General features: G+C 40.1%; 1 protein-coding gene across 1 annotated transcript; it reads right to left on the reverse strand.

Annotated features, from left to right (window-relative positions):
• Nucleotides 1-44179: 44179 nt before the first annotated feature.
• LOC129726644 (uncharacterized) lies at nt 44180-46751 on the reverse strand. The gene is made up of 4 exons (XM_055683593.1): nt 45597-46751; nt 45233-45361; nt 44808-45166; nt 44180-44737 (listed from the first exon to the last, which is right to left on the reverse strand). The coding sequence occupies exons 1-4, from the start codon at nt 46213-46215 to the stop codon at nt 44180-44182; spliced, it is 1665 nt and encodes a 554-aa protein (XP_055539568.1). The 5' UTR covers nt 46216-46751.
• Between the last annotated feature and the right edge of the window lie 25338 nt (nt 46752-72089).

Raw genomic sequence — 72089 nt, forward strand, 5'->3', positions numbered from 1 at the left:
TCTGGAAAACACCTGAAAGTGTCCAAATTGGTCCGTATATTTCAGTTCTTGTTGAGATATAAGCACCCTTGCACAATCTGATAAAGTTGTATATAACGTAATAAGTACCAAAGTGGAGGCAATATACGTACCAAAATGGTTCGCGCAGTTCAAGATATACAACAATTACCTTTCACATTAAATCTGAGGTATGAACAACTCTGTTTGCTACTAAGTACAATATTTTATTGCTATAATTTAGGCATACATACAATTCCGTTTCACCCGTATTATGATTCTACTACGATGCTCTACGAACTAAAACGCAGCAGTGTGTAACATGTACTGCAAATAAATCTTGCATTATATACAACCTAAATTTTCCAAATAGTAAAAAAAATCATAAAATTGAGTAGAAACAATTTAATTTTTTTTTTTAATCAGAAGTACGCGTAACCATTTGCTTAGTACTTAGTCTTTGGTATGTATCAATTATTATTGATTGGATGCAGCATTCTCCTTTAATATATTTTACAAAGCTTTGATCAGCCTCGATCTCCCAACGTTCCGATCACTGCTTCTAGCGTCTAGTCTCAGCACCATTTCATGATGATGCGTATCAACGCATTTTATTTAGGACTGTCGAACGCCTTAAATCGTATGAACCTGTAAATCGTATATAATGTCACTCATTGTCTTCAATAATGACTCATATATATTTATAGACTCTGATGTCAATATGTAACTCAATATTTCCTCATATACGAAGGAATAATAACATGCGATCTGCATTGACCTTCTTTTCAACTGTTGAGCGATTGAGTAATTGCAATCAACAAACATTAAAAAATCTTTCTAGGCATTGCCCATCTTCTATCTATCTATCTTCACTTCTATTTATATAAAAGAGAAGTTTTGTATGTATGTATGTATGTATGTATGTTCCAGCATAACTCTCGAAGGCCTGGACCGATTTCAACCAAACTTGGCATACGTGTTCTTTGTACAAAGAAAATGGTCATAGAAATATTGGATAGGGGGAGGGGGAGGGGGTCAAAAGTAATAAATTTTCATACATAATGGAAATCTTTCATTGAAGTTTGATGATTTTCGGGTTTTTGGTCATATTTGGAGGCCGGAAGATGATGTCCAGAGACCGAGACATGATTTTCGATGCCATTTTCAATCCAAGAAGGCGACTTGCGGTTTCTGGAAAGCCATTTGAAACTGTGTAAACTCTCACAAACCCCCAATATTGGTATTTTCGGAGCAAAAATGACTCTGAAGAACCGGTTATCGGTGTCTGACGATACTTCGAAACTTGGGTTGCCGACTTCCGGTTTCTAGAAATCTGCGAATATTAATAATTCAGATAGTAGCGGAGATCGACCGGAATAATCAATACAGAGGGGGGTTGGCTTTCTCGGTCTTGAAGAATCAAAACGACTAAATTTTGTTCAACCTGACGTTTCGGCCTAAACCAAAGGTCGAAACGTCAGGTTGAACAAAATTTAGTCGTTTTGATTCTTCAAGACCGAGAAAGCCAACCCACCTCTGTAATTAATAATTCAATTATATACTAGGCAATATGGGTATTTTCGGAATCGGAATTACGTTGTCATATGTAAATCAGTCATATATTTCCAAATATTGGCCTTTTTTGAAACGTAGTGACGCCGAAAACCGGCTTTTATGCAAATGTTTCTAGAGAAGTGTTTCAAAATATCCAACCTGCTTTGATCCGTTTTTGAAACGATTACTTGACATATCCCTTGTATAATTTGATAACGGAGAGTCCAATGTTGCTGAAGCTCAACTATTACCGAATAAAAATTTGGTTAAGAGCATCGATCAAACAAGATAGGAGCTTCTAAAATCCAGCTATTTATATAAAAAAAAGTTTTGTATGTGTGTATGTATGTTCCAGCATAACTCTCGAATGACTGTACCGATTTCAACCAAACTCCTCTTTGTACAGAGGATGTGGTCAAAGAAATATTGGGAAGAGGAAGGAGCAACCCCCAAAGGAGGTGAGGTTTTTAATTGATCAGAAAATCAAGTTTTTTCATGCAGTATGGGAACTTTCTGAATGAATACGATAGTTTTTGGGCCATTAGTCATGTCTGGAGGCCGGAAATTGATTTCCAGAGACCGGAACATGATGTCGAAAAGAAAAAGGGGCAGCTACCATAGTGGGAAGGGGGTCTTAATTTATAAGAAAGTCAGGTCTTTTAGTGCCCTAAGGGAACTTTTTGAAAAGGTACGATAACTTGCATTCAGAAGTTGATGTCTAGGGACCCGGATATGATGTCCGATGTTTAGCAAAGATGGCGAGTTTTGGTTTCTGGGAAGCTGTATACAACTGTAGAAAACGTTTACAATCCTCCAAACATCGGTAATTCAGGGACCAGAATGACCTTTAAAAACCAGAAATAAAAGTCCAACGACATTCTTTAAATTAAATATGGGGACTATATGCTTTGCAATATGTATATTTTCGATATCAAGATGACGTCCAGAATCCAAATATTCATGTCCGGCGCAAATTTTTATATCGTACTTGGCGACTTACATTTTCTGGAAAGGTTACTAAAATAGAGAAGAAGGCTTGGACGTAATATTGAAACGTTGTTTTGAAATCAATTCCGCGATTTCTGCTTTCTGTCAAGCTGTGTAAAACTGAGTAAATTTGTTAGATAATGTCAATATTTCTAGAAAGAGAACTATGTTCAGAAAATGACAATGAGCGTCCAACGCTATTTTCAAATTCAAGAAGAAAAGTATTCAAATACTCCCTGATATTAGGTTCATAGGTCAGAGCTGACTCCCCAAAACTGACAATTGGTGTCCGAACGTTTGGTATAGTGAGGGTTATTTTTCTGCATTGGAAGTTATCAAAACTTGAGGAAAATGTGGAGATAGTTCCCTTAATTAATTCATGAAGACTAACGTTCAACTATAAGGATGATATTGATATTGTTTACACAAAAAGGTATACGTGAAGACATAGCAAGCAATAATATTATTATTATTTATTAATACTTGCATTCATCTGACATCAGGGTCTACATGAATATAACTTAAACTAGATAAACACGTTTGTGCGCAATAATCGTTGTCTAAAACTATTTGTATTCAGAGAAAAGTCAAATAAGGTGTATACATTGTTAAATAAAGAACACATTATCCGTAAAGGTTCATTCTGACCATATTCGGTGCGTCTAAGATCTAACTTGATAAAATCAAAACTTCTTAGATTATGCGGTGGAACATTCACTTTAGAATACGAGCTGAATCTGTACTTCCAGTTAGCAGTTTTTGTATGAGCAATACTCTTTCCAGTTTACGCCTTCTTTCCAACGTGTCCATTCCCAGAAGACGGCAACGATTTTTATAGGGAGGCAGTTTATTAGGATTACTAAATGGAAGAAACCTAAGTGCATAACGTACAAAACGTAACTGAACTGCTTCAATCCTTGATGTCCAGACATCAGCATACGGACTCCATACCACAGCAACATACTCCTACACAGATCTGACCAGCGAGTAGTAAAGCGCACGAAGACAATAAGGGTCTGTAAATTTTTTGGAGATCCTGATTATAAACCCTAGATTTCGATTAGCTTTAGGTATCACAGCGGAATAGTGCTCCCTAAAGAGAGCGTCGTATCAAGATGCACTCCAAGGTCTTTGATCACAGACACTCTCTCTACCTGTTCGCCACCAATGTTGTAGTTCCAGCTAATCATATTTTTTTCTACGAGTAAATGAGATTACAGAACATTTGTTCGTACTGATGATAACTATCATACATGAGCTTGGGCTATTGATTATGTAATTTTAGTTTCATTTGAGTTTATTGTAAGTTAATCGATACCGTCGAAGATGCTGATGAGGCAATCCATTTTCCAACGGAGCATGAGCATGATTGACCGCCCGCGGTTGCTACTCCGTTATTGCCAGATCAGCTGTAATTACACAGAGAACCAAAAGATGATGCTTGGGACCAACATGCATCCTCAATGTGTAAAAACTGTTGCCCCTAATCTTTATAATAGGCAATACCAGCGCCGGCCGCGTCCGAGTGCAGGTCAAAGAAGGAATTGGTATAGGAAAATGTTGACGTGATACTCGCTTATTGGAAGCCGAGAACACCTCTGCACTTCCACGAGAAATCACTGGGATGTTGGAAAAAGGGCAAGGTACACAGCAGGGTTCGTTTTGGTAAACGATGCGCTGGTTTCGAGTGTCGGGTTCTTTAGAACAAGTATCGCGCGAACAGGTTCATTATATCCGCCCCGGTATTCATAATGCGATTCGAACCTATCAAGTTTGACAATGTAACACCGCAACAATAAATCGTACGCAAGAGTACTGGACCTTTGATCAAATTGGAACAATTTCGAATGATATGATATCTCCTCGTAAGGTGATCCTCTTTACATCGAAATCAATTGCGCGTAGTTGACCTATCGACCTCATGAAGATATCGACGCGGAGTCTCTAGGCGTTCGGTCAACCGGACATTATCTTCCTAACAGATCAACCAACGACGTTTCTCGTTCACACTTTGTCTGCTCTAAAAAAACGATAGGATCCCGCGAAAAACACACCTGAAAAACAGACAATGTTGCGCGCTTATTACGGAAACTAATCATGACTATTTTTCTTGCCAAACGTCGCGATCCTCTTCGTACTACGCACGCGATGTAGCCAATCAGCTATTTGTCAATCCCGAATACTTTCGGAGAAACGAATGCACGTCGGCCGACGCGATTCTTTGGAAGGTAGGGTAACGGGGGTATTTTGGCCAGCTTTGGGAAGTGTTCGCACAGATCATTATAAACAAACACAATTTTTCAACATAAATACCTACTTTATTATACCATTGTTAAAAACTAAGTGTCTATTTTAATATACACCGTTCAACAATGCAATATATTTAAAAATATCCTAGAAATATCAAAATTTCTACGAAGTACTAAAAACATACTTTGGTCCACCAAATTTTTACTTTGGCCCACCTGTATATCTACAGACGTGTATGGAAATAGTTCGGACTAATAATATTTAAGATCATCATCGGTATTTTTAGAGCAAAAATAGTGGGTTTGAGGAGAACATCCTTCTGCTGTGAATTTTTTGTAAATTTTAGGCATCTAAAAAGGAAATGGTTTGGCTTATAGCGGTTTGACAGGCATTCTTATCTAATTTCATATCGTTAAATGTGATGAATTAAGAAGTAATTACCTGTAAATTGTCACAAGCTGCTTCTTTGTTTACGTGCAACGGCCGAACGGTGATCAAAGCGATGTCAGAACTTGGCATGGCCAAAATATATTTGCTTCAGAAAGAGGCAAACATATTTCGGCCATGCGTTTAACCACTTTTTCAATTTTTCCAACATGTTAGAGTATACAAACTGTTTCTATGACATTTTATTGATGTTACTACAACAACGAATTGTTTCAAAAGCATACATGTTTGTTACAATAGCTTCCGGACGTTGACTTGTATATTACCACTTCCTCTTGACTTTGGGTTGACTCAGCCATGACTTTGAATATGTATGAACTAATTCCAAAAAAACACTACCTAGAGCCAGTTTTTCGCCGAAAATTATAGTGTAGTATGATTCTTAGGTGTGTTATTCAATGTTGCATTCATAATTTTCTAATATTAATTGAGTTTATCAGATAAAATGCGTGAAATGTTACCGGTTGGGCCATGCATGTGGGCCAAAATACCCCCGTTACCCTATACATCGCGTTTTCGTTAATCGCGATATATATCGGCCGGACCAAATCTTCGGTTAAACAGTCACAGTGAGACATGAACAAGTATCTGGGTATACTAGTCGAAATCATTATATTCCGAAAACGTACATATAAGTAAAATTTTTCCGAGCCGAAAACGCGGTTTACATCGAAGCACTATGCAGGACCTCTCTATTTCCTCCTACCGACGCAGACACTCGGGGACACGACATTTCACACCGATTCTCTCTTAGTTGTCGATGCGAATGTTGCCTATTAAATAGAAAAATTGGCAAAGTTTCATGCATACAAAGCCATACAAATAATTTAAAGATGCAAATTTCCATATTGACCAATATATAGTCTTAAGTTTGTTAACAAAATGCCGACCTAGTCCTTGTTGGAACATAGTAAACAAAACCTAAACAGCCCAAAAGCTAGAAAAATCGAAAAAGTGAAACATAAGATTACATGTATTATCACTGCACCATACTCCCAACTTCCACAAACCACATCATTGCTCTCAAGGTGAGAACATGTTTGGCTGATAGAACCCTACATGAAGCCTGACCGTGCAAAACCGCGGTAGATGACGGATTCGAGGTATACTATGCGTTATGTTGGCTCATTACTAAGTTGAGTTATTCATTACCTTATAATGGATGTGATGCACTTGGAAAGATAGAAAAATGGCAAAGCTTGGTGCATCTAAAACATTAAGTGCAAACATCAGGTGTAGATGTACATAATATTCAAAAGTCTTAAAATTATTTACAAGACAAACCAATCATGATTATTCCAGGCTGACTAAACAATCATCGAAAGTCAAACTCAACAGTCACTTGAAAATCAATATCTGCTTAAAAACCTAAAAATCATGAAATGAAGCTTGACAAAATACCTACACAACTATGTCTAAGTTTCAGTTATTTGAATCGTAAAAATATAATAACAACATAGGATTCTAGGAAACTAGCTTTTTTTTATTGAATAGTTTTTCAATTTATTCAATTATTTCAGCCAAAGATATAAAAAATCTATTCAAGATCCGAAAACAAACCTCTCCTAGTTAAACAAAAATGAGGCCGCTCAGGTAAAACTCCGCCAAAATAGCACATTTTTTGTGTATCAACATAAACCATTTAATTTGCTCACAAAGTACTTTCTCCTTGTCCATCACCGCGATTCTATGTGCACGACGCCAGAATATAAACGCAAATTTGGTGCTTTAATACCAAACTAGTCATAATCAGGACATAGTATATAAATATACTAGCTGAACGTTCCCGGCGATGCTCGGGATCAAAAGTTTCAAAATTAGAAATCATTTTTTAAAATTCATTTCATTATTAGCACAACTCACTTCAAAAATATTTCGCATCTTATACGTCCATCGTCACTTTAAGTACTTTAACATTCTGAGAACGCACAGAACTTGAATACCCATATTGGATGTTTTAAAGAAACTGGAAGTCGCCGTTTCGGGTTTCAAAATGACATATGGAGTTCGGAAGTTTCGGAAGTTTCGGAAGTATTGAAATGGTTGGCCAAATACCACTTTAGATTATTTTCCTGAAACCAGAAGTCGTTATTTTGAAAAATGTTGTGTAGGGTCATCACAGTTCCCAATATACCACACTCGGGTGCTAACCGGATATTCGTCAATCGTTCACAGTGAAACCTCTTTTTATGTAACTTTCAGAAGAAAGAAATCAAAGTAAGAAAAATTTAGCGTGACCATTCATGCTTAGTACTCCTCTATAATCATATCTAAAGAGATAACATTTGAATTTTTTTTAACGAAAATATTTGTTGGTGTCCAAGAAGAAGTTGACGTTTTAATCCACATAACTACGTAGAAATTTAAAAAAAAGATTAAACCTATGGAATGGGGCCTTTCCTCCAGCCAAATGTCTCAAAATCTAGTTTTAGAAAAAGTAAAAGAGTATTTCGAATCCCGTAATGTGATACTATTCACAAAACTACAAAAACATCAGAAATGTATTTTTTTTTCTGCTCGACTCGCACCAAATAAAACATAAATTCTTCTGCAAGAAAATATTTGCAGATGTTGGAGGAACAACGAACATTTTATTTAAAAAAAATTATTTACAGGCGAACTAAGCTCATGCTCAAAAAGTCAAAATTTTGCATGTATTATATGTTTAATATATATAAATTCCAAAAAGAGTAATTTAATGTGTTTTTCTGTATGCAGAAAATCATCTTCAAAGATACGTAGTTTTTAAAGTAATATCTTAACTTTTAGCAATAAGATACCTATTATTTTTCCTCAAATATTTTTCCTGAACATTTACAAACATTTCAATGAAGAACAGTTACATGTTATAGCTTTGAATTTCGATTTAGAGGCAAATTGAGTTCAAATATTCATGAATTTGCTTGTTCAACGAAGTGTTGTGAATAATATCTCAATTTTCAGTAATCAAAAATCTGTTATTTTTATTCAAAAGTCTTTCCTGAACATAAACAAACATTTAAATGGAAAAAAATTATGGATTATAGCTTTGAATTTGGATTTAAAGACAAATTGAGCCAAAATATTCATGATATTGCATGTTTTACTTAGTTTTTCGAATAATATCTCTATTTTCGGTTATCAAATAACTATTATTTCTTCTCGAATGTCATTTCTGAATATCAACGAACATTTTATTGAAAAAAATCACGTGTCATCGCTTTGAATTCTGATTTAGAGACAAATTGGACCTAAAAAATTATGGTTCTGCATTTTTCATGTGGTTTTGTGGAAAATATTTAAATTTCAAATAATCTGATACCTATTATTTTTTCCTAAAATATGTTTCCTTAACACAATGAACATTTTATTATAGTAAAAATCACAGATTACTGCTTCGATTGATTTAGATGCAAATGCAGCATAAAAGTCATGATTTCGCATGTTTCACGTAGTTTTGTGAAGAATATCTCGAATTTGATTGCCAAACAGATACCTGTTATTTTTTCTCAAATGTCTTTCTTAAACATCAACGAACATTTTAATGAAAAACAGACTCACATGTCATCGCTTTGAATTTTGAGTTGGAGACGAATCAAATATAAAAAGTTATAATTTTGCATGTTTACGTAGTTTTGTGAATAAAATCTCAAGTTTTAGTGATCAGATACTAATTATTTTTCCTCACATGTCTTTCCTGAACATTAAAAAACATTTTCGTGAAATAAAATCATATGTCAACGCTTTGTATTTTGATTGAGAGGCAAATTTAGCACAGAAAGTCATAATTTTGCATGTTTTACGTAGTTTCGTGAATAATATCTCAAGTTTTAGTAATTAGATACCTGTTATTTTTTCTCAAATGTTTTTCTTAAACATCAACAAACATTTTAATGAAAAAAGAACCACATGTCATCGCTTTGAATTTTGATTTGAAGACGAATTAAGCAAAAAAAGTCATAATTTTGCATGTTTCACGTAGTTTTGTGAATAATATCTCAAGTTTTAGTAATCAGATACTAGGGCCGTTACAAATTTTGTTTTCATTTTATGTCCCCCCCCCCCCCCTTCAAAAATCTTGAATATTGGAAGGGGAAGCAAAAAAACTCAAACCGTTTTGTTCATTTCATTGGTTTTCCGACAGCATAAATGCTTAATTTAGCAACAAACAAGTCAGGTGACAGCGAGAGTGTCGTCGAAAGGCAAGCGAAATGAATAATAATAATAATAAAGTGTTATTTTTCAACGTAATTTTGAGTGCAAGTTACAAACGTCATAACTTGCACACAAACTTTGTTCAAAGATATTTCTTTTTTTTTTCGTCTCGGTGTTATTTATTTTTTGCCACCCCCTCTGCTAACTTTGATAACCTTGGACATAAAAAGAATTCGAAATTTGTATCAGCCTAATTATTTTTTCTCAAATGTTTTTTTTCTTAAACATCAACGAACATTTTAATGAAAAACAGATTCACATGTCATCGCTTTGAATTTTGAGTTGGAGACGAATCAAATATAAAAAGTTATAATTTTGCATGTTTACGTAGTTTTGTGAATAAAATCTCATGTTTTAGTGATCAGATACTTATTATTTTTCCTCACATGTCTTTCCTGAACATTAAAAAACATTTTCGTGAAATAAAATCATATGTCAACGCTTTGTATTTTGATTAAGAGGCAAATTTAGCACAGAAAGTCATAATTTTGCATATTTTACGTAGTTTCGTGAATAATATCTCAAGTTTTAGTAATTAGATATCTGTTATTTTTTCTCAAATGTTTTTCTTAAACATCAACGAACATTTTAATGAAAAAAGAATCACATGTCATCGCTTTGAGTTTTGATTTGGAGACGAATTAAGCAAAAAAAGTCATAATTTTGCATGTTTCACGTAGTTTTGTGAATAATATCTCAAGTTTTAGTAATCAGATACTAATTATTTCTCCTCGAATGTCCTCCCTGAGCATTAACAAATATTTTAGTGAAAAAAGAATCCTATGTTATCGCTTTGAATTTTGATTTAGAGGCAAATTTAGCACAGAAAGTCATAATTTTGCATGTTTTACGTAGTTTTGTGAATAATATCTCAAATTTTAGTAATCAAATACTAATTATTTTTCTCCAAATGTCTTTCCTGAACATCAGTGAATATTTTCCGGTTAAAAAAGCTTTATGTCACTGCCTATTTTTCTGATTTAGAGCGATTTTAAATGATGATGATTACTGTACACCACAGAGACGGAGGGAATAATATCAATAAGATCAAGCGTTACGGAATTCCATTTTTATATAGTAGATAAAACATCTGCTCAAAAGCTCGAAAAATCAAAAAAGCACAACTCCACAACACAACATTTCGACTTCGCCTGTTTCGTAAACTTAACAAACTTTGAGCAACATATTAGGCATCCTACCAACAACTCAACTACCGCAGGCGATCAACACAGAGACCCATAATAATCGCCTGGTATTTATATTTATAACATCAAGTTGTACGTAAAAAACCAGCTCTCCAATAATGTTTACACAAAATATCACCAACATCACCACCGATACTTATCTTCAAATTACCGCTTTTGCTTTGAACCGTGGTATCGATTCGCACTGCGTCGCACGGACTAACTTAAGGAGGATTAAACACCGGTAGGATCGTTACTACACACCAACATTTCACTAACACGACAATTTGCCGACTTACAACCGACTTCCACCGTTGCTGTTCGAGCTATTTGCACTATGCACCCTGGCAACGACAGTTCATGGTCCCGTAAACAGTTTCATTACCATTTTATGGCACCAACACAAGACAACATTAACACCAAACTTGAACCAAAATTCCATATATTTTTGCCTTTTTTGCACAAACACTAATGCCTCTTCACTCAAAATTGGATAACTCAAAGAGGGGGAATTGAAAAATTGTTCCGATACGATAGACTTGACACCAAAAGCATAACACCAAAAGCAAACATTCTGACGAACAGACCATCATCCCGAAGCAAGCAGCGGTATTTAGTTTCAAGCACATATCACAACTACTACTTTAGCTGCTGTATGTTACTCCCTTCATTTGCTGGGGCTGGGACTACGCGTCATGGCTACCACTTCTAAAAGACTATATTCACTCAAAACTCTCACATTTCTGCATTTATTTTAAAAACAGCTTAACACAAGATGCTGCAATATATTAGTTTTGATCACTTGCAGCCAATTTTTAATAATTCTCTTTAATTGACACACTCAAAACACTGTTAAAATATCCGCCCACAAAGAGCATAAAACATTGATCAAAAAATTCAAGAAACAATCGAGGCAATCCATTTTCCAACAAAATTTTTAAACTCACTCGACCCAGCTGGAATGCCTCCGCACCGATTGTTAATCAACAAAGAATCTTCAATCATATTGCAAAGGAATATCGACCCCCCGAAACTTTGCAACGAAACAAGGCAATATGTTAGAAAGATGCTCAAAAATATAATTGGGGAAACAGAAAAGGGCGAAGGTGGAACCGTTTTTACACCAAGGATAACACAGCTACCATTCTATTATATATTTCCTGTAAGAATTGCATTCTCTATTACTTTAAATAAGTCAGAGGGACGATCCATTAAACAATGTGAAGTAGAATTAAAATCACCGTGTTTTTCCCGCGGTCCATTACATGTCGCTTGCTTGAGGGTTTGCTCACCTGCAAATTCATTCACTTCAGCTCCAGATGGAGGAACTAAAAAGGTGGTATATGAGCAAGATTATAACTAAAATAGAAATATTATTTGAAATGATGTGTTGGAAAATATATATGGAAATATATAAAATTATAGAAAAACCAGAAATTTTTACACGAGCAAGGCCGGGTACATTCAGCTAGTGTTTTTATAAAACCCGACTGTATGTGCTATTTTTTGATGATTTTTCTTTTCGTTAAAACTGCTTCCATATTTAATATCCAATTCTTTAAATCTTTCTGGAACTACTCAATGATTTCATGTTTCATAATAGATCATGTTAGCTGTCACGAAAAGTAAATGGTATGGCAATTCTCTACAACTGCTATAGGAGTTGTTAAGGCATATCAATGTCAACGTGGATCACACAAATTAGAAATCCTACAATTTTGCACTGCAATTAAGCTTAGTACTGTAGACAACTCTTCTGTGATGAAACCTGTTTTTTCCTGTGCATTTATAAGAGGAACAATATGCAGTCATATATCGCAAACTGTACGACCCATATATGATGAATAATAACTTGAACTGGTTATAACATGAACTTTATACAATTTTAATTAAAACTGGAAGTTTATACGATTTTGTATTGTATTGCACAGAAGCCAAAAATCGACCTCGGACATCAGTTTGAATTCTAAGATGGCGACTTCCGGATTAAAAAAAAACAGTTCAAAATTACCGATTTCCATCTGATTTGGGGTTTTAGGAACCAAAACGATACACCGAAGTAAAACAACGACCACATACACCGTTTTCAATTCTAATACGGCTACTTCCGGTGTCAAATACCATCCAATATGGATATATTTCCGAAACCAGAATGACGCCCAGAGGCCAGAAATTGACTTTGCATGCCATTTAACAATCCAATATGACGTCTTCAGGTTTGTCCAAAATAACCAAAAGTGGCAAAATACCACCCAATAAAGGTATTTCCGTAATCGTGATAATGCACAGAAGCCAACAATTTACCTCAGACACCATTTTGAGTTCTACGATGGTGAATTCCGGTTTCTGCGAAACAGCTCAAAATGACTGAGTACCACCCAATATGAATATTTCCGAAATGAGACAATACTCAAATACGACACAATATGGGCAGCGTGATGCACGGAAATCAAACGGCGAGGATGTTATCATTCCGTTAAAACCAATTATTTCAAACGATTTGTCTTTTGAGTTTGAACGTAACCAATAACATACATTTGTTAGCTATAACCAAATCGCTAAGTTAATCTCTGGATGCTATAGATTCAATTAAAAATGTTCGAAATTATTAAACTAAAGATAAAATAAAGATACCATAACAGTGTGCGTCTTTTGAGGCTCTCAACAAGATCTACCAGACCATATGCCATCGAACGAAACAAGTACCATGGAACGGGGTGAAATTGATCAATTTCTATAACAATTTCCAGTTAACTAGCTTCTTGTACATTTTTCCCGAAATAGTATAATTCTGAAACTAATACAGTGCTTTTTCGATTTTATCACGGTCAAAAAAAATTTAACCGTGAATTTGGCGAAACCGTGAATTTAGCGAAATGATAAAAATTTAATTTTTTGTGTTGGATTCAATTGAAATTTATTATATTTTGAGTAAAATGATGCACTTTCATGGTTGACGGGGATATAAGTTCAAGATAAAAATGAATAAACAAGAAAAGGTTAGTTAATGATATTTTCTTCTATTGCATTTTCGCGGACTTTCTCCCGGCTATTATACATGCAATATCACGATGATATGTACTCCCCATTCTTTAGCGTCGCTAGCAGAGTCTAATGCTTGTTTATGTAAAATTGTGGAACCGCTAGATTTTATAGTTTTTAAATCCACGCTCCATGAGGTCCAAACTTTAGGGCTATTTGAGTTGTTAACAGATCTTTTTTCTCGACTGCTATAATAATACATAATTTTTGCTTCAAAGTCAATGAAATACGTATATCACGGTTCATTTTTCTCAAAATTATGACACAAATTATTTGTAACAGATATGACACTTGGTTGCCTCAGAAAATTGATCAAATAAATTGAGTTCATAAAACTATACACATGCAAGGACACAAGGCACAAGTGAAAATGATGTTTCAAATGCATTTTCTACAACTGAAAGTACATTATTCTTGACTTGGACACGTGTCACTTGAGATCCTATTGTGGTCATTCACCTCGGTCCAGCAACTCCTATCCCAACCTCCACGTGGTGCCGACCGGGATACGAGTAACCTTAGCGGAGATCAGGTAACCAACCCCGGTGGAAACTTTGGTCGTATGCTGACTGGGAAGGGGTAACGTACGCGGCTGTTTCCTCATGTTAGGGGCGGCGTACAACAGCGTCTGATCCGGAGCGGGCGGCTGAATCATGAAACGCGGTGACTCGCCAGCTATATCAAAGACAGCAGCCCTGTCGCGAGACTAGGTATCGCAGCCCTTGTAAGGCAGCATACTGAATATTAAATACTACGAACAATCCTGATAGAAATACGGAACGGAATAATCGGCATGGACCTAGGCGAACGAAAAAGGACAACGATTATAGGAAGTTCGGTACTTGGAATGTAAGGACTCTACTCGAACCGGCACGCGCATGTATCCTGGCTAGAAAGCTGCGGAAGGTGAATGTGGAGGTTGCAGCTATCCAAGAGGTGCGGTGGCCGAAATCGGGAGAACGCGAATTCCGAGCAGTAGATCCTATTGCGGACACTCCATTTAAGTACCGCACCTACTATATCGGCGGCGTGAAAGCAGAAAGAGGAGTCGGTTTCGTGATAATTGGAAAACAGATGAAGCGTGTCATTAGATGGAGGCCGATCAGTGACCGTATATGCGTGTTGAGAATTAAGGGCAAATTCTTCAACTACAGCCTAATAAATATGTACGCACCGACCAACGAGAAACCCGATGACGGAAAGGAGGAGTTCTATGAGCTCCTGGAAAAGACATACAATGAGTGCCCAGGACACGATATAAAGATTGTCATCGGAGATGCAAATGCACAGGTCGGGCAGGAAGACTTCTTCCGCCCCGTAACTGGTAGGGAAAGCTTCCACTCTACTACGAACGACAATGGCCTGAGGCTTGTTAATTTCGCTGCAGCTAGGGGGATGGCTAACTGTAGCACTTATTTTGAAGGCCGGAACATACGTAAGCACACTTGGATGCACCCAAATGGAGAGCTTTGCTCTCAAATTGGACGGCACTTTTCAGACGTTACAGACGTGAGGTCGTTCAGAGGACCGAACGTTGACTCGGATCACTATCTCGTAGTAGCCTAAATCCGCGCCCGGCTGTCCAACGTGCTGAAATCCAAGGCAACGAGGAGGATGCAGTTGAACATCCAGCGGCTATCAACTGGAGGAGTGGCTGCAGAGTACTCGCAGAAAGTTGATGAACGGATTGAGGAAAGAGCTCGAAGGGAACCTGAATGAACAGTGGAGGCACATCCACAGTTCGATCAGCACTACAGCGCGAGTAGTGTTGGGTACAACTGCGGCAGCTGCGCCCAATGAGTGGTTTGACGCTGAGTGCCAGCGAGTGACGGAAGAGAAGAACCGCGCCAGGGGTCACATGTTGGCAACAGCTGTGACTCGGTAGAGCATGAGTGGAAATCGAGATGCAAGAGCCGCTGAAAAGAGACTCCATCGCCGGAAGAAACGACAGCACTGGGAGCGTATTCTCGCGGAGGCGGAAGTTTGCTTCTCCAGGCACGATGCGAGGAGCTTCTACAAGAAGGTCAACGGAATCAGGAATCGAAACGAGTCAGCCCCTGTCATGTGCAACGATAGGGAGGGGAACCGATAAAACAGAGGTGGCCAGGCGTTGGAAGGAACACTGCAGTGTGCTGTTGAACGGTGAGGGAAACAGTGGAGTCGAAAGGAGCAGGATGACTATTGAGGATGATGGTCAAGCTGTGGATCCACCTTCCATGGACGAGGTGGAGAAAGCAGTGAAAGAGCTGAGAAACTGCAAGCTAGCTGGGAAGGACGGCATTCCCGCCGAACTCTTCAAAGTCGGGAGCGAACAGCTGTATCGTGCCATCCATCGGATCATGCTGAAAGTGTGGTCTGATGAAGAATTGCCCTCGGACTGGTTGGAGGGTCTCATATGCCCGATCTACAAAAAACGTCATCGCCTGGACTGTAGCAATTATCGGGGCATAACTCTTCTCAATACCGTGTACAAATTCTCTCCCGCATCCTGTTCCACATACTGAGGCCGTTGCAGGAGACCTTTGTTGGCGAGTACCAATGCGGTTTTCGAGGGGGACGCTCCACGACGGACCAAATGTTTACCTTGCGACAAATCCTCGATAAATTTCGGGAATTCAACTTGCGGACGCACCATCTGTTCATAGACTTCAGGGCAGCGTACGATTTAGTCAAGAGAAATGAGTTATGGCAGATTATGATCGAACATGGCTTTCCAACAAACAACACCCTAATCAGGGTGATACGTGCCACCCTTGAAGGTTCTACATCAAGCATCAGGATAGCCGGTGAGATATCGGACTCGTTCGTGACGTTGGTTGGTTTGAAGCAGGGTGACGGACTGTCGAACTTATTGTTCAACATCGCATTGGAAGGTGCTATACGAAGGGCTGGTGTGCAGAGAAGCGGCACCATCATTACGAAGTCGCACATGCTTCTCGGTTTTGCGGACGATATCGACATTATTGGTGGCTCTCAGGAGGAAAGCTGCGAGATTAGGGCTTGTCATAAACTCTGCCAAAACGAAATACATGGTGGCTGGTAGAGTGCGTGGTAGTCCGTCAGAGGTTGGCACTGCGGTGCTGCTAGATGGGGAAACATTTGAAGTAGTCGACGAATTTATTTACCTGGGAACATTAGTGATATGTGACAACGAGGTTAGCCGTGAGATAAAGAGGCGGATAGCAGCCGCAAACAGGGCCTTTTACGGACTATGTAACCAGCTACGGTCCCGCAGTCTGCAAATCCGTACTAAAATTGCACTCTATAAAACACTGATTCTTCCGGTGGCTTTCTACGGCCATGAATCATGGACGCTGAAAGAGGCTGATCGGCGAGCTCTTAGTGTTTTTGAGCGTAGGATTTTGCGTTCAATCCTTGGCGGCAAACTAGAAAATGGTGTTTCGCGCAGACGCATGAACCATGAAGTGTACCAGGCATACAAATCGGCGGATATAGTCAAGCGGATAAAACACGGCAGGCTTCAGTGGGCTGGGCATGTAGCGAGAATGCCGGATGAGCGTCAAGCAAAGGCTATATTTAGCAGGAATCCCGATAGAGGTCGTCGACTTCGGGGTAGACCCCGCACTCGTTGGATGTGTGCTGTCGACGAGGAAGCACGCGAAATAGGTGTTAGGGGCGACTGGAGGATGGCAGCCCAAGACCGAGTGACATGGCGACGTATTCTGGATTCGGCACTGGATTGATAATCGGTCTGTCGCCTTAAAAGTAAAGTAAGTAATAGTAAGTAAGTAACTATGAGGTAAATTGGGGTGAAATTGATCACCATTGAAATCCATACATTCTTTTGGCAATGTGCTTTTTTTTCGATATGCTGAAGATAAATGATGATTTCTGTACTGAAAAATATCATTTACAGCTAGTTTGGAAACAAAAAAAACGATATTGCAGGTTAAAATTTTTTTATTTTGGTTCACGAGCTGCTTGTTGCTAAATTTGCTCTTATTTGATCGTCGTTAGACCGATTTCAATTTGGTTTGATGCAAAAGCTCAAAAATAATATATGCTAGTTTTAAGTTAGACTTAATTTCAGCTCGTTGTCGGCAGCGAGGATAAAAAATTTGCTTAAAGATTTTAAATCATCAGATATAATTGGCGCCGTTAAACATTAAATTGTATTTGTGCCGTGTCAAATGAACGATAGGTGAAAAAAAAACAGTTTCAGCAAATGATAATCAGAGTAGTAAGGGGCATTGGTCGTTCGACACATACGAGCGAAATGAACTGACAACATTGCATAGATTAGCAGTATAATAACGTTACACATGTAAACACAAAAGATTTCGTTTGAAGGGTGCGAAGTTATTAGGTGAGTTGAGTTTGAGTTGTTTTGATTTAATTTTCTTAGTTTTAGGAGACTCAAAAATATAAATTTAAAATTAAGGTGAACAAAATTTGAAAAACTCTGGTAATACCTTTTGAAGACTAATTGTTCATGTAACATTTGGCAAGAAAACCAAATTGTGCGTAAGTTTTTCTTTGCAACAGTTCTGTCGTGAAAACAATTCGGTGCGTATTTTCGTCCCTCACTACATACTCTACATATTATGTTTTTTATTTCAAACATGGCGAGACATTCTATCCAAAGCAGGTCCCACCGAAATACCTAATTGCGTAACCTCCGGACCGCCCGCACATTGCACGGATTTCGCAACGACTGAATTCATCTGTTACAGCGAACTCACCCCCAAATATCATAACCTAATTTTTCCCTCGGCATTAGTACCGAACATACGCAGCAGCCTCAGCATATTTCGTCGCTTGGCATTCGAACCCGTCAATCATGTCAATGCTGTCGTTAGTGATTTCACTCTAACCGTTCCAATTCCATTGGTCCAGGCGTCGGTCCAGCACGAATGCCGCCGCTCCGCCTTGCGTTACTTTCGCGCGTGGATCGGAAATTTCGGTTCTGCAGTCCGGTGCGGCGCGTTACCGAACGTCCGTCGCGCGGCGTTGCCCTGCTGAATTCTACCGCACAAAGCGCGCGCGGCTCGCAAAGGATTTGCCCTTTGATGACGGTTGTCGTCTCCGTGCGCTGAAGACGACGAACGACGACGACCGGAGGCGAGCCTCGTTTGAGCTGCGCTACCTCCAACAGTGTAGAATGCTTTGCGAAGCTACACGAGTGACGGCATGGCATATCAGCCTGGACTTATGTAACCTTTCCGTTCGATGGAATTGCTCCAGCCAAGTGTCCGGGCTTTCGCGTTGCGAACCAGCCGATCTATCGATCCATCAAAGCGTGGTGCACACAGTCCCTCTTGTCCAAGGCAGCAAGTCTGTTGGCGGGTCCGGAGGATGCTGATTGAAATTGACATCGAAGAATTTGTTTGCAAGTATGTCGTTTTTTTGCTCATTGGGTGGTTTTAACGTTGTAAACTTGTAACACGGCACTGTTCGTCTTACGGTGAGTGGCTAGCAGGCCAAATGAGTCAATAATGTCGTTTTAGGACTCCTCGGGAGGTGGTAGCATACCCCGTCTCTTCCTTCATGTGTTTTACCTTCCCAGTCGAGTGTGAAACTGGTGGTAGAGAGGGCGAAGGGGAAAGTGAACTTGTTTCTTGAAGTTGTGATGCTATTTCGATGTCTACAGAGTGCGCAGCAAAAGAAGGTGACAAGAAGTTTTAATGGGCACGCTGACAGTTTGTGTTGTTTATGATTTACTAATTTGTCTGCGCCGGGGGAGAGTAGATGACATTTCGGAGTGACAACATTAATCAATTTCATACATACACACAAACACGCGGGTGCCTTTTAAATCATTGTTGGGTAAGCTTTTAGCCTCATACTCTTGACGGAATAGAAGCAGGTTCGACCTTTCAACGAGATGGAGGCAATTATGATGTACTTCCCGGTTACCAAACGTGGGATCCGTAATTCGTTCGATAACGGAATGGGAACATATGACATTGAGGGTTTTAGTTAATAAAATGTTCAAACCAATCTTTAGAAGAAAAAAAAATAAACACGTAGGTTTGATTGTGTAAGCTCATAAAAATTACTGTTCAGAACACGTCCGAGGTATTTTTTGTCGAGTGCAGCATGCGCGCTAGTGATGCAACTGATCTGCTCACGCAGAGCAGAAATGCATTGCCTGATCTGCAATCTCCATGGACGGACGACTCAAGCGGGCAGGGAATGGCCCGTGAAATAAGTCACCTACGGACGGCTCTCACGCGTTGACCACCCCCGACTTGGCCATTCCCTGGCGGTCTGTTTGATACTCTAGCTTCAGCAGCGCCTGTTTGATTCGAAGCTCAGTCGGGGTTCCTGTGTCCAATTTGATTGACTTTTTGATAGTGAGAGGGAAACGGATAGCAGCAGTAACCGGGCCAGTACTGTGGGCTCTATTGAAGTATTTGACTTTTGATCTTTTCAATTTCATTAGGCGCCACAAATTGCGCTCATGTACGGGCTTGATTCGATAAACAGGCAGAGCAACACGCAAGTACTGAAATTAGTTGCTAGATATGCGAACCCCTTGCAGGTGGGATTTCCATACTGAAGGTATTCAATCGTCTTGTCATGGCATTGCAACTGCTATTCACAAGGGTTAATAATCTACACGGTTGAACGCAATCACTTTTAAAATTAGTCGAAGTTAACAGAAACAGATGCTAACAAGCCTCCTGGCGATTGATAATAATCATATGTCTCTTACAGTGAGGAGACATTTATTACACATTTGATGGCAATTAATCATTTTTATTTTCTATGCTCTAAGTGGATTCGGATAAGTTCATTGGGTTTTACTTTTTATCCCGAAATATGCATTTATGCATTTCAACTTCATTACATTTAGATATTCCATGCTGCCGGAGAAAACTTTCATGGAACACTTCTTCGTTGCTTGCTGCTGAAATATACAAAAAACTGCGAAACATTTGTTGAAATAATATAATATAACTGCGAATTGACTGTGACAGTAAATTTTCACAACTAAAAATAAAAGCACTTTTCAACATACTCATACTCAAGGTTAGGATCTGCAGATAGAAAAGCAAATATTGACACAGTTTTGACGTAGAATACGTCTTACGCAACATATACAGGGACCCAACTTCAATACAGGGATCCAACTTCAATACAGGGATCCAACTTCAAAACCGAAAGCATCGAGAGCGTCACGAAAATTGTCCAATTTCAGACGTTTTAAACTCAGTCAGTTCTAGGGTGGTCGGTATTACCGACTTTTCGAAAAACCGGTATTTCGGTATTCATAAAAATAAAAACCGATAAAACCGGTAAAAAACCGGTATTTTTATTTCTTTCGGATTAATACAAACCAGGGGTGACTCGTGGTCTTTAAACCTACTTTTTCAACTACAAAGTTCTTAAAATCATAGTTCGGGGAAGTAATGATGATTGTCCGCGAAAAAAAAACGCAAGTCATTTTCCCTGTACTATTTTAAAATAAAACTGAAAAATAATTAAAGATATGGGGTGTCGAACGTCTTCGGTAGTGGTTTTCTGCCGCAGTCTTATGCAAAAACCTGCCGAAGTAAGCCACTGCCGAAAACGTTACCTACATAAATTTGGATTTGAAATTTATTTTTTGCTTAGCGTCTCAAGTTGCATCTATGTATGGACGTGTCGCTGCATGATTATGTTTTTGCATTTATGAGTACCTCTGCTTTATTACGATCCAGGTTTTTTTCTAAGATTAGGACCTTTGCGACCATTATTTTGATCTCTTGTGGTATACGATCCAGATACAACACTGGATAACAGTGTTTGAAAAACTCCAATGAATGAATCTAGTGATATGATTACGTAGAACATAATTTCGAAACTAATGTAATAACGAAAAAAAACATGCAGATTTTTATTTAAATTTTCTTTCACATCGCAAAACTTAGTTTCAAATTAGTGAACAACAATAAATTTCGTAGAAAAACAATATTTGAAACTGTTGAGAAGAGTATATGAATGAAATAAAAAAAAAAGAAATCACGATCAGACCAGATTTTACTTTTTACGAATCCGAATGAATCGAAGGTAAATACTTCTTTATTCTGTTCGATGCTCTTTAAACAATTCGTCCGAATTATTTATTACTATTATTATTATTTTATTAACTTTAGCTTCTAATGGAGAAACGAAAAATGTGGCATATGAACAAGTTTGTAACTGAAATAGAAATAAATATTTGAAATAGAAAAAGCAGAAACTTGTACACGAGTGAGGCCGGGTACATTTAGCTAGTTGCTAATAAAAGCCCGCTGCGGTACGGGCGACGAAGCTTTGACCATGCTACAGCTATTTAAATTTCACTTTTTCAAGAAGCAGTAATTTTTAGGATAAAATCTTTATTGGTTGTTTATAACACTTTGTCTCAACAAAAAATAAATTCCTAATCCAAATTTTTATTTATTTATATTTTTTTTAGTTTTACTTTTAAACACAAAACTTAAGCACAAAATGATTAATGTCTGGCGTTTTTTCGCTGACATAATTGTAATTACTGCCTCATAATTTGTAGTTAAACTGGTAGGTTTTGAACCTACCCACGCGTTGCCTCTGTGAGTATGAGTGTGTGAAGAGATAAGCTGTTATACTTAAAAAATAAATGCTTTATTGAAGTTTTTTGACATATTATCGATACACACAAACACATTGTCTGAATCCGAGCAGAACAAACAAAAAGATAACAAAAATTGGTAAATAGGTGAGGGAAAATTAATATATATGATGTTGCTTCTGTCTAAATGTATTTATTATATTGGGGAGCTCACTTAAAATCCTTCAAGGGGCGATGGAGGACCATGTTTGATGAAAAAAATCCTTCTACTCATATGGTCAAAAGTCAACTACTGCAGAGTAATTCACTAATTTCAGTTTTTGGTTATGTTTGCCTTAAACGAGCAGAAAATTGTGAATTCTACCACACTAAACGAAGGCGCGGCTGATTGCTTTTAAAGTGAAATAGTATCTAAACTAAAAGAATTAGGTGCTTGGTGTCAGAGAGCAGCTAGTAGAGTAGACTTCAATGTTTAATTTGGTTAACAGCAAACTCCATGTTTATCACACATTTCAGAGAGAAAATTGCTGTTAAGTTCTCAAAAACATTTGATTTCATATTTGTTCCTTTCTAAAGGCTTCTTGTTCTTCCTAATTCGACATTTTTGAGACACTATTGATTACGAAATTTTCTCAGCTTTTCAAGAAAACCAACAGAATTGAGCTAGCTATCATACTTCTTGTGATAGACCTCGGTAAAGGTTAACATAACCGAAAACTAGAAGAAGAGAATAACTCTGCAGTAGTTAAATTTTGACCATATGCGTAGAATTTTTTTCATCAAATAGGGTCCTCTATCCCTTAAAGGATTCATCATGTGATTTGTAACGACTATACCTGAGTGAGAAGTATTCATTAGCATAACAAAGATTTATGAATATTGTGGGAAGTTTTTTTTTCCATTTTAAGAAAAATACTGAAAATACCGGTTTTTTCGTCTCTCCAATACCGGTATCTCGGTACTGGAAAAATATCGGTTTTACCGGTTTTATCGGTTTTTGTTTTACCGGTAAACCACCCTAGTCAGTTCCCAACCGATTTCTGTCATTTTTGCAGCAATCGATTGGAAAATCATTTAGGCATCCGAAGAAAAGGCATCAAAATTGTAATCTGATTGTTCGAACTATTGTAATATTGAAAAATGTTGAACATTGTCGAAACTCAAGTATCGACTTTTGATTGTTCGCTTGCTGCCTTTCCCTAAAAAGGACGACAGAATGGAGTACCTAGTTAGCCGGGAATGCACTCTTTGGGCTATATAAAAGGCTGTTTCTCCTCGAGCAAATCAGTTTACTAGCAGCAGGCAGCAGCAGCGGACATCAACACCAATGGCAGTAGGCGAAGGCGGCGTGGATCAGGAGCGGACAACAGTGGCGGTGGTAGTGGTTAGCTGTGTGTGGCTAGCGTGCGTGTCTTGCTATATATCGTGTGGCTAGCGTGCGTGGCTTGCTATATAGCGTTTGTTGCTAGTGTGCGTGGCTTGCTATATAGCTTGCATGGCTAGTAGTATAGCGATTAAAATTTTCATATATAATTGCAAATGAATCACCTCATGTAGAATTTAATTACACTGTAAATCATTCGGAACTAAATTAAGAAGTTGCCATGTTGAAAACAATTATTCAGTTGTCAATAAATGGCATTCACAAACACAATTAACCTTTTTTGACATAATTTTACGCTCAAGTATTACTATTTGCAGCAATCAGTTGTAAAATTATCTCCGTTATCTTAAAATGCAGAAAATTGTTATTTGAACTGTTATACTATAGATGGCGCATACACTATTTGCCCTCGTCTATAGCCTCTTCGTAGCCACTGTCTAAATTAAGATATCTTAATGCAACTTGATACAAAAGACAGCCTCAAAATAATTCAATTTCATTCTTGTTTTGGATACGGCAGCGAGTGAAACCGCATAGCTGCACATAGCTTCTACTGTTGTTCATTGTTGTAACCGGTGCGGGCTATAGAGGTAAACGTCATCTGGACTAGAGAGACCATTAAATTAATTAACCACAATTGAGTGTATTCCCAAACCTATTCCAAGAAATACATTGACATAAGACAGCTGTTGTATTCTACGTTAACTCTGCGGTCGTGTCTTATAAACAACCTCTTCAATTATTTTTCACATGGATGCTTTCTGCTTGTGAGTACATCTTTATTTTCAAAAACTAAATATATCGTTCTGGAATCAATTTATCAAAATTGTTAAAAATTATTATAATCAATGAAAAATATTGTGAGAACGGCCAAAAATGCTCGATTTCGCAAAGTGTAGATCGAAAAGGCACCAAAGGAAAGGCAAGGTGTAAACTCGATACTCACCTAATTTTTTGAATGTATCATGAAGCATTTATTTCTCAGCTGTCCAATGGTTATGTCATCTTTAAAATCGGTGGTTGCAAACTTGTTCAAAAACACGTTTTCCAAAGATGGCGGCGAGATCTAAGATGGCGGTCAATTTTTTCTGTGTCAAATGAATGCTCTATCATTATTCTTTGAAATGACGTGCTGTTTGTAGAGGGTTCAATGATAAATTCAAGAGAAATATCAATTCAAATGGTGAGTTAACAACCTGAAAGGAGCGTCAAACATAGCTTCGGCCCTCACAAGTTCCTATCTCATACCTCCACGTGTCATATGATTTCACTAGACTACAGGTTGAAATATGGATACAACTGGTTGGTGTTGCCTGGGCAATGTTGTCATCCGACAATAGCTAAGTGAGAAGGTGTGAGGCGGTAGAGGCAATGCTTCGCCAACCCGAGCGTCTGTTTCCCAAGATACGGCTCAAAACAGCATCTGATATTAATGTTAGGAGCGGCTGATCACCGTGGCAGTGTGAGACTCTAAACTAAACAGAGCTGTCACGATAGTCCCCCGGCGAGACAGGGGGTTGAGGAAGGCCTAACAAGCCGCCCCGGAAAACAACATGTTACAAACAACGTAAGAGATAATACAGATCGGAACAATCGGCATGGTCCTAGGCAACGAAATAAGGACTACGATTGGAAACTTGGGATATGGAACTTCGAACTCGTAGCGCTGCAGGAACTTTGTTGGACATGACAGAAGGTATGGAAAACCGGGCACTGGGCGGCTACTTTCTACCAGAGTTGTGGCACCACCAGCTAGCTGGGAATCGGCTTCATAGTACTAGGCAAGATTCTCCTACGCGTGATGGGGTGGCAGCCGGTTCTTCAACTACAGCATCATCAACGTGCACTGCCCACATGAAGGAAGACCCGACGACGAGAAGGAAGCGTTCTACGTACAGCTGGAGCCCACGACGGGACGTGAATGTCGTCATTGGGGACATGAATGCTAAGGTAGGACGAGAGGCAATGTACAGACCGGTAATCGGACCAGATAGCCTGCATGCCATGTCTAATGATAACGGCCATCGGTGCGTAAACTTTGCAGCCTCCCGTGGTATAGTAGTCTGAAGTACCTTTTTCCCCGCAAAGGTATCCACAAATCCACCTGGAGATCACCCAACCAACAGACAGAGAATCAAATTGACCACGTTCTGATCAACGGCAGACTTTTCTCCGACATCATCAACGTTCGCACCTACCGCAGTGCGAATATAGATTCAGACCACTACCTAGTAGCTGTGTGCATGCGCCCAAAACTATCGACGCCGATGTTGCACAGGAATACGCGCATCAGCTGGAGGTAGCGCTACCCACGGAAGAGCACCTTGGGGCAGCTACTCTTGAAGAGGGCTGGAGGAGCATCCGATCCGTCATAGGTAGCACTACTAGGTACACGGGCTCCGAATCATAGAAAAGACAGGTTTGACGGCGAATGCAAACAGTTGGTCGGGAAGAAGAACGCAGCACGTACGAGAATGCTGCAATACCGTATGAGAGCGAACGTGGAACGATACCGACAGGCACGGAACAGCCAAAACTCAGTCCTCCGAAGGAAGAAGCGCAAGCAAGAGGATCAAGATTGCGTTGCAAGAGGACCGAGAGCTGTACCAACGACACTCGGAAGTTTTACGAGAAGCTGAACAGCTCCCGTAAAGGCTTCGTGCCGCAAGCCGATATGTGCAGGAGCATGGACGGCAACTTCCTTACAGACGAGTGTGAGGTGATCGAAAGGTGGAAGCAGCACTTCGGCGAGCATCTAAACGGCGATGCAGTAGAGCGCGAGGACGGTATGGCAACTGATCTTAGTGCACGAGCAGAAGACCTCAGGATTCCAGCCCCCGATCTCCAAAAATGTCAGCGAATACAATGTGCCCATACGTTAGTTGTTTATCGATTTCAAATCGACGTACGACACAATCGATCGAGACCAGCTATGACAAATTATGCACGACTACGGATTTCCGGACAAACTGACGCGGTTGGTCAAAGCGACGATGGATCGAGTGATGTGTGAAGTGCGAGTATCGGGGGTACTCCCGAGCTCCTTTGAAACCCGAAAAGGTTCAAAGCAAGGTGATGCTCTCGTGCCTACTGTTTAATATTGCACTGGAAGGTGTCATTAGAAGAGCGGGGATGTTTCAAAAGGCGGTTCAACTATTTGGTTTCGCTGACGATATCGACATTGTGGCTCGGACCTTTGTGAAGATGGCGGATGCGTACTTCGGACTAAAAGTAGAAGCCGAACGGATTGGAAGGGATACACCAGAAGACTTTGCTAATCTCCCACCTCGAGTTCAAGTTGGTGGTGATGAAATCGAGCTGGTCGATGAGCTCGTGTATCTGGGCTCACTGGTAACTGCCGACAACGATACCAGCAGAGAAATTCAACGGCGCCATAATGCGAAATCGTGCATACTTTGGTCTCCGGAGGACGCTCCGATTGAGTAGAATTCGTCCCGGCACCAAGTTAACCATCTACAAGACGCTGATCAGACCAGTAGTCCTCTGCGGGCATGAGACATGGACTATGCTTGTGGAGGACATAAGGATGTCGGATGACAGCCCGGTACAGATGGTTCTTAAAACCAATCCGTCAGGGACGAGACAGAGAGGTGCACAGCGGCAAGTTGGATTGATCAGGTGGAAGACGACCTGCGGACTTTACGCAGACTGCAGAGCTGACGAACTGCAGCCATGGACCGAGTGGAATGGGGTTCGTCTCCATACGTACAGCAAAGGCGACACCACGGCTTAGGACTGTTTGGTAAAATAAGTAAGATCAATTGAAATATTAAAGAACAGCTCCAAATACTAGTCTTATCGGTTAGGCTCAGGCTGTCTTGTGATTTCTTCAGGAATTCACGACGGGATGCGATATATTTTTCCAAATATGTACCATATTTCCAGTTCGCTTATTTTTCGCTTTCCCTGCTGCACACATTGTCTGCTTAATGAACTCGAATGTTAACGGGTAAAAGCCGTTGTTAAAAATAGAAATTTAGTTCGAAAAATTACGAATAACCTGCAAAAAAGTTCCATTTTCATAAAATACCCAAACTTTTCCAATCTAATTTAAAATATCTCTAAAAACGGATGCATTTGGAAAGTTTTATTAGAATCATATAAGAATCTGACTATTTCAAAATTTGAAATTGGGAAACATCGTCAAAACTTAACCTTCAAGTGCAAATTTGTTTAATGTTTCTCCATCTTGAGAGTTTCCAGAAAAAATTAATTTCAAGAGAATTTTAACTCGCTTTCGTATGACCGGTCTACCACGATTTACAGACTCCAATCAGAATTTTTTTACATAAATTACATAATATAGATTGCAAATTAGAAGTTTATATTCTAGACTTTCACCAAGGACTTGTGTAATACATAATTTTGCTTACGTACGGAAAAATCGCGATCGCCGAGTGTTGATTTTATTAATCAAATTCTAATAATATCTGAACTACTATTCTCATTTTTGTGCCTTGCGGTCATCTTTGTATCTCCCACGGGAAATAAGGTGTCGAGTACCAGCACTTTATTCTGGCGAAAGAATCTCGGGAAAAAATATACACTAACGTATTTTTTACGCGGAGAATGCGTTCTAAATTTGTATGGACCCGCGTAAAAAAGACTTTTTTGAGTTGCAAATATAACCAAGAAAACCGTCCTAAAATGTTCGAAGTTCGTCTGTCAAGCTAGAGACCAAAATGCAATATTTTAAATTTGTAGCGTTTATTCCAAAAGTTTTGGATTTTTTTCAGAAAACTGATATATGATATACTGCCGTTCCAAGCAAAGTTGTCCCAGCGTGCATAAGGTTTGTGTAGAACATGGGACTACTATGATTAGAACGGCAGTATATGACTCGTGGTCTAAAACGGAAAACGTGATTGACGCCAGCGCTTCAATCCTATTGACACTAACAACTTCTCCCGAGCCAGGATTCAAACATACGTCAGAAGGTAAAAAGTATAAATGGTGTGTTAAATTTGTCTGCACCACCTCTATCAATCTCTTAGGTATCACTTTTTATTCTTTACGTGTCACCCTGTCCACCCCTCTGGGGTTACCTCATCCATTTTCAATATTTTCATGACCATTTTTTTTGTACAAAAAACATGTATGCCTAGTTTGGTGGAAATCGGTCCTGGCATTCAAAAGTTATGTTGGAACATAAATACATACAAATCTAACAAATAAAAACATACGAAGAGTTTTATAAAAATGTATTTATAGATTTATTCCGGGCATGAGGGCATTAATCAACAATTTAGAGATAAGAACTATCATCCTCACATTTTACTTCAAGTTTTGAATCACTTCCATGGTTGAACCTTCGGACTATATTGGATATTGCAGAGTATATCCGATCCGATGATTGAAAAATCTTGACTTCTTCTTGAACTAGGGCAGGGTGATTACCCCTCTCCCATTACTTTTTTTGTAAAAGGAACTCGAATGCCAAGCTTGGTGGAAATCGGTTCAGGCATTCAAGAACATACATACAAACATACTTACAAAATCAGTCTTCTACATAAATAGATTTATTTGGGTAATTTTTTTCACAGTGTAAATTATGTGTACGAGGTAACACCAGTTCCCTGCAATTCATTCTCAGACAGTTTTTTAGTACAAGCAAAGATTTCGGAGGTATAATGCTTTGCATAAAACCTGTTTCAAAATGCTTACACTATTTAAGAAAATTACTCTCGAGTCTGAAAAATGTATCACCCTCAGAAAAAACTCAGTTTGCTAAGTCAAATACGCGTGTAAAGTTTCATTCGAATAAAAAATGGTCGATGAAAATTTTTGTGTATTTTTAGACCATTTGGCATGTTTCCACTCTGAACACATTTTCGATTCTAGCGATATTTGATTACTATTTTTTGTACAAATATACAATTATTCACTTTCAATTAACTCCAGTTTCACACTTGATATGGCAAATAACGCATGCACTTTAAACATTTACGATTATTGTGATTTACGGGATGAACACTAGAATAAAATTAAGCTCCGAACGATTGAAATTATTAATATTGCTTTTAATATGCTTACATAAGGAGATCTCGACATAAATCAAATAGATATAGATATACCAAATTTGAAATTCAAACATATTTTGCGGCAGATATGGAAACTCTGTTTATGTGCGAATGTTTGTATACCTTCTGTTCTCATACAGTAAATGACAACACGTGTCAATAAGTTGACGGAAATAGAACTGCGAAAACGAATTTTTTCCATAGAATTTAGAAGCTGAAACTTTTCCTAACTTTTCTTGCTGAAATGAATGAGATTGAAGAAAGAATCTCATTCATTTCATTATGACAATAATTAATAGACAAAAATTAATAGATGAAATTCGATCACTTACTTGAAAAGGATGGTAATTTAAAACATAAAAAACTGATATAGACTACTAAGAGTTGGTTAAACAGTCTGCTGTATTGACATGTATCTGTTTTCTCAATTCCGCACTTCAATTTTTTACACTTGGTAGCACACGAATAGTCACATTATAAATTACTATTCTATTTTTACTATCATCCATGGCGGTGAAATCGTGTCAAAAAATATCTAATTCGGTGCCAAACAACTAGCAGAAAGCCGGTAATCGGAACATTGCACAGTATATGACATTTATGAAACCAGCAATCAACCAATAAAACAGCACGTAATGAACTTGTTCATTAGCAGTCAGCCAATAAGCGTTAAACGTATCAACAACTCTATCGCTGACAGCGACAGTCAGTGGCTGCTGCATCGAGTGCAATGAATGAAAGCACAATCGGTATAATCTAACCTGTTTCGGGCCAAGCAGCAAACTGTGCAGCGGCTGGAAAATTGCTTCCCCCTTTCTGGCTGGAACCAATCTTAAGCTGGCAAATCAGATTTACGACGTGCAAACCGCACTAATGTGCCTACGAAATAATCACCATTATCACTAAATCCAATATTTACGGCCATTTTCTGCCAGCCGCCAGAGGCCAGTTCGAGCGGGCCTGCCTCGCCGCGGTGAGCACCCGAGAGTGACGGAGCAGCACCGGCAAGTGGTTTCCACGATCCAAATCAACATAAATTACTCACCGAGTCCAGCGTGGCCAAACTTTGCACGCCGCGGCTACTCCAGAAGTTACGGGGGCCCCTACACGATCGATCAGCATCAGGCAGCGGGAATCGACTGGCCGCTCGCACCTTCTCGCAATCCGTGATGCTTTGAATAGTACATAATTTTACACTTAACACGATAAGTGTTTATAAATATGACTAATTCATTAAATCTGGTTCTGGAGCTGCGTTCGGTGGCCAAGTGCATGCGTGAGCGTCAGCCGCCGTGTGAGCTTTGTGGTAGCAACTCGCGGTTGGACCGTGTTGGGGCGGCTCGAATTAACTAAGAGACAGTTTGAGCCTTAGCCCCCTCGAAAACGGCAAACGGCTTGCCAAGTGTGAAAGGGGATAAAAATATTAACATCACTCCAAGCCGGCCTGGACCAAACTGGCGGATGGACGACTTCATTCGACGATTGTTGGTTTAAAATTAGTGGAAAATTAATGCAATAATATTCGTTACTATTTGCAAATAGTTATGCAATCTAAATTTACAAAAATTATATTACGTAGTGATACAGTGCTGCTATTAAGCAAGGCATAACCGATTGCCTAAACAGAAAGTGTCATAAAAAGAACGCCAGCCATGTTCTCGCCACCCGCAGGCTATCATGTTCCAATCTGAATTCGGCGTCGCTGCGGACACCTTTCGACATGACGCACAGCAGCCGAAACGGTAAACGGTATCGCTCCAGGGGCTGCCTTATTCACCGGGAGTACGATTACATCGTTTCGATACGCCGGCCGCCGTCGTCCACTTGCTAACCTGTGAGAAAACAGAACCACACTCTTTGGTGCGCATTACTGCTGCAGGAACTGACCAAAGGTGGCCAGCTGCTCCTATTTTCACTTGCAGGCAGCCAGGTAAGTGGCGTGTGATGGTAGTAAAAACCAAATCTTGCTTTTCATTGGGTGTAACCGACGCAGCACACATTAAAGCTGCGAATAAATTACCGCTGTTTGGAGTAGGTGCGTTTTCCTGGTGATTATGCAAACTTCTGGAACAAAGAAGGAAATTTTCAAACCAAGTGGACCAGAAACGATTGACATACGTGCTCGATGCAGAATAGTAAATTTGCTGTCTCGAATTTCAATTTTGATATTGCTTAGATACATGAACCTGCCACGAATCCACGTACGATGGAATTATACTCTTTCGTTCCTTTACAAGTAAATCTCGTGACAAAAACAAACTAGTAATTTGGTTATAACTTTATTAGAGGCTATTATTCACTACATACGGTGGTCAACAATCTCCGCCGTTCACGCCAATTGACGAAACAAAAACTTTTTTACCAACAACCGCCTGTTCCAATCGGAACCCCTAATTTATGATCCTTTTAAAACTCAACTCGCCCTGTTTGCATTGTTTTTTCGCAAGGACCCAATTTAGTTAGCATTGGGCAACACCGTCGTTGCGGTCAGCGTACAACTTTAACCCGATCAAAAGGCCACCTTTTTATTACGTGATTCAGTTTCCCTAGTCAAGCCGTATTAACGAACGCCGGGTACACGAGAAGCTGCGGCATGAATAAACTCATGTTTTCGCAATGATCCGAGCAAGTCACTGTCAAAGTGATACCGTTCTTTATTGGTAACATTAGCTCGCACCTACAGCGCCCTGCCTATCAGTGTGCCACTGCCTGGTGTAGCAATTTTGACCACTGGAAACCGTTATGTTTTGTACCGTGAGCAAGAAATAATTAAAGACCGTAAAGCATACTGCAGCCGGGCGACGCTGTGAAACAAAAGCAAGACGCAAACGGGTGCTACTTGGGCTTTCGGTCAACCGGATCCTGAATTACTGATTTGCGTTTCGGTAGTGTAGCCTCTGTTTACTGAGGCAGGGTTAAATTCTATCAACTGAAATGTTTCTAAGGCAATTGGACCTTTCTCTTTAGTCCTATAGCGAGCAATTGAAATTGGATATTTTTTTTTTTTTTAGGGGGGATTTGTTAGTAGCTTAAGTATTTATGATAAATATTAGTAAATAATGAGTATGTGTGTCCAATCACAAATGGTGACTTCTCAACACTGTTAGAAATTTGTAATTTTAATTGTTAGGATTTGTTTGCTTTCGCAATTAGGACTTATCATTCGTAGGGATTTAAACCTACTTGTCAGAAAAGGGGAAGTAAACTTACAACTAACTTAATTGCTAACTTATTGGCTATAAAGAGAGCTTATCGTAGCAATTGAGGATTGCAACGATTTTTGTCGAAAATTGTTAATAATTTTATTTGACATAGCTTCTAATGGTTCAACACCAGTAAGTCTATGTAATTCGAGTGTACCAAACCAAGGAGGACGCTTCAAAATCATTTTCAGAATTTTATTCTGAATCCTTTGGAGCGTTTTCTTCCTTGTTGAACAGCAACTTGACCAGATCGGTACAGCATAAAGCATTGCTGGTCTAAAAATTTGTTTGTAAATCAAAAGTTTGTTCTTTAAACAAAGTTTAGAATTCCTGTTAATGAGAGGATATAAACATCTCGTATATTTGATGCACTTGGCTTGTATACTCTCAATGTGCTCTTTGAAAATAAGTTTTTTATCATAAATTAGTCCCAAGTACTTAACCTTGTCGGACCAACTTAAAATAACCCCATTCATCTTGACAACGTGATTATTGTTTGGCTTGAGGAAAGAAGCCCTAGGCTTATGCGGAAAAATTATCATTTGAGTTTTAGAAGCATTGGGAGAGATTTTCCACTTTTGCAAGTAGGAAGAAAAAATATCTAAACTTTTCTGCAATCGACTGCATATGACACGAAGGCTTTTTCCTTTTACGGAAATGCTTGTGTCATCGCAGAACAATGACTTTGTGCATCCTGGAGGCAAATCAGGAAGATCTGAAGTGAATATGTTGTACAGGACTGGACCCAAGACTGAACCTTGAGGTACACCTGCTCTGACAGGAAATCTATCAGATTTTGAATTCTGATAGACAACCTGCAGAGTTCGATCAGTAAGATAATTTTTTAAAATTTTGATTAGGAAAATTGGAAAATTAAAAGTTTGCAATTTCGCAATCAAACCTTTATGCCAAACACTGTCGAATGCTTTTTCTATGTCTAAAAGAGCACCTTCAGATTTGTTAGCTCGTATCATATTAGTAACTCTGAGCAATTGATGAGTTGTGGAATGCCCATGGCGAAATCCAAACTGTTCATTTGCAAAAATTGAATTTTCGTTGATGTGTGACATCATTCTGTTAAGAATAATTCTCTCAAACAGTTTACTTATTGAAGAAAGCAAACTGATTGGTCGATAACTTGAAACTTCAGCTGGGTTCTTATCCGGTTTTAAAATGGGAGTAATTTTTGCATTTTTCCATAATTTGGGAAAATATACAATTTTGAAGCAGCAATTGAAAATTTTCACGAAAAAATTCCATTGTGCTCTCAGGGAGATGTTTGATTAGTATATTAAAGATTCCATCGTCACCAGGTGCTTTCATATTTTTGAAATTTTTAATAATTGATTTCATCTCATTCAAGTTAGTTTCAATTATTTCTGCAGGTAAAAAATTCTGGGAAGAAATTAAATCAAATTGACGTGTGACTTCATTTTCAATTGGACTCACAAAATTCAAATTTGAGTTATGAACACTCTCAAACTGCTGAGCAAGTCTTTGAGCCTTTTGTTCAATGGATACAAGAAAACGTTCACCATCTTTTAAAACTGGAAGAGGCTTTGAAGGTTTCTTAAGAATCTTCGACAGCTTCCAAAATGGTTTTGAATATGGTTTAAATTTTTCAACTTTAGTCTCAAAATTTTGATTTCTCAGAAGAGTAAATCTATGTTTAATCTCTTTCTGTAAATCTTTATAAATAGTTTTAAAAACAGGATCACGAGAACGTTGATATTAACGTCTGCGGACATTTTTCAAACGAATTAGAAGTTGAAGATTTTCGTCAATTATTGGTGAATCAAATTTCACTTGAGCCTTTGGAACAGAATAATTCCTGGCATCAACAATTGCACATTTTAATGCTTCCAAAGCAGAATCAATATTCACTTGGTTTTGCAAATCAAGCTCATTATTGAAATTTCTCTCAATATGAGTTTTGTATCTTTCCCAATTAGCCTTGTTATAATTAAAAACAGAGCTCATAGGGTTTATAACTGATTCATGTGATAAAGAAAAAGTTATTGGAAGATGGTCAGAATCGAAGTCAGCATGTGTGATCAAATCACTACATACATGACTTTGATCTGTAAGCACCAAATCAATTGTTGAAGGGTTTCTTACAGAAGAAAAGCATGTAGGACTATTCGGAGACAAAATAGAATAGTATCCTGAAGAACAATCATTGAATAAAATTTTGCCATTGGAATTATTTTGAGAATTATTCCATGAACGATGTTTAGCGTTAAAATCGCCGATTATGAAAAATTTCGAACGATTTCTGGTGAGTTTTTGTAAATCACCTTTAAAATAATTTTTGAGCTCGCGTGTGCATTGAAATGGTAAATATGCTGCGGCAATAAATAAAATCCCAAGTTCAGTTTGAACTTCAATTCCCAAAGTTTCAATAACTTTCGTCTCAAGATGAGGAAGAGCACGATGTTTGATTCTGCGATGAATAACAATTGCAACTCCACCGCCGGAACCCTGAATCCTATCATATCTATGAATCACGTAATTGGGATCATATTTTAGTTTTAAGTTAGGTTTCAAAAATGTTTCAGTAATAATTGCAATATGCACATTATTTACTGTTAAAAAATTAAAAAGCTCATTCTCATTGGCCTTCAATGAGCGAGCATTCCAATTTAATATTTTAATTGTTTTATTTAAAATCATTGCTAGATTTTAAATTAGAAACAATTTTAATAGTAAAATTTGTGCCTATTTGAATGGCTTCAAACATTGATTTTGCCTGCAACATGGCGTTCATAAGATCGAACATTGCCTGTTGCAAAAAAGAAAGTTTACCTGCCGTAATAGGCCCCAGGCAGTTGACATTAGAAAAAATATTTTCGGCAGCAATATTAGCTGGAGTGATAGGTGTACAATTATTTTCTAGCGTGTTTTGCTTACCCATATTAACGGTCATTTTCGAACTACCACCACTAGGCGGTATAACGTTCGAACTACCTGTAACCTGTGCATAAGTTAAACGGGTATGCAAAGGAGTAGGTAAACTATGCGTCACTGGTACGCTTGGAGAATTTTGTTTTGAAGTTGGTTTTAATTGAGAAATTGAATTTTGTTTACCTTGCCTTGCCTTAACAATTGCTAAACGGACTGGGCATTGATAAAATTTTGACATATGGTTGCCGTTACAATTCGCACAGCGAAAATTTTTACTCTCTTTCACAGGACATGTGTCCTTTTTGTGAGAAGAGTCTCCACAATTAAGACATTTTTGGTCCATGTTACAGAATTTGGAACCATGGCCATAACGTTGGCAAGTATGGCATTGGGTGATATGCTTTTCACCTCCGCCATACTTCCTATAAATTTCCCACTTTACACGCACATTATACAAAGCATGTGCTTTTTCAAAAAATTTTAAGTTGTTAACCTCATTGCGGTTAAAATGAATTAAATAATTAACAAGGGAAATTCCAGTTCTCTGACTGTTTTCGCCTCGTGATTTTTGTTTCATTAGAATACTTGGGTAGGGGCTATGCCAAGTAATTCTGTTAAAGTAAGTTTGATCTCATCAACGGTTTGATCGTTGGTGAGACCTTTCAAGACAACCTTGAACGGCTTGGCGTTCTTGGTGTCATTTGTAAAAAATTTGTACATCTTGTCAGTTAAATACTGAACAAGACGATCACGACCCTTTACTGAGTCGGCTAATAAGCGGCATTCACCTCTACGGCCAATTTGATAGGTAACTTTAACGTCAGAAACAAACGTTGAAAGTTCCTTTTTGAATATATTAAATTCAGAAGAAATAGTTACCACAATAACTGGAACTTTCTCCTTTTTTAAAGGTTTTATATTTTGTATAGTTTCATTATTAATAACTTCCATTTCACCAGCTTCTTGCTCAGGCAAAATATCAAAAGGATTGTCACTACAGACACTCGAAGTGTCAGAAAGAGATGCCTCTCTTTTCCTCCCCGCAGCGATGCGAGGTTTCTTTTTCCGTCCAGCCATTTCAGGTGATACGAAAAAAGTTAAAACTAATGTTAAATTCAAAAGTAGGTAGTCTTGAGAAAGACTGATGGGAAATAACTTTCAGGTAGTCTTTAAAAGACACACTGACAAAACACAAACTTTGAAGCTATAGGCAGTCAAAGACCAGTCCACAAGCAACCGAAAAAACGTCTGATCTGTAGGACAGTTCAAGACGCACTGGAAATTGGATATACTGATAGTTATTTCATTATATATTGTCAATGTTCAATCACCAGTTATCAATCTTCAAGCGTTGTCCGACGTCATTTTGGCTCCAGAATTATGAGTATTTATCGCTGTCTAGTACCAGTTTTGAATCCAAGATGGTGACTTCCGTTCCACAATACAGGTCGGACTCGATTAGCCGGAACATCAAAAAAATTTTCACTCCGGATAATCGAGTTTTCCGGATAATCGAATCAAACAAAAAATACTGAAATTTTACGATTAACGAACATAAAATATATATTTTTTTTATTTACTTTACTTGTATGGTGCAGTGGCGTAACCAGAAGTTATTTTTGAGGCGAAAAAAATAAAATGTCCCAAACTTGCCGGGAGTGATTTAAATGGTAACAAATATGGCAGAAGGGTAAAAATTGAAAACGGACACCAAAAAAATAAAATTCCGGATAATCGAGTCCAAAATTCCGGATAATCGAGTCTTCGGATAACCGAGTCCGACCTGTATTAGTATTTCCGGAACCAACATTGCGCCAAGACATCAAAAGTTTCCATTTTACAGACACGAATGCCTCTTCTACTACTCTGCAATAATAAACCTTCCAAGTCAATGTTGAACGACAGGCTCAAGAGCTTGCCTTTAGACCGTTCTACGTAACGATTACGACCGAAAATACACCCGCTATTCTAACGCATGATGAGCAACCGTTAAGGGCGGCACGAATCAGCTCAATGGAGAACGTAGTTAAGCACAATCTGCCTTCACTCGTTGCGCTTAACTTAATCGTACACCGCACATAGAAGTAACTCAAGTAAAAACCTGATCAAAAGTCAAACAAAAAAAAAGTTTATCAACCATGTTTTGCATGGTCTCATTTTGAAGTGTGGTGCTTACTGAATCTTTTGACAGCTCATGATTATCCAGAAGTATAGTTAACTTTTGTTACATGGAGCATGTGATACTGTTTCTACGCCAACAGAAACTTTTTCGGTGGATGGTGAATCAAAGACACCGAACACAAACACAGCGAACAAAATGAACGGAGGAATAAAAAAAAAAACGCGTGGCCAAGTTAGTTCTACAGGGCTACGACAGAACTACAGCCCGTGGAATTGTTCTTGAGAATCGTTCTGCTGTTAATTCGGTTGAAAGACCTAGTAAAGCCTTAGACTTGAGTGGATCCGGTGACGGAAAACCACATCCAAAGCGGGTCAAGGACTCAGGCAAAACTAGAATGGATTGCGTGGGTGATGCCGCATCGAGTCGGAAAGGTACAATTTCTGTAAACAAAAGACTCAATGTTACAAGGGGTTCCACTTCCGGGCGTTCTAAGAGCTTAGTTGGTGCCGTAAATCCTGCAATTCTTAAACAACTCTTGTACAGTGATGTCACTAGTCGAGTTAAAGTGGGTATACTACCTTAAAACTACCCACTCGTTGAGCTTAGTACAGAACAGCAAAACCTCGCCGAAGAGGCTATCTTCGGTGCTGTAGTACTTCAACGCAAAGAGCAGTTGAAGCCAAAATTCGCCAACTGCTCTTATAAACCAGGGTTCATGATTATCAACTGTCTCGACAAGCAAACAGCTGAGTGGTTGATCAAGACTGTCCCTACCTTAGTTCCTTGGGAACATTAACAGCTTGTGGCCGTCGATGAAAGTAAAATCCCAAAATAATATATCTTTGTCGTTGTCTTTCCAAAAAGTGCCTGGTATGATAACAATGCTATCAAAGCGCTTATTGAAAGCCAAAATGACAACCTGTACACTGATGCGTGGAGAATCCTTAATCGTTCGGTGTTAAATGATATACACATTAAGTGGGCACTCACGGTCGATGGGACGTCAATGAAGACGCTAGTTGATCGCGGTATGCTCATCAACTATAAATTTGGACAGATAATGTTAAAAAAATCTTCTAAAAACTCAGGAAAACCCAGAACAACAGTCTCCAGCGAAGGGAGGAATGGCAACTTCGGACAGCTTGGAAAGACCAATTGCACAATCCTAGATGGCAACACCAAGGGAACCAATGGTGCCTATGGTAAACAGAACTCAGGGTCAAACAATATGGGAACCATGACTTTCCGAAGAGGTAACTCATGCCCATCGTCAGACTCTGGAAAACCTGCAAACGTTGTCCGTCAATCGAAAAGCCATGAAGACCCGGCTATGAATACGATGAGAACGAGCACACTCACCTTTGGAAAGCATTCCAATCGGAGGGAGCACCTTGCGCCTCTGAATAATGGAAACCGAAACAACAATGCCGAATAATATACAATTTATTCCGGTGAACCTTCACCATGCAAAAGGAGCAAGCAGCGTCCTATGCAGCAGGTTCACCCGTGAAAGCCTGGACGTAGGTTTAATCCAAGAGCCTTAGTTCAACGGGAATAGAGTTCTAGGAATTTCTACACCAAAATATAAGCTTTATTATGATAGTACACAAACTGCTCCTAGAGCAGCAATTCTTATTAGGGAAAATCCATGGGCGCAACTAAGGAAAATTTCTAGGGGGGGCTAGTTTTCATGTATGTCATTTTAAAAAAGAGAAAAAAGAGTTTGAATATGCTTTTTTAATGACGCTTAAAATAGTATCGTAAGAGCAGAAAAAATCACTTCGGGATAGAATCTCCGAAGATGTACTGAATATATTGAACACATCGTCAACGCCAAGCTCTTTCAGCAACAATGATTCGATATTGAGGAGAGCTAGATTTGGTAAACGGCTGGGCAGTGCTTTTTAACAGTTCACCCGTACTATTTAGAATAAAATGTGAGGTTCAAGGCATGGCCCGGTGAGGTTCAAGGCATAATGCTCTATTCCTACCTCCACGTGGTACCGACTGGGATACGAGCAACCAAGGAAAAACCGGTGGGGTAGTTGTTCTCCTTAGAGAGGCTAGGGGCGGCTTAAACAGCGACTGATCCGGACCGGACGGTTGAACTATGAAATGCGGTGTCTCGCCAGCTACATCCATGGCGGCAGCTCCGCCGCGAGACTAGGCATCGCAGCCCTAGTAAGGCAGCATACTAAAATAAACATACTACGGAGAATCAAGAATTCAAAACGAACCGGAACAATCGGCAATGACCCAGCCGACGAAATAAGGACGACGATTAGAAGCTCAGTACATGTAACAGTAGATCGCTTAACGACCCGTCGACCGGATTCTGCTGGATCAGCTAGAACCCCGCCACTTCGACATCGTTGCGCTCCAGGAGCTTTGCCTGAAAGGAGAGAAGGTACGGTGGATTTGTGGCCGCAAGGCACAGTACCACCAAAGCGGCAGGCAATCAGCGACAGGTTTGGTTTGTTGAAAATTAAAGGCCGGTTCCACAACTACACTATTCCCAATGTGCACTGCTCTCACGAAGGAAGACCTGATGCAGGAAAAGAAGCGTTCTACGCACAGCTGGAGAAACTCTACGATAGCTGCTCGCGTAGAGATATCAAGATCATCGTTGGGGACATGAACGGAAGGATAGACTTATATAAGCCGGTTATCGGCCCGCACAGCCTGCTATGCACCAACTTCGCAGCTGCCAGCGGATTAGCAGTCCAAAGTCCCTTCTTACCTCGACCAACGTACATCAAAACAAATTGACCACGTTCTCAACGACGGCCCGTTCTCCTCAGACATTACAAACGTACGCACCAATCACGGTGATGATCGGACATGACCACTTCGATACAAAAAAACTACAAAACCCTGATAACCGGTAGTCCTCTACGGAAGTCTTTTTGATATTTTCGAACAGAAGGTGCCTATCGGCGAACAGAAGGTGACTATCTACGGTGGAGCACAAGCGGACGACGGATAATAGCTACAGCGCATGAACCATGAGCTACAAGCGCTGCTTGGAGAGAACCCCATTGCACACCTGGCGAAAGACAATAGGTTGCGGTAGGCCGGTCACATCGTAAGAATGCCGGACGACAACCATGTGAAATCACTTCTCTTCAGCAACCCTACCGGCACAAGAAATTAAGGGGCGCAGCGTGCATGATGGCTCGACCAGATCGAAAGAGACTTGCGAGTGATGAGACGTCTGGGGAACGGGTGAAACACAGCCCAAAACCGAGTAAACTGGCGACTTCTTGATACAGCACGAGTTACTAAAGCTCTCGTCTGACTGGTAAGGTGGGTAAGAGAGCAAGGGTTGATAATCGATCCTGGGTGCAGAACTAGTTCTTAGCCAATGAACGACGACATCTCAATTTGTGTTGATTTTGATGCTCTGATAATTAGTATGGAATGTCCCAGACAACCAGAAGTCGCATAATATTGCATGAATTACCTCGTATATAGTTCTATGGTACATCACTATCGTAAAGCTGTGTGAACAACGTAAGTGTTTCATCGCATATGATGTTGTTTTGCGAACTTCTTGCGATGAAGGTAATAAACTCGCATAGCAATACAGATAAACTCATTACATGTTTGTTTAAACTCTTAATAACTCCACAAAGTGATGATTATACGTGCAAATCAAAAGTCTCCCGTATCACATCGTATTGCATATAAACTTAGTTGCAAAAGGCATCATTTTGTATCCTCGAAAACGACAATATTCATGATAACAATCCCAGACAACTGGATGCCGCTAATGATTGCACTGCTTACTTCGCAAGAAGAACTACGATAAATCACCAATGTAAATGTTTCGTCGCGATAAAGTTGTTTTGCGGAATTCTAACGATAAAGAGGTCGGTTCTATCATCTAATAACTATTTCAATGTTTATTTAAACTCGCAGTAAATCCACACGTGGAAATTAAAACCATCTGCAGTACATCGTATGGTATAAAAATTAAGTCGCTAGAACCTTCATTCTACAACATTATATGCGATTAACGCTGTGATAATACTGATCGTCCTCATTTTGAAACATATTACCAATATATAGAATCGCAGTAACTATTTTCGAGTTTTGTATCATTAAGTGACATATTCTGAAGAAAATGCGTGAATATTTAACCAAAAAACGAATTATTAAAGCTCGAAAGAGTGGAACGTATAGCCGATTGCTGAATCGGTTTAGGAAAAGATGGCAACTTGCTAATCAAAATGCTATGGAAAGGGACAAGATAAAACCAGAGTTTTCCGAATTTTTTCCCATGAATGCAGACAAGGATTTACAGGAGCTTACCGCAGAAACTCCTGTTAGTATTAAAGATGATATACCGCAACTTCCGGTTAAAAATCTGGTTGCATCTAGCCACGACTGTAAGAATACTTATCGCATCAAATTATTGCTTGCAAATTTAGAACTTAAACGTTTCCAGCTATAAGTGCGAGTTTGGTTGATGATATCCGGAAGTGGTCTACAGAGTTTCACATAACTCAAGCCGCAGTTACATCTCTTGTTGGAGTCCTCAATTCTCAACTGAATTTGAATTTGCCGAATGATGCTCGAACTATTATGAAAACTCCTAGAAATGTACGAATTGTGGAAATGACGGAAAATGGACGGTATTGGCACCAGAGGCTGCAGAACTGTTTGCAGAAGGCATTGGAACATCTCGATCGGCCAATGTCGATATCATTGAATATTAATATTGACGGTTTACCCGTGCATAAAAGTAGCATCAAAAACTTTTGGCCAATCCTCTGTAACATTCATGAACTTCGTGATATTCCCCCTATGGCAATTGGAATATATTACGGAACCAGCAAGCCTAAGTGCGCTACGGAATTTCTGAATCCATTTATCGATGAGCTTCTGCCCTTGCTACAGTCAGGATTGACGATTAATGGTTTTTACGTTGCAATTAAAATACGCTGCTTCATATGCGACTCTCCCGCTCGATCCTTCATTAAGGGAGTGATTAATTTCAATGGAAAACATGGTTGTCTAAAGTGTACGACGAAGGGTAAATACTCTCATACTGCTAATACAGTGATATTTCCACAAACTAACGCTTTACCACGAACTAACGAGAAGTTTAGAGACAAAAAATATCCTGAACACCAGCGCAGTGATACACCTTTAGTTCGTTTGCCAATAGATATGATTGAAGATATCATAATCTCTGACGCTCTGCATCTTTTGGAATTGGGAGTAATGCGACGGTTATTGAATGGATGGCGTACGGGATCAATGACGAAACGTGCTAAGTGGAGTACAAAGGAGAAAATTGAAATTTCAAACATTCTTGTGAAAATACGGTTTCCGAAAGAAATTCATCGTCGAATGCGTTCATTGGAATTTATGTCCTTGTGGAAAGGTTTGGAATACCGTAGTTTTTTGAATTATGTTGGATTATCGTTACTAAAAGATTATTTGCCAGAAAAGTACTATCAACATTTTCTCACCTTATTCTGTTCAGTCAGAATTTGTTCGGCTGAAATTTATAAACATTTGCTACCAATTGCCAAGGATATGTTCGTTGATTTTATAAATAATTATAAGAATCTGTACGGCATTGACTACTTGACAAGCAATGTTCACAATTTATGTCATATTGTAGACGAAGTAAGCAAATTTGGATGCCTATCCACATTATCAGCTTATCCTTTCGAAAATTATCTTCATTCTATTAAGAAAATGCTTCGTGCAGGACCTTTACCTTTGAATCAAATAGCCAATCGATTAACCGAGCTCATCACTAGTGAAGCATCAGTAGCTATCAAGGATGTTTGTCAGGCAAACGTAAGATCTATTCATGCAGTACAGAAAACAGGATCAAAAGTAGCAATTACTTTAACAGATTTTATTTGGAGTACAAACTTTGAGGATAAATGGGTTTTAACTAAAGATCTTTCAATAATCTCCCTAGAAAATGCTGCGATAGACGGTTCAAGCTGGAATATTGAGTGTCGTGCAATACTTAATAAGGTAGATTTTTTTGAAAAACCATTTAAATCTTCATATATTCATGTTTATGCTGCAGGTGAAGAAAAGAACAATTTTTCGAAACAAATTACTATTGACGTGAACTGCATAATGTGCAAACTCGTTGCTGTTAAATACAAAACGAAAATTGTTTTCGTTCCTCTTATTCACACTCTAGACATGGAAAAACAGTAAGTTTTAGAGAAGTTGACGTTCAAATTTATGAATATATTTCTTATATATAAATATGTGTAATCTAATCGAATGAAAAAAATACAAAATTGTACAGAAGGCCTTTAAAATGACACACTCGAACAAAGTTTCATCTAATTTAATTGATCAAAACTTCGACACGAGATGCCATGTCAATATCCATATGCGAATCTTCATCTGACTCTTCGTGGTCAGTTGAATCAGCTGTAATATTATTAATCAGTCCATCACCATCCTCGACATCGTCAACTACAGCAGCATCAATTGACTCTTGGTTAGAATGATACGCTCCACTACGATTGTCGTCATCAACCAGACCATCAACTGGTACAACTGCCTCATCGCCTTTCACTCGTGTGCGGCGACACGTGGATCTGCGCAACTGCTTACTAGAAGACCTTGCTTTCGAGTAGCGGAAAAGTCGATTCTTGCAAAATGATTCCAATTTAATTCTCGTATACGTTGGGTCACCGATGCTTACTATTGCGAAGAGAAGTTGTAGAACATTGGCAAATTCGCGAAAACCTCTTTTTGACTTATTTCCTCGGTTGATTCCGGTCCAAGTAAAATTATTCCAAAACGGTCGTGTGAAAAGACAGTCCACAATTATATAGCATGCAGAATCACCTTTTGCGTAGTAACTAGTAGGGGGAATAATTTTTGTGAAATATTTGATCTGAAACATAAATCACATTTAGTTGATGCCTAAATGAAAATAAAAGCAAATCTTAAAGCTTAAAACTTACGTATTCCTCAAATACATGTTTGTTGGCCAACATTTTATTGAAGTTGATTAAGTCGTCCTTGTCGTTTATGTGTCTATGTTCTTCAATTGAATTTCCTGCTTGTGGCTTAGATTCATCTCTACAATCCATATGGAGCATTGTAGCAAAACGCGGGAAGCTTTTGTCCAAACAATCTTCAACCACTTGTCGAATCGATGTTTTAATGCCCTCGATAATATCTAGCTTCATTTGAATCATTTCGTTCCTCATATCCGTCACTTCAGTCCTCGATGTGGTTACTGCAGAGCCCAGCTCTGTTATGTTGGACTTCAACGATGTCACAACGCTTGTTATTTCGCCTAACGAATCTACAGGGTTGCCTGAAATCACGAAATAACGTACACGTAATAGGTAAAAATAAAAAAACACTAAGCATTCATATGTACCTAGTTCTCCTGCGGCTCCAGAACTGTTTGACGGTGGGTTGATGTAAATGATGTTCTCATCAGTCAGAAATATAGACTGAAATGCCGGTTGATCATCTGAAAGCTCTAATAGAGCGGCCGAAGTCACATCTATAAAAAATATATGATAATAGGCGTGTGTTTGCAAAATTTGGAAATAAAGGGTGACAAATATGGCGTCCAGCAGCAAAAGCAGCTATATTTACGTACAGCAGATATTTTTAACGTCCAGCAGATAGTTTTCACGAATTTATAGTAAATATCAGAATATTATGACAGTAGTTAACGTGATTTTCGCTTGCTGGTATCACACTGGAAGAGGGAGTTGATAATTGAGAATATTTACCTTTAGAATTGGCATTTCCTTCCTTGTTTTGTGAATTCAAATGGGGTTGTGATTGTTGTGGCATAATAATGCTACAGGTACCAGGACCACCTGGATCCAATGATTGCTCAGTTTGGATTGATATGGTAGGTTTGGCCAATCCCATTGGCCGAGTATCGAAATCCTTCGTTTGCAGTAAATGACGAGGTGGTTCGTTTTTTTCAGTTCCAGGAATCTGTCCCTGATGCGATAGTGTTTGCAACTGGATCATTTTGTTATAATCTTTAGGAGGGCGTGATTCAATCTTCTGATTTCTCCGGTGCTTCAGTAACTTCCGCTTAGCTTCGATGTCCGATACTTCCTGCTTAAGTAGGTCTTCAGCAGCAGCTTCCGCGGCTTGTAAGCTTTTATATTTACGACCCATAATGGCAGGAATCTTTTTTGTGGAACCATGAAATTCAATTCCACCAGTACGCAGCTTCTCCAGCTTGTCGTTGGAGGGAAGCTTAGGCCACATCAGATAGCCGTCGTGCATCCACGAAACTGGAACAGCCAGTACACGCAGCTGCTGCTTCTCGAAAAATTGAGCCACAGCAAACATCTGCGAACAACTCGGATCAATCATACTATTTAACATCATATCTTTGTTGGAAACTCACCTTTAATTGTTGTTGATAGCAGTAAATTCACTTATTTTATTCAAACATCGACACCGTTTTTTCTTCGAACGACCATGACAGTTCAATATGAATGTAAACAATGAGTATTCCCGCAGAAAGTTACAAACTAACTCGCACTGCGAAATCCAATTAGATTCTTGCTTTACGATGTCTCGTAGTCATTTATGCGATGAAATTAGAAAGTTATTACCAAAAGATATGGATTTCGGACAACGAGACCATGGAGGAGTGGAAAGAATGATGCTTGATAATTCAAGAGTTCGAGGTTCGAGTCCGGATACATACATACATTACAGCGTGTGTTCTCACAGGAAACAGAAAGGTAATAAATTAAAGACTGACATTTGCAATTTCCTGGAATAGCAATAAATAGGGAAATGTATGAAATAGCAATAGATAAATAATAATTGCTACGGTTCGCTGTTTTTTTTTTTATTTTGAGGCATGATTTTGGTCGCATAATGTTCTAAACTAAAACGCAGTAATGAATGGCGAACATCGCATAAATATCTGAAATAATTTGCTAACGCTGACTTGTAAGGTCGCATTAAGTAATAAACAAACCCGAATTGTATATTCAAGCATCACTTATAGTTTCGTTTCAAATCGCAAACATGAAGTTGTGAAGTCGCATTGAATAATGAAACAACTCGAAAGCTTTAACAGTTAATGTCGTATTTAAGAACTTTTTTCATCGTAAAAGTTTCTTGATGTTTCAGGAATGCATGTATATCGCCTCCACTTTTGCGCGTATAAGGACCGTTCGCAGCATCTTGTGCGATGTAACTATCACGTATAAATGTACGTATAATGCAATGACTGTTTGTATTATACGTGTAAATTGGTTGTCTGGGGTATATATATTGAATATAATCATTCTCTGGGAAATTCTAGGGGGGCTAAACACGTTCTAGGGGGGCTTCAGCCCCCCTAGCCCCCCCGTAGTTGCGCCCATGGGAAAATCTAACATTTTCACCCCTTAATTCATCAGTAGAGACATTGTGGAAATACAATTGGAGGTTGAAATTCCTCCCAAAGAAGCTGCCGCCCTTGCCCAACACTGCACACCTAAGAACAAACAGCTCATCATAGGATGTGCCGCGAACGCCCATCACACTGTTTGGGGCAACAGCAACATCAATTTCAAAGGTGAATGTTTACTGCAACACTTAATTGCACACAACATTAACATTTGTAATCAAGTTATTGATCAAACATTTGTTACAAGAATTAGACAAGAATTTCTTGATCTAACACTTTACAGCCCGAAATTATCCGATGTGATTGGGAATTGGCACGTGTCAGATGAACAATTATTATCGGATCATAAGCAAATTATGTTCGACTATGTTTCAGGGGAACTCGTAGCTGAAACATTCAGAGATCCTAGAAAAACTAATTGAGATAGCTATAATTCCACACTTCAAAACAAGAATTTTCTCTCAGTGGACATCTCTTCCACCGAGCAGCTTGAATCTGTTTCCTAAACTTTTTTAGCCAATATAACGGAAGCCTTCAAAGAATGTTGTCCGCTGGAACGGAAAACTTCTAGCGGGGACGTATCTTGGTGGAACAATAAACTTGAAAAGCTTAGAAAAACATCTATAAGGCTTTTTAACAAAGCTAAAACTATCGGTAATTAGACAAAGTATTAAAGATGTCTAACCGAATACAATCGAGAGATCTGTAAATCGAGAGAAAGGATTGGAAGCTTACATGTGAGCAAGTTGAAAGCTTGCCCTGCTGTAGCCAGACTTCACAAGGCCCTCTCTAAAGATCACACCAATGGACTAGGCAGTTCAACATAGAACGGTCAATTCACAACAGATTCTTAGGAAACACTTTGTATCATGATGGATACACACTTCTCTGGCTCGACTTATTCGACTTCTGATAACGCACCGGACTTCTATATAGCTCAGTTCACGTCAAGACTAGAGTTCAAGAAATAGCCAGTGTTATTTTCACGAGGTCAAAAGTTGAGTGGGCAGTAGATTCCTTTAAACCCTTCAAATCGCCCGGATCGGATGGGATTTATCCAGTGTTTTTACAACAGAGTAAGGATATTCTAGTCCCCCTTCTGATAGAGATGTTTAGGGCTAGCATGATACTTAACTACATTCCTAGTGAATGGTGAGAAGTCCGCGTCATATTTATTCCTAAGGCTGGACAGGAAAATGACAGGACGAATCCCAAAGCATACAGACCAATCAGTCTAGCGTCTGTCATTTTGAAAATGATGGAAAAAATCACCAATCTGCATATCATAATTATCATATTTGAACAGTAGACCATTGAACAAATTCCAGTTTGCCTACCAAGGTGGTAAATCAACTGGAACAGTACTATACACGTTGGTTTTAAAACTAGAAAAGTCCTCTGATGCTAAGGAAATCTCACTGGCAGCTTTTCTTGATATTGAGGGAGCATTTGACAACGCTTCTCACGAATATATAAAGAAAGCTATGATAAATCGGGGTTTTGACATATGCATCTTGAACTGGATACTTGCTATGTCAGATAATCGGTTAATCACAGCCAATTTAGGAAGATCAACTTCAACGACAAAACCAACAACAGGCTGCCCGCAAGGTGGGGTTTTATCTCCTTTATTATGGTCTCTGGTAGTCGATGATCTTCTTAACAACTTAACACACTTAGGTTATGAAGTCATTGGATTTGCTGATAATATCTCTATTTTAGTTAGTGGTTAATGTGGGCCTACTATTACTAACAGAACTTTTACAAGCTTGACAAGCTTTCGTGACAGTTTCTGTATGTGTGTATGTTTGTATGTCCAGCACTCATGAACAATCTTTCGAAGGAACTTACATCTCCTTTGTTCTGGCTGTTCAATATGTCGTTGGAAACTGAAGTCTTCCCAAATATATGGAAAAGCTCATTTTTAGTGCCTATTTTCAAATCTGGGCGTAAATCTGACATACGTAATTATCGTGGAATCGCTATTATCTCTTGCATTCCTAAACTCTTTGAGGCAATTGTCAATGAAAAGATATTTGCTCAAGTCAAAAATCGAATAACCGACAAACAACACGGCTTCTTCAAAGGCCGCTCTACATCCACAAATTTACTTGAATTCGTAGATTACTCATTGAATGCAATGGATAATGGGAACCATGTTGAAGCTCTCTATACAGATTTTAGCAAGGCATTTGATCGTATTGACATACCAAGGCTACTTTTTAAACTGCAAAAAATTGGAATTGAGTCTGGTCTCCTGAAGTGGCTTGAATAATATTTAACAAACAGGCAACAAGTAATAAAATTTAATGGAAAAAAGTCAAATCCCATTCAAGTTACTTCAGGTGTTCCCCAAGGCTCTTACTTAGGACCACTTCTTTTTATTTTGTACGTAAACGACATTTCCTTCATCCTCAAAAATATTAAAGTTCTAATATATGCCGACGACATGAATAAATGATGATGATGATGGTCCCACCTCATACCCCTACATCGGTTTGAGCTGGACGATTTATCTATATGAGATATTTTTAAAAACATGCAATGTAACCAGTTGGCAAACAAATAACGGACTGGTTATTAATTTCAGACATAGTAACCCTTCGATTGAATACCAATAATTAAAAAAAAAAAAATTGACGGATTTCCAATCCAAGGCTCATACAGAACGTTTCCAACCCGAAAATTATCTGGACTTGATTGGGAATTGAACCTAATGTTTTAGAGCGTGCACTAATCAGAATTGGTTCTAGATAACGATCTAGAACTACGAGAGAGATCCAATGATACTATAGTTCTCGATAACGAGCTCTACAGGTCACAGGCAAACTCAAGCCTTTTCAGTTTTCGCTCCAAACCCTATTTTAAATTGTGAAAACAGATGAATTGTTAAAAAGAAAGTAAAATAATTTAGAAAATATTACAAGCCAAAAAGCAATTTGTCAACCCGATATGCTTTTTGTTTCCATTTCAGGGGTTTAAGCCTGATGTACTCATATCAAGATTGTCAATGTCAGTCTCCGCGCGCGTGACTCAAACATGTGTAGCCGATTTTTTTTTTTACTCTACTATTTAATATTATATAACTATATTCAAACAAAAAATCCATCATCATCAATGATCATAATAACTTAATGTACCAAATAAATTAAAAAAAAAAATATTTCAATTTTACAATCTTCTTTATAAATTTACAAAAAATCTATGCTGTCTACAAAACAGACTTTATGTGTGAAATACAAAGCCGTTTAAACTCTGCCATTGTTGCTGCACGTTTTACTTGCCTGGGCATCGAATTGAAAAAGTTTATTCCTTTGTACAACAGAGAGTTCTGTGATCTTCCAAAAAGAAAATTTGGTGTTCTGGCATCTTCCGCGTTTCTAGTGTTGTACCTATGCAAATCTCTTCCTCTATCAATCCGGTCACACAAATATCGAGGCAACATATTATTAAAAATTTTATATAGAAAAACACCATTGTCAAAAAATATACTCTTTGCTTCACAGAAAGCCATCGCAATGCGTCCAGCATAAAACTCGAGGAAGTGTATCTATTACATTTTAATATTAATCGCATAATTCTATTTTGTAAACGTTGCAATCTCAATATTTGCGTATTGTTTGCCAGGAATAAAATGGATGAGCAGAAATCTATATGTGGTGAAATAATTGACTTGTACAACTGAATTTTACTTCTAATAGTCAATTCATCCTTTAACCGGCACAAGACACCGTATTTTCTGGCCATTTTTTTGATGACATTATCAATGTGAGACTTAAAATTTAATCTGTCATCAATAATTAATCCAAGATACTTTATTTCATTTACGCGATCAATCGTCTCACCATCAATTCCAATATTTAAGCCTAGTCTGGAGTTGGCTTAAGAAATTATCAAGTACTTTGTCTTACTAATGTTTTCCTTTAGTTGCTTAAATTTTAACCAATTCGCTAGATAATGTAAATCTTGGTTTAGAAGTGCTACAACATCAAGCGGATGCTTCGCTGCAATGAACGGAACAGTGTCATCAGCGAATAAATTAATATCACAGAACCGTAAAACTCGCTTCATGTCATTAATGTAAATAATGAATAAAATGGGCCCTAGAACACTTCCTTGCGGTACACCAAGTGTATTAGCAATGGAATCCGAATCAAAATCGTTAAAACGAGTCTTATAAGTTCTAGCACACAAATAGCTTTCAAACCATTTGTATGCTGTCCCTACGATACCAAAGCGCTCCAATGTTTGTAACAATAAGGACCTAGAAATTGTTTCAAAAGCGCGTTTTAGATCCAAAAACACCGCAAAAATAGTTTCTTTAGCATCGATTTTTTCTTTCCATTTTGCTAACACCAGATTCAAAGCACACTCACAAGAGTGACCCTTTCGATAACCTGATTGCTCTGGGATTAGCAAGTTATTACTATTTAAATAATTCATCAGCTGGCCTTTCACAACAAGTTCTAATATTTTCTCTAATGTGTGCAACATGATCAGGGGGAGTTTTTCGGCTTCGCAGTCTTTCAGTAATAAAACGAATTAATATCGCTCTTTCACCAACGTTTCGGTGTGTATTGCACCTTCATCAGGGAATCCTGAATTTAGAACACAAGACAATATAAAATTACAAATTGACACAACAACTAATGCGGCAAACTGACCAAACCATCCGGACTGAGTGGTATAGCAAACCGATGGCATCTGGTCGCCTCCTAGACTTTCATTCATGCCACCCACTTCATCTAAAAATGAATACCATCGCAAACTTTATCCAAAGAGTCCGACAGTTCACCACAAACAGTCCGAAGGAAGCAGCTAACATAACCATAAATGAACTGTTGAGGCGGAACCACTACCCAGCGGCGCTACGACATCGGCTGTTGAATGGCAACATCCGAAACACCGAACGAAACACGAGAAATTCGTCCGACGATGGAGGCACGGTTGTGTACAAACCGATGCTGTTTGTGAATGACCTGACACAACGGCTGAGTAAGGCATTAAAAGCGGCCTTCCCCAACATAACACTAGCGTCAAGATACGGGAACACCGCCAGCAGAATTTTCACCAACATGAAAGACACTATACCTCCAGAGATGCGACATAACGTGATCTACAGGATTCCTTGCAACGATTGCGAAGCCAGCTATGTCGGGTTAACCACAATCCAACTGAAAAAACGCATAAGCAGCCACCGATCAACAATTAATGAAATGGAAAGACTCCGCGGCAAAAACGATCACGATCCCAGCACACAATTCGATCTCGAACGACTTAAAGAGAAGACGGCACTCCTTTACCACAGCATCGAAGCAAATCATAACTTCAACCTAGAAAAACAAAAATTATCGATCAGCACACACGAAAATTAGCTCTCCCGATTTTAGAAGTCTGTCATATTGTTAACACCAAACATGCAGTCAACAAACGGTCCGATGTTGACAATCTCAGCTCCATGTATGCAGGCGTACTACACACACTTAACAAACAGATCCCAACACAGAACACGCACACACCAGCAAACGAAACCCAATAGCAAACTGTAAGAGCTAATAGCTAATACCCAATATATATTGCACCCACTGTTAGTCCACACTTTTTCGCTCCATTTTGAATCGAATTTCAGTTAGCGGTTGAAAGAGTAGTGAAGAAAGTTTGTGGCAGAGTTTATTTGTTAAGTTTAAATTAAAGCGGGTTTGAATGTAAAATTATTGTTTTTTGTGCTACAGTTTTTGAATGTTTACATGTTGTTTTATAGATTGACACAATAGTAGCTAGTAAATAGGACAGGAATGCTGAAGCCGAAGCTTGTATGACAAAAACGATTTATGTTCTGTAAGAGTTTTGTGATTTCATTTGTTGTGTCAATTTGTAATTTTATATTGTCTTGTCTTCTAAATTCAGGATTCCCTGATGAAGGTGCAATATACACCGAAACGTTGGTGAAAGAGCGATATTAATTCGTTTTATTGCTGAAAGACTGCGAAGCCGAAAAACACCCCCTGATAAAATCCCTCAGTCGATAGCATAAATTGTGTGCAACATGTTAATGGGACGGAACTCTTCGGCTTTATTCGTCCCAGTGAAGCTGTTTTTGGAAATAAAAAATCAAGAAGACATCAATGTATTTCAGAATGACATCCACACATTTTACATCTGGTGTAAGAAAAGCCTACTTGAAGTAAATGTAAAAAAATGCAATGTAATATCCTAAAGAAAATTAACAACGCCCAAAATTGTAATTGCATTAGGGGATCAGAATGTGAAGGAATGTGCTAAAGTTTGGGATTTAGGAATAATCTTAGATTCTAAACTTAATTTCATCGACCACTATAACACTATCATTCACAAGGCAAACAACACGTTAGGGTTTATCAAACGCTTCTGCTACAATTTTCATGATCCGTACACTATCAAAACTTTGTATATTGCCTATGTGAGGTCAATACTGGAATACTGTAGCATTGTGTGGTCTCCTCGTCCTGGCGTACATGAAGAAAGAATCGAATCAGTACAATAGCAATTTCTACTATATGCTCTTCGTAAGCTAGGTTGGACCTCACATCGTCTTCCGTCATATGAAGCACGCTGCATGTTGATTGACATTCAAACATTAAAAGAACGGCGAGAGTACGCGATAGCTTCATTTGTAAACGATATCGTTTCGCAGAACGTTGACTCAGTAGTACTACTTTCTAAATTGAACTTTTATGTACCCATCCGACAATTTCGACATCGTAGTTTATTTGCTCTTAACCATCATCGTACGGAATACGCAAAAAATGGACCTATAAATAGTATGAGCCATTGACTTTACGATGTCCCGGTATAAACTGAAACAGTATTTCAAGTCCTTGAGGCTGAGGACACAAAATTAATTTGTTTTATGATCGTGTATAGTTTAGAAATTAATGTAACCAGTTCACATATATGATTGACGAAATAAATAAAAAAATAAAAGTATGTGTGTGTATATGTGTGTGTATGTGTGGGTATATATCGTCAGTAGAATTCAATACTGGCACGACTCAAAATTCATAGTTTCGAGAAAAACGCTTTTGAAAATATGCGTCAAAAATTTCTTTTTGCATTTTCGTGGAAAGTTTCAATTTTAAGACTTCCCATTTTTATTAAACTAGTTTGGCTCTATCAATTGCATGAAATGAGCAAGTTATAAGAATTATAACCTAATTTTTTGTCTCTTTCGGGATACTTTAGATTTATGCAATAAAGGCACATCTACTTATATTTCTGGAATCATTTTGAATTTTGAAATTAATGCAAATGAAAGGTATATTATTGATCCTATATTGAATTTAATTGTAATCGGATTTATAGTTTAGGATACTCGACCGATTTGGACACAATAGTTTTTAAACGAACTGGCTGCTTAAAAATCCTTCACTTTTAAATTTTATAAAGTTTGGACGTGTGGTTCAAAAGTTATGGGAAGAAACGTGTTCTGGAGACTGGCTGAACCGATTTTCACAATGTTAGTGTCAATTGAAAGGTCTAGCTATCGCATTAGATCCTATTAAATTTCATCGTAATTGGACTGTAACGTTGTCTGTAATGTATCAAAATGCGAAAATCACGAAACTTCAATATCTCAGAAACTACACAACCGATTTGAACAATATTGGTATCAAATGTACGGGCTGTACGGGAAAATCCCTTACAAATGAATTCCAAAATGATTGAATATGAGGTTCCAAGGATTTGAAGAGAAACATGTTTCGATAACTTTTAAGATTAACTCGTTTCTCCAAAGATGGCTGGACTAATTTCAACAATCTTAGTCTCAAATGAAAGGTTTGTTTGTCATATCATTCGATTATAATATGTACTAATTTATAAAAACAGCGAAAGTTTGTTATCTCAAAGATTGCACGACTTATTTGAACATAACTACGGGTTGTTTCTCAAACTTACAAGTACAAATTTCATAATATTTTGATATGTGGTTCAGAAGGTATGAAATACTTACTGTCCATTTTTCCAACGCCTGCTGAAGTGGCCCAGCAGTAAAGAGCTATGCACCACTGAGTGAAGGACATTCCAAAGAACAAAATGGTAGGGGTACTGGGGGTAAGCCCGGCTCTCTAAGGAAAATGATTCTCTAGTAGCACTTGATGACGAATATTGTTATATTTCTTTCACTGAATCATTGCCCAGGTTGTTTTCTACAAGATATGAAGGTTTTCAGTACTTTCAAACTGTTATTTTGCAAGGAATAGTGAAGTTTTGAAACTAAGATAAAAACGACGTTTAGCAATCAGTGCGGGTGAAACCGGCACCCCTTGGGGGTAACACCGGCACTTAAGTTTGTTCATGAATTAACTCGAATCAACTGAACCAATTTGAATTCTGAAACAGCCGAATGAGAGATCTTACATTTCTGTATGTTATTGTTGAATTTGATTGTTGTCGCTTAGTTGGTTCTGGGCAGATTGCCGCAACAAGTTCCGGTGAACATTATGTATAAACAATGAAAGAATTTGATACTCGGCAAGCCTATCATGTGGCACTTTAAATCATATTATTAACTAGTTTCATTGAAGCCAGGATCACATTCACCACACCGGAGCATAGTCCAAATACCACCGGGAAAGCCGTCAGTTTTGTGACTTGATTTAGTACATTTGACACCTCTAATAACCCTTGGAATCTTCAAAAATCACAGAAGAGATTGAGTGCATGGTTCTAGGTCGATTGATTAATTTATTTATCAGCGAGAGATCGGTAATAGATCAGAAATATGTGTCTGTAACATCCAACTAGCCTCAGACCATGTCGGGCTTACCCCACTCACTGGGTGATGGTGTTACCCCGACAGCACACATTTTTTTAAAAAGAGTATTTCTACAAATTCATCGCTTCAATTTACCTCAGATCGAATTCCTGTGATCGCTTTCAGTACAGGAAATAAATTGTAGAGCAACAAAAAATTATTTTAGTCTTTTCAAATGAATAAAAGCTTCCACTCACGAAAAATTACATCCGTTCACGCATCAGTTGCTGTAGCGTATGTTTTGTCTATTATTTTGACGTTTGACGTTTCACGGTGGCTTCGATGTGTCATAAAATGTCTAAAATATTAAATACCAACACTTCACATATTCCAAAACACAGTTAATTAGCATTTTCTAGTAAAATCCTAGGGGTGACGGTGTTACCTTCAGTGCCGGGCTTACCCCCAGTACCCCTATATAATAATCATTCTTTTTATTACACTAGCTATAATAATCTGATTTTTATTGTAAAGTGTCCGAAGTTTAGTACTGTTCGAAGTTTGAATCAAAACGGTACTTCGCGCACAACGTTCGTCTGTGAACCTACAAACAGTGTGCAGTGCAGTTCATCCCCTTTCTGTCATTTTTTCATTCTATCATTTACGCGGTGCCACCTGGTTGTGGTGTTAATACAATCCGCAGGTATTTGAATAATTACATGCGTTTTTTCATCAAACAGTAGGGATGTTACGGACATCCGCATCCGCAAATGCGGAACATCCGTATCCGTATCATACTATGCGGATATTGAAAACAAATATCGCTTCATAAAATTTTGTAGAAAACTTTTCCTTGATGTATTTACTGCTCGCTTAACCCTATCAGTTTTTATATCGAAAAATGACATTCAATCTCTTATTAATCAGCAACTGCATGCATAATTGGCACAAACTATATTGCATTTTGAAGATCAATCTGTTCTCTAACTGCTTAGAATATTTTCATCGTTAGAAATTTCAAGTATTAGTTGGTAAATTGTTATCAAAGTATATATGTCAGGTGATGCCATATGGCATCACCCGCGGGGAATGGGTTAAATAACTTTTGCACAGAGGAGGCACATGGTCATTAGGCTGTCCCAAAAAAAATCGATGCTGAAAAAGTCAAGGTGCTCAGCCCTCAATTGTTTTCAGGTTGCCCGAACGTGATTTATAAAAAATGACTTTTTTAAACTACAAACCCATTTTTTTCACTTGTTTTGAATTTTGTTTGATTCCTAAATTTTTCCATATATATATATTTTTTTGTGGTGTTGTTTTTGAATATTTTGCACGGTTCAGTTAAGTATTGCATTCAGTTATCTAAGTCGAAATGTTCTTCAAAAATGCTAAAAATAACATTATCTTTCAATTTAGGGCTGAGCACCTTGACTTCTTCAACATCGATTTTTTTGGGACACCCTAATCTTCATGTGAAATAAGCAAAATAAAACACAAGGGATGCTACGGATATCCGCATCCGCATCTACAGATGTTGGAAAATTCACATCTGTAACATCCCTGTCATACAGGTAGCAATATACAATAAATTCAGCATTATTACATGCATATAGTTTTAATGAATCATTGCAGGTAAAAGTTGCCGAAATTTATACAGTCTCGTGTAAGTTTCTACAGGCGACCTCGTGCAGCCGAACGATTGAACTACTTATCAACTAGAATTCAAATTAGCTCTGATATATCAAAACAAAAACTATGTGTATTCTAATTGGCTTGAATTTTGCGATTTTCTGATTTGTGATTCTTCTTTTTGAAATTCCGCATTTTGATTGTTCGCCTTTCGTCCGTCCGAATCATCAGTTTCATCAGAACTTCAACACTGCTCTATTTAAAAACACAGAAAAGATTGCTGTTCACAAGTGGTCTCCACTCGGACCGCAGCGTGCCTGTTGCAAACTGTGTGTCCACTCTGTGTGTCCACTCTGTGTGTTACTTTCTGGCGGTGATAACGCGCATGCAAGTGACTCATGCAAAAAAACGTACAGCTCGCAAGTGGCGCTAGTGTTGCAAATTTGAGCGCGCGAGCACGTGACGCATGCCTACCGTAAATTTAAGACCCTCCCCCCCCAACAAGTTTCCTCTCCGAGTTCATTTACGTACGGCACGCGGGCTACCAGCTGAATCCAATAAATCAATAAATTAAAGCACCCCCGTAATTGCTTCTACCAGTGCAGCCAGCGGTCGAAGTTAGAATTACCGGGTTCGCCGGTAAAACTACATTGTTTGAAGCATAAAGGTGCCAATTACAAACACACAAAGAGAGTCCTAATAAAAATAAATAGTTCAACACTGGGCCGCACGAGTTTGCGATTAGGGACTGCCTGTAGCTGGGCTGCATAACTACAGAATTACGACGATAGCCAGTCCAGCCATCCGACCGTCAGCAACGGGCCTTGAACGGACCCGTGCGCATTTAGCACTTTCGACTGGGTTTGCGTTTCAATCGCGCGCCTCGGATTCAATACACAATCGGATATATTTTACACTGGCCAAGTATTTAGGGACAGGTTCCGCGGTCTGTCTTTTTTATTAGCTTATTATGTTATCTGCGTCCCGATGGCAGCACAAGTCAACGAGCCGCCGCCTGTGGATACGGCCGATAACCAGGCACAAATCCGGGGAAGTGGAGCTAGATTTGCAGCCACTTTGTAGCACTCTGTCGATATCGGTACACTGTCTGCCTATGCATCCACAGGGAAGGGTATCTATTAGGAGCTCGCTAGTACTAGATTGTGATTAGCGGTGAAGGTGCTTGCTCGTACAAACAAGCCGTTAACACGAGCTGGGCAGGGCCCGGCTGCCGATGGACAATGGAACCGCTGGGCAGGAAAGTACCACACTGTGGTGGCCGTAATTGGGAATATACCGAACAAATTAGGCACTGAAAGTGGCAATGATAAATTGAGTTTGAAAGGTTAAGTGGTGCTTTTTAGAATAGCGGAAAATGTATCGCGCTTATTCTACACCGGCTGCAGATTACATGTTGCACTGAGAGTTACTTTCACTGTCGTCTGTTGCTTTTTATCAACCTCCACCTCTAACTCGAATCAACCTGAGAGTCTATTGTGGTGTAACAAAATTCATAAAAGAAAAGATATTCTCAAATCTCATATCTAAAATTCATTTCCACCTGAACCGAACACAAACGGCGAATGGAAAAACATTTAATTAATTTTCCCCGTTGTCGGTAGCTTATCTGCATCTTGTCCTCTTTCACTTTCAATCCCGTATTGGCTGCCAGCAATTGCTGCTGGTGCACTTGCCCCGGTATAGTTCCAGCAACATCATAAAACACGGCTCGTTCGCCGGTTCGACACTCATTAAAATTGTTACCAACAGCACAAGCGAATCGGTTGTAAAAATTCATTGCGCACAGACCCGCCCTTAAGCCTAAAGAGAGCGCGAGACTAGAGGGTGGTCGGATAGTCTCTCTCACTCAGGTGGCATTTAAGACCGCAGGCAAGAAATGCATTTGATCTAATAAAGATTACGGTTTTAATTATATTGTAAAACGTAATTAAAATTAGATTACCTCCCGATAGCACTTGTTGTTCTGTTCCCAAACGCAACCTGTTTCTCTACGAGAAGGCGAGGAAAACCACTGGTCAACGGGTACCCGCAGGGAGTATATTTACTCCCAAGCTGGTTATGCTCTTATCGCCGACCGCAACATTTAGTTACACTTAGCAAATCCGCGAACGCCTAAGCAAAGACAAACCCCGATTGAAAACATTCAATCTCACCAGTCGTCTAGTTTGACATGAAATAAATTATTCCTCCCAACTAGCTTGTGTGCGGGAGAAAATGCTAGTTTTCACAAGATGGAACCGATAAATTCATATAAGTATGTTTCCCCCGAACCGCACTGACACTGACGCTTGGAGGTTGGGTGAAGGACTGTTAGCAACAATATTGCCTCCCACCAGCAACAAGAGTCCGACGATTGAGAGCAGACAGGCAGCAGACGGTGCGTTGTTTCAGGAATTTCCGCAAAGTTTTTTTTTAAGTGTAACAGCTAAAAGTGTGAACTTGCGTAAAAATCATGTTGAAACCAGTGACAAAAAATGAAGGATTATAGGTTTTTAGCCATTCTTGTGAATTTTGGTACAACAGGTAACTAAAATTTTTTCATAGACTTAAATTGGTTTTTTCGTAAACATAACGTTAAAATATCGAACCCGGTGAGCAATTTCCATACGATATTCTCACTTCAGTTGACGCGTTTTGGTAGTGGCTAGGGGCACTTTGCTGCATTTTTTTTTACTTTTGTCGACCAGTGTTGTCAATACAACCCAAAAAAAGAAAAAAAAAATTGAAAACTCGAGAACGTCATTTGCTTAGTATAATTTTTTCAAGTAGCAATAAAATAATTTTATAACATACCTGAGACGACCTCTTTTAAAAAAATGTCACAAAACGTTTTTCATGTCAAGTCAGACTAGGAAACTGTGTATTTATTCGTCCTAACTACTAATATTTACAGATTTGTAGCAATATCACCAAAAGATGTTGAGTTATTTGAATTTCAATCTAAATTTTTAGACTTTTCACGCAATTTTTCAACTTAACTTAAAATGTTTCACCTGTTTTCGTGAGAAAGATACTACAAATTCACTAAAATTTTAAAGTATATTCAATTACAAATCAAACAAAAGTAGTTATGTGAAAATTGGTGAATATTTTGCTGAGTTATATATTTTTTTATGAAAACCAGAAATTTTGGCTTGAGTGTAACATTACTCAACAAGACCTACAACCTACACTAGGTCACTTCAGAAGTTCTAAATCGCTGTAGCAGAGCTGAATGCCACCACGGGTCGGTAATTGGCGATTACCGAAGGCCAAGGAAGTGCTCACTGCTAGCAAGCAGTCCCGGACCATCAGCGGGAGCTAGCCTAGGTCGTGGCGAGATTCAGGCACTGGGCCGCTGAATTCTCGCAAAAGCCACACTGGCCGGAAGCAGCTCCGACGGAGCGAGTAGTGCCGCTCCCACCACCCAAATGCACTATACCGCCCATTGGGACTGATGCCAGTAATGTTCCCAATTACGGCAACTGGTCGCATCATTATAGGATAAGAGTCGGATTTCGTTTTCGTACCATGATTTTGGGCTGGCACCTGCGCCGAGCTCCCTTAGTAATGTCGTGTGATAACGGCTTGAAACGGCGAGATTACAACCGGTGCAGGGGTCTCCGTCCCGTAAAACCTGGCAGGCCTACCAGTACGTTCCGAGTCCATTGCCGGGTGGGAACCCGGCAGGAGTAGGATCAGATGTCTTTTCCTGACTTGCGCCGGTCGGGGGTGTCATAGTTGCTCATAAGGCGCTAATGCAGCCGTCCCTAGCCATGGCCTCACTGCTCCGGCATAGACTACCTTGGGACCATTTAGGCGACTACTCCATTATGGATAAGGATAGCGGCTGGTAGGGGGACCCAATAAACAAAAATGTTGAACTCAAAAACAAAAGAGACGGGTGCGGAGGGGTTACCAAATCCCTTCGCACGAGGTGGCATCCAGCGGTCTCCGCAGAAGAAGGCGGAGACGGATGCGGCGAAGTCTGGAGGTGGAAAAACGGCGAATCCGTCGGTGTCCACACCAGACATCTCGGTAGACGGTCCCTTGCTAGTCAAGGCCGTCGAAAGGTGTATGGACACGCGGCCAAGAGTGGCGGCGCTGTCTGAACAACTCGATGCCATAATCGAGTTCTTGGCGAACAGGCGAAACTTCGCTGGCGACCTGAAGCAGAGCCTCCACCTGCTTCGGAGCACCATTGATGAAGCCAGAAAGGAGCACGAAGAACTCGTAGCTCGGGTGAAGGCGGCCGAGAAAGCGGCCAGGACCGGGAGGGCGACTGCATCTAAAGAGGTGCAGACAGACGCCCCCTCGTTCGCGTCGGTCTGCTTCACGGGGCAGGTCGCTAAGCGAACGAGGCAGTCCCCGGGGGAAACGGCCCCCGGGAACACCAAGAAACGATTGGTCGTGCTACTCCCACGGGAACACACGTCAACCGGTTCAAGGTCCACCGCGGAAAAGGCACAGGTGGAGGCTACGGGCAGCCCTTGGACTACCGTAGAGGGTAGGAAGCGTCTGGAAGGTGCGACGCGACATGATGGCGGAGCGGCCAGAGGACCAAAAAAGGTCAAAAAGGCGCGGAGTAGGGGTGATGCCCTCATACTCAAGACGGATGGGTCGAAGTACTCAGAAGTCTTGAAGAAGATGAGGGGGGAAACCCAGCTCAAGGATCTGGGGGCGGATGTGCGGAGTATCCGCCGATCTCGCACTGGCGAGATGATACTTGAGCTCCGGAAGGACGCCAAGAACAAGGGGGCTATCTACAAAACGGTAGCTGAAAAGGTCCTAGGGAAGGAGGAGCAAGTGCGGGCACTCACCTCAGAAGTGACTCTCCAGCTTAAAAACCTGGACGAAATCACTGAGGGGTGCGACATTGCACAAGCCCTAAAAGCGAAGTGCGGGGTGGAGGTGGCTAAAGAGTCAATCCGCCTCCGCAAAGGTCCGGCGGGGACCCAGATAGCTACCTTCCGACTACCGTCGGCGGACGCTAACCTGGCCCTGAAAGAGGGCAAGTTGAAGGTCGGCTGGTATGTATGTCCTCTGGGCATACTACAGCAACCAGACATTTGCTTCCGGTGCTTCGAGGGCGGACATAAGTCCTGGACCTGCAAGGGGCTCGATAGGTGCCAGCTGTGCAGGCGATGTGGAGGTGCAGGCCATAAAGCAAAGGACTGTGGGGAGTCTCCCAAGTGCATGGTATGTTCCGGGAGACGGGACGCCAAACACTTTATGGGAGGCCCCAGGTGCCCAGCCGGTAAGCCGGCTGCGAAACCACGGGCGTAAGGGTGACGCAACTGAACCTGAACCATTGCTTCGCGGCTCAGCAGCTGCTACACCAAGCAGCCACTGAGTCGTTGTCGGACATCGCCGTCATATCGGATTCCTACCGCATCCCTCCCGGAAACGGTAACTGGGTTGCGGATAGGTCCAGTTTGGCGGCCATATGTACGACGAGCAAGTTCCCGGTTCAGGAGGTTGTCTCAACCTCAGAAGAAGGGTACGTAGTTGCTAAGGTAAACGGAGTGTTCTACTGCAGTTGCTATGCTCCGCCACGTTGGTCTACCGAAAGGTTCACCCAGATGGTCGACCTCCTATCCATGGAGCTAACGGGCCTAACGCCGTTGGTGGTGGCGGGCGACTTCAACGCTTGGGCTGTTGAGTCTGGCCAACGTTGGGAACAAAAGTACATTTAGCAGAAATGGTGCGGAGTCGATCATCGACGTGACGTTCTCCAGCCCAGGACTGATCAAGAACTGGAGGGTAGACGATGGCTACACTAATAGCGACCACCAGGCGGTCTGTTATAGTGTAGACAACAACGAGAGGTGGCAAGCGACGGGTAGAGCCAACACTCCGACCGTTCGCGGGTGGAAGACATCGCACTTTGATGCCGAGGTATTCGAAGAGGCAATGAGAAGGGAGCGCGAGGGGGGCAGTTGGATCCGCCCGACTGCTGACCAACTAGTTGCTATGCTATCGCGGGCGTGCGTCGCCACCATGCCTAGGACTCGCCAACCTAGGAATGGAAAGCCACCGGTTTACTGGTGGACGGACGCGATAGCCGACCTTCGCAGTGCGTGCCTCCGTGCAAGACGGAGGATGCAGCGTGCGCGAAACGAAGAAGAGAGGACAGAGCGCCGCGCAGCATTCAGTTCGGCAAGATCGATGCTAAGGAGTGCGATAAAAGCCAGCAAGAGGGCCTGCTTCGATAGGCTATGTGCGAGTGCCAATACAAATCCGTGGGGTGACGCCTACAGGATCGTAATGGCCAAGACTAAAGGAGCGCTGGCGCCTGCAGAGCGATCACCAGCGATGCTGGAGCGTATCATCGAGGGACTCTTTCCACGCCACGAGCCAAGTCCTTGGCCTTCGGCAGTCGAGTCTCACGTCCGACGTTCCAGTATCTCAGACATAGACCAGAGATGGTCGGCCAACCTGCCGAGCATCCAATCCGTGAGCGACGACAGCCGTGTCGAGGCAGGGGAGGAGGCAAGGGTTACGAATGAGGAACTCATCGTGATCGCCAAATCCCTAAAGGTGAGCAAGGCACCGGGACCGGATGGTATCCCTAACCTGGCGATCAGGCTGGCGATAAAAACGGCCCCCGGGCTGTTCAGGGCAGTCATGCAGAGGTGCCTGGATGACTGTCTCTTTCCGGACAGGTGGAAGCGGCAGAGACTGGTCTTATTGCCGAAGGCTGGGAAACCGCCAGGGGACCCATCGGCATATAGGCCTATCTGCCTGCTGGACACCGCGGGCAAGGTGCTTGAGAGGATCATCCTCAACAGACTGGTGAGGTACACGGAGGGTGTACACGGTCTGGCAAGTAACCAGTTCGGCTTCCGGAAGGGCAGGTCCACGCTGGACGCAATCTCTTCCGTCATCAAGACGGCGGAGGTAGCAATCCAGCGCAAGAGAAGGGGAGTACGCTACTGCGCAATCGTCACGCTCGACGTGAAGAATGCGTTCAATAGTGCCAGTTGGGACTCCATAGCGCTCGCGCTCAGGAGCATCCATGTACCGGTGTCGCTGTACAAGATTCTGGAAAATTATTTCCAAAATCGAGTACTTGTTTACGACACGGAGGAGGGTCAGAAGTGCGTCCCAATTACCGCAGGAGTTCCGCAAGGTTCTATCCTGGGCCCGGTGTTGTGGAATGTCATGTATGACGGAGTGTTGAAACTCAAGTTCCCTGTAGGGGTTGTGATCGTCGGCTTTGCAGACGACATAACGCTGGAGGTTTACGGCGAGTCTATCGAGGAGGTCGAGTTGACGGCCGCGCACTGTATACGCAAGGTCGAGGACTGGATGCGCTCCAGGAAACTGGAGCTCGCGCATCATAAGACGGAGGTCACGGTTGTGAACAACCGTAAATCGGAGCAACAGGCGGTGGTCAGAGTCGGAGACTGCACCATCACCTCGAAGCGATCCCTGAAGCTCTTGGGGGTTATGGTGGACGACAAGCTCACGTTCGGGAGTCACGTCGACTATGCCTGTAAGAGGGCCTCATCGGCTATTGCAGCACTATCTCGTATGATGTCCAATAGCTCAGCGGTTTATGGCAGCAAGCGAAGACTTCTTGCCAGCGTGGTTTCGTCCATACTTAGGTATGGTGGGCCAGTGTGGTCCAGAGCGCTAGGTACTAACAGTTACCGTGGTAAACTGGAAAGTACCTACAGGCTCATGTGCCTGAGAGTTGCGAGTGCGTATCGTACGGTGTCATACGATGCAATCTGTGTCTTGTCCGGCATGATGCCTATCAGCATCTCCATCAAGGAGGACAGAGAGTGTTTCGACCAACGTGACACAAGGGGCATACGATGTACCAGAAGGTCATTTTCGATGCTCCGCTGGCAGCGGGAATGGTCCAACTCCACAAAGGGCAGATGGACGCACCGACTCATACCGGAGATATCCGGCTGGGTCGGGAGACGACATGGTGAAGTGAACTTCCACCTGACACAAATCCTGTCAGGCCATGGTTGTTTCAGGCAATATCTGCACAGGTTCGGACACGCGGTGTCCCCCATGTGTCCCGAGTGCGTGGAGGAGGAGGAGACTGCTGAGCATGTCTTCTTCGTATGCCCCCGTTTCGCAAGAGCGAGGAGCAACATGATGGCTGTGAGCGGGCCTGGCACTACTCCGGACAATCTAGTCCGGAGGATGTGCGACGACCCGGACATCTGGAACGCGGTCTGTGCGGCCGCCTCTCAGATTGTTCTGGAGCTGCAACGTGTGTGGCGGGTCAACCACCAACACGCCAGTGGTAGCTAATTACCAGTCTCCAGGTAGTTAGCTAGGAGGTTATAAGAGTAAAGAGGGTGCATCACGCACAAAAGCCACTCCCCGACGTGATACTTAACCGTCGTTCCGGGAAGACCAGGGCTGGAGACTGGAGGGGTTTTAGTGGGTCGGGACAGGGATCAGTAGGTGTCTGGGGAGTGTAACTACCCCAGCATCTCTCCCCTAGTCTCATCCCCACACCCTGAGTTCTCTTCTCAGGTGTCTGTTTGCAGATTTCCCCGCCACCTTTAAAAAAAAAAAAAAAAAAAAAAAATCGCTGTAGCACAGGGTTATGCTTCGCAGTGAACGTTACAGTTTTTGACTGAAAAGTTTTTTTATGTGTGAATAAAAATGATTCCAAAACCAATCAGAAAATGATCCGAGATTAAGCTCAGAATCGCGAAGACGACGTCTCTTAAGGCTAGAAAAGACATTGCGACACAACACGTCTCAAGACCAAAAAACGCTGAAGCAAAGCAAAGCCTTGGTGCTACATTCCGATTCGGAACTTGACCTTCTGTTCATTTATACACAGACTTCGCAGCCGACTGTTTAGCCTACAATGTGTACACCCAGAGGTGTACGGGAGCAGATGACTAATTTGATTTAGTTATCATTCGATGGACATATATTTACTGGCACTTGACCAACCAAAACAAATAAAGAAGAAGAAGATTAAGCTATCGTATAGAAATTAGACTAAAAGGGCTCTTATTGCACTGAGAGAAGCGCCTGAAAACCGGCAATGATGGGGAAAGTATCAAATATCTACTAAAAGTATTTTCAGCGGAAAGATAGAAACATTGCTGCCCTTCTCCAAGTCACATTGATTTGTGTAAGGCCGGCCAATTTTTCCAAATTTGGCAAAAACAAAGGAAAGAGGCAGCAAAGAAGTGGTAAATTCATATCATTATGTTACATGACTCTATCCAATTTTTGATTTCATCAAACATTTTATGTGCGGTTTGTAAAAATGAATACAGTTTGTGCTGGTTTAGACAAATTTAAGTCACCTATATGGTGTCAGGTAGTGATAAAAAATTCAAACTAATAATGGCAGCATAGGTCCCCATCGGGGCTTCGGCAGGGTTTTTTTTTAGAGTATTGGTTTTGCGATATAGATAAATGCGATTATGCACTGTGATGCAGATCTATACAGGGTTGATAGTAAGCGGAATTCGGAGTTCGCGTGTCGTGTGTTGTGTTGGACCTCGGTATTTTTCGAACGGCTATATTAACCACATAATTACATAAAATGTTCTTACTGAATACGATTAACCCTCTAGTACCCAAATTAATTTTTAGACGGACTTCGAAAAAATCACTATGAAGCCTTATAAACATTTTTTAAGTCCTTATTGAAGCTTTTTAGAGGTTTGACTGAAGAACGTCTAGAGGCGGCTCTGGGCACTAGAGGGTTAAATGAAACAAAAGTGCGTGTACGCGCGAGATTGTAGGAGTGTTTTTGTGCGTGTGAAGATGTAGGTGCGTATGTGTGTGGGTGTATGTGCGTTTGTGCACACGTAAACAAAGATAGTGAAATAAATGTGGCGAGGCGTTACCGTGGACTCAACTCTAGTAGCTTTCAAAATATCGTGTAGTCAGCTGAGATAAATCAATGGGAGATACGTTTCGGTAGTTGCATAATGACTTCATAAATTTCAACAATAGAAGTGTCGAGACGTTAACGTGGATAGAACTTTCGTAGCTCTCGTAACATTGTGTAGTCGGGTGAGATACTTCAATGGGAGATTCTCTTCGGTAGTTGCATGATGATTTGATGAGGGAATGTTCGAATATTTAAGTCTGTCTTAATTTATCCTCGCGTGCCCTTTTTTTTTGGTGGTATATCAAACAGAACGAGTTCGAATCGCGTAACAGTTTTCGCGGAGGTTATTATGAACTTGTAGGCGCGATATTTGTTATTAGGAACCCGGTACTCGAGCTCAGCGCATCGTTTACCAAAACGAAACCTGCTGCAAACCCTACCCTTTTCTCCAACATCCCAGTGATTTCTCGTGGAAGTGCAGAGCTGTTCTCGGCTTCCAATCAAGCGAGTATCATGTCAACATATTCCTATATAAATACACTCCTTTTTTGACCTGCATTCGGATGCGGCCGGCACTGGTATTGCCTAACATAAAGATTAAGATCACCAGTTTTCACACATTAAGGATGAATGTTAGTCCCAAGCATTATCCATTGGTTCTCTGTGTAATTACAGCTGATCTGGCAATAACGGAGTAGCAACCGCGGGCGGTCAATCATGCTCATGCTCATGCTCACAGACTTCGCAGCCGACTGTTTAGTGTACAGGACAATTGCGGGGCTAGCGCTACGATCCTATTGACACTAACAGTCTCCCCCGAACCTCGAACCTCGAACCTACGACGACTGGCTTGATAGGCCAGCATCATACCTCGAGACCATCTGGAAGAAGACCAAAAAACGCTACGCAAGGCTAAAACCACTTCTAAAGATTAGAAAGGAAAATGATCCAGAATTAAGCTCAGAATGGCGAAAACCTCCTTTTTAAGGCCAGACAAGACGTAAAAGTAAACAAAATGCTTAGAATCGTGAATAAAATTTATGCCTTGGTGCTACATTTCGACACGGAACGTTTGTCAAGTGTTTATTATACACAAAATCATGAATATACGTTTCTACGGGCCAGAAGAGGCCAAAAAATAACACAAAAAAAAGCTCAGAACTATAGAAGATAATCTCGAATTCGGATCAGAATCGCGATAGAAAAAAACTTTTCTTAAGACCAGAAAACACCTAAAGAGAAATTCGTAGAGAAAAAAATAGGGCAGAAAAGTATCCCAAAATGAGCTCACAATCGCAGGCAAAATCGCTTTCAAAGGCCCGAAAAAAAAAACCTTCTGTAAAAGTGATCCCAAATTAAACTCAGGATCGAAAAAAAATCAAAAGCTTCTAAAAGGAGCTGCGTAGCTGCAAGTTTACAGAGTTGTCAAGCGGATGCTCGTGGGTTCGAATCTTAGGTCAATCAGGCGTTGTCAAAAAAATGAATTGAACATGGGCTTATTCACAGGCTCCGCCATAACTCATCCTTCCTTTACACTGAATTCTATAATCTCTTGGTGTGACTTCCTATGACAAAATAAGTCCCAGAGGGTCGCCCGATGAAACTTCTCGAGGGAATTTCAATTGGCGCTGTTTGGCAGAAAAAACGACACTCGGCATAGTAGAGTAGTAAGCGTGTAAAAGGAAGGGTAAGGAAGGGTAAGCATGCCACTTCTGCGGGATACAGCAGACACCTGGGCTGGACATATCTCACAATAGAAAAATGATTCTGGTCGCAGTGACAAGTCCATACAGGTAAAAAGCCAAAGTAAAAAATGATCCCAAATTGAGTTTGAAACCGCTACAGAACGCTTCTAAACACCAGAAAAAAAAATCCAATTAAGGCTCAGTATCGCATCTGGAAGTCAAGAAATGCCAAAACAAAAAAATAATCAAAAAATGAGCTCAACATCGCGAAGAAATCGCTTCTATAGGACATAAAAAACCAAAAAAGAAACTGTTTCCAAATTCAGCTGCTATTAAAACGCTCCTAAACACCGTTTCTGAAAGCAAAATTTAGGCTCATAACCGCTACAGAAGAGAGTGGAAGAAGCTCGCAGTGTGTACACGCTTTGCTTATCGCGTTTAATTGTGGTGCGTAGTGCGAAAAATTGTGAAATTCGAGTGATAGTTGTAGTTGAGGGTATCCCTTGTTGACTGCAGTATGTTTGAAGTGAATTACGAGTGAAAGGAATTCAAGAATTAGAATTTTAATACAGTTTTCTTGTACAGTTTATCGCTCTGCAAATGGCTGTCCTAATGGCGCGGTGTTGTGTTGGTGATATTTCTTAAACGCGTTCGTGTCCATGCGAAGAGTGTATTGTGTCTAAAGTTCATCGCAGTGAAACCTCTTCTCCAGTGCTATGCTGTACATATGCTTGTCGCCGATGGCAAGTTCTGCTGAGAGGCAGAAGCCGAGAGAGCGGCAACTGTAATCATGGAAACGGTTTGTTTGTGCTCGAGTGCGAGCGCGGCGGCGTGCTTGACTCACTGAATGCTGCTTCCAGTGTTATGAAAATGACTGCAAGACAATGACAGCAAATTTTTAACTGTTCCGGCTCTCATTGTATTGCACAGCTCTTTCTGTTCTTCACACGTTCGGTAAACAGTCCGACAGCAACTGACGACAGCACACATGCAACTCCATACGGGCTGTTAGTTTTCATCTCCTTATGTCTGTTGGTTATTCCAAGCTGTCGTAAATTACAGCCTATAATCTTCCGACATCCTTCAGCACGAATCCGAGCGGGATGTCAGGTGATTATGATACACGACAGTAAGGCCGATGAAAGAATGAAAGAGAGATGGTGCGAAGCACGTTTTTTCTTACGGGGGGAATAATATCAACAATGGAAACGGTTTTCTTTGTATTCAATACTAGCTGAATGTACCCGGCCTTGCTCGTGTAAAATTCTGCTTTTTCTATAATTTTCTATATTTGCATATACTTTTTCCAACCAATCATTCCAAATAATATTTCTATTTTAGTTATAAACTTGCTAATATACCACCCTTTTCGTTGATTAACAATCGATGCGGAGGCATTCCAGCTGGGTCGAGTGAGTTCAATAATTCCGTTGGAAAATGGATTGCCTCATCAGCATCTTCGACGGTATCTCAAGTTACACTAAAGTTACACTGAAATTACATAATCAATAGCCTAAGCTCACCTCTGATAGTGAAAATTATTGCTTGCTATGTCTTCTCGTTTTACTTTTTTGTGTAAACAATATCAATATCATCCTTATAGTTTAACATCAGTCTTCATAAATTAATCAACAATTACGGGGACTATTTCCATATTTAGGAAGTCAGCCCTAACCTATGAACCTAATACCAGGGAGTATTTGAATATTTTTCTTCATAAATTTGAAAATAGCGTTGGACGCCCGTTGTCATTTTCTGAACTTAGTTCTCTTTCTAGATATATTTATTTATTAAACCATTTTACTAAGTTTCACACAGCTTGACAGAAAGCAGAAATCGCGGAATTGATTTCAAAACAACGGTTCAGTATTACGTCCAAGCCTTCTTCTGTATTCTAGTATCCTTTCCAGAAAAAATAATCCGCCATATACGATTTAAAAATTTGCGCCGGACATGAATATTTGGACTCTGGACGTCATCTTGATATCGAAATTATGTATAATGCAGAGCATATATTCGTTTTTCACAAAATTCTGAAACCGGAAGTCGCCATATTGAATTTAAAAAATGTCGGACTTTTATTTCTGATTTCTAAAGGTCATCCCTGGGAGGGAGAAACGAATACTACACTCAAAACAGAAAACACGCACATGCGTCTTCTGTAACACATGCATGACTCAAACGAAGGAATACTGACTGTGCATATATTACAGACTAATTTTTCGAGTCTGTGGTTTCTTCAATTTACCGTTGTATAAAAGTTTTTTCAAAGTTTTGAGTTCGACCGTGATGAAGTGTGTTCGAAATAGTAACCAAAGTCTTAAATCATGAGAAGCGCAAGTTTAATAATCGAAGTACGCTAGCATGATTATTACTTAAAGCTTATGAAATTTATTATTTTACCTAAAAACAAACCAAAATATTTTGTAAAACGACAATGTATACCAAACCTGTTTGCGACCATTTTTTTTTCGAGCAACGCGATACCTTCCAGTTATAACAATACTCATCGCAAAGAAATGCTTATTTTTTCTTGGTTCAAATTGACAGTCAATGACAGCTCATTCTGGTTCATTTTGACACTCCCACAGCTTCGTATCCGTTTCTCCCTCCCAGGGTCATCCTGGTTCCGGTTCATTTTGACACTCCCACAGCTTCGTATCCGTTTCTCCCTCCCAGGGTCATCCTGGTTCCGGAAATGCCAATGTTTGGAGGTTTGCAAACGTTTTATACAGTTGTATACAGCTTCCCAGAAAAGTCACCATTTTTGTTTATGAAAAACATCGGACATCATATTCCGGTCCCTAGACATCAACTTCTGGCCATGACCGACCGAGGGCATGAAAGTTATCGTACCTTTTCAAAAAGTTCCCATAGGCCACTAAAAGACCTGATTTTCTTATTAATTAGGACCCCCTCCCTCTTTGATAGCTGTAACTTTCTCTTTTCGACATCATGTTCCAGTCTCTG

This window comes from Wyeomyia smithii, chromosome 3 (genome assembly GCF_029784165.1).
Source record: "Wyeomyia smithii strain HCP4-BCI-WySm-NY-G18 chromosome 3, ASM2978416v1, whole genome shotgun sequence".
NCBI lineage: Eukaryota > Metazoa > Arthropoda > Insecta > Diptera > Culicidae > Wyeomyia > Wyeomyia smithii.

What these genes read in the sequence shown, in the direction of transcription:
- LOC129726644 (XM_055683593.1), bottom strand. Translation starts at nt 46,215, where the DNA reads ATGATGTTAAATAGTATGATTGATCCGAGTTGTTCGCAGATGTTTGCT. An exon ending in TGGAGCCGCAGGAGAACTAG is followed by an intron (nt 45,167 to 45,232) that starts GTACATATGAAT and finishes TCGTGATTTCAG; the next exon opens with GCAACCCTGTAGATTCGTTA. An exon ending in AACATGTATTTGAGGAATAC is followed by an intron (nt 44,738 to 44,807) that starts GTAAGTTTTAAG and finishes TTTATGTTTCAG; the next exon opens with ATCAAATATTTCACAAAAAT.